Source organism: Eschrichtius robustus, chromosome 12, assembly GCF_028021215.1.
Source record: "Eschrichtius robustus isolate mEscRob2 chromosome 12, mEscRob2.pri, whole genome shotgun sequence".
Taxonomy (NCBI): Eukaryota; Metazoa; Chordata; class Mammalia; order Artiodactyla; family Eschrichtiidae; genus Eschrichtius; species Eschrichtius robustus.
In genome coordinates this window covers 73,798,380-73,870,187 of record NC_090835.1, presented here as the reverse complement: position 1 = coordinate 73,870,187, position 71,808 = coordinate 73,798,380, and the positions used below count along the sequence as shown (strand labels likewise).

The 71,808-nt window shown below is 49.0% G+C and overlaps 1 pseudogene; it reads right to left on the bottom strand.

The window, feature by feature from the left end:
• Positions 1–45,150: 45,150 nt before the first annotated feature.
• Positions 45,151–64,484, bottom strand: LOC137774057 (GMP synthase [glutamine-hydrolyzing] pseudogene; annotated as a pseudogene).
• Between the last annotated feature and the right edge of the window lie 7,324 nt (positions 64,485–71,808).

Here is a 71,808-nt window from a genome sequence, read left to right as displayed (position 1 = left end):
ACGGAGATTTACCACGTACCCCACTCCCACATGTGCACAGCCTCCCCATTATCAAGATCACCCACCTGAGTCATACATTGTTGCAACCAATGAACTTATACTGACACGTCATTATCACCTAAAGTCCATGGTTTATCCTAGGGTTCTCTCTTGGTGTTGTACATTCTATGGGTTTGGACAAATGTATGATGACATGTATCCATCATTATGGAATCACACAGAGTATTTTCACTGCCCTAAAAATCCTCTGTGCTCTACCTCTCCATCCCTCCCTCCCCTCTAACTCCCTGGCAACCACTGATCTTTTTATTATCTCCATAGTTTTGCCTTTTCCAGAACGTCATAAAGTTGGAATCGTACAGTAGGGAGCCTTTTCAGATTGGCGTCTTTCACTTAGTGATATGCATTTAAGGTTCCTCCATGTCTTTTCATGACTTGAGAGCTCATTTCTTTTTAGCACTGAATAATATTTCATTGTCTAGATGTACCAGTTTACTTATCCATTCACCTTCTGAAGGACATCTTGGTTGCTACTGAAGGACATCAATTATGAATAAAGCTGCTAGAAACGTTCATGTGCAGACTTTTATACGGACATAAGTTTTCAGTTCCTGTGGGTAAATACCAAGGAGCACAATTGCTGGATCGTATGGTTGGAGTAGGTTTAGTTTTGTAAGAAACCGCCAAACTGTCTTCCAAAGAGGCCTTACCATTTTGCATTCCCACCAGCAGTGAAGGAGAGTTCCTGTTGCTCCACATCCTCACGAGCGTTCAGTATTGTCAGTGTTCTGGATTTTGACCCTTCTAATAGGTATGCAGTAGTATCTTGTTGTTTTAATTTGCATTTCCTTGATGACATATAAGGCGGAGCATATTTTCATTTTTATTTGCCATCTGTATATCTTCTTTGGTGAGACATCTATTAAGGTCTTTGGCCCATTTTTTAGTTGGGTTGTTTGCTTATTTTTTGAGTTTTAAGAGTTCTTTGTACATTGTGGAAGCAGTCTCTTATCAGATGTGTCTTTTATAATTATTTTCTCCCAGTCTGTGGCTTGTCTTCTCATTCTCTTGACATAATTTTTTAATCACACAATAATACATGAATTGTTCTCCTTTTTAAAAATCCAGACAGTATAGCAGTATATACAATGAAAAAGTAACAGTGCCTCTTGGGACCCATCCCACCCCAATGCCACTTCTTCCCGGAGAGAGATCCACTGCTCTCCAAGCAGTTTGAGTTCTGCTAAGTATTTTTCCTGGGAATCCACAGGTAACTAAGACACAGATCCTGCTCTCTAGGGACTGACGGTCTGGGAAGGCAGACAGACAAGAAAATAAAACAGTAAAGAGTGGTGACTGGGAGAAGGCAACTAAGAGGAAGAAGCACACGTAGTGTTTCCAGCATTACCTGTGAGGAAGGTGCCAGGTAAGGAGCTAGAGCGGTGGTTCTCAAAGTGTGGACCTCAGGCCGGCAGCATCGGCCCCAACATCACATGGAAGCTCGTTAGAAAGGAGATCCTCAGGCCCACCCAGACCTGCCCAACAGAAGCTCTGGGGTGGGGCCCAGCGATCTGAGTTTTTCCCAGCCCTCCAGGGGACTCTGATGTGCCCTGAAGGTTGAGAACCGCTGCCCTGGAAGAACTCATCTAAGCTCCCTCCCTGAGATTCCCTGTCCTCCCCCCTGTAAACCAAGAGGGGCTGAGGACAAAACGGGCATGGAGCTGCCCAGGGAGATGAAGCCGTGGCCTTGAGCTCCTCACAGGGTCAGCAAGTGGAGGAGCGACTGAAGGGCACAGAGCTGCCTGCTGGGTGGGGGTGGGGGGCTAGAGGCATCACTTTACGCTTTAGCCCTTTGCCCTCTGGACCTGAGCCTTTCCTGGGAGACACGTCTCAGCCCCGCCCTTTGCTTAGGAAAGTGTCACTACACACCACATGACGGATTCCTCTGGAGGACTCAGCAAAATGCACACACCATCCATAATGAATGAGCCCATTTCCTGTGCGAGTCAGGTGGGAGTCGACAGATTAGCCCTGGTAATGGAGTTAAAATCAAGCTCATTTGTTTGCAGGATTATTGGGAGGTCAGGTTCCCTTCACGCGGAGCAGGGAAGGCAGCAGCGTGTTCCGTTGGTTGAGAGTCACGTTGTGTGTGGCCTGGGCTCTACTGTGTAAGTGTATTTTCATGTAGACATTCTTAGGAGAGAAAGAGGAACACGAATGCCTTGTTCCAGAGCCTGACTGGGTAGAGTCAGGGCTGGGACCCTTCAGCCTCTTGTTTTCCACCTCTGCCCCCTCCCAGGACCCAGTTCTGGCCCAAGCCCCAGCCTGGTCAGGGGCAGGGAGCTCTGCTAGTTTCTCAAGGTGAATTAATGATTTCTTCTTTCAAGATTCACCTACTCCTGGACCCCCACGTGTTAAGATCACAAAAGAACCCCAATACCTGAGCCATGACTGGAGAAGCTGCACTGGAGGTTTCCAGGTTGACTGGAAGGGATATAGTCATGGTAACACAGGTGGGCCAACCCGCACAGAACACAGTCAAGGGTTGGGCTGGACTTGCAAGGTCCTGGCTAGAGGCATCAGCCAGGCTCCAGGGAGGAGGGTCCAAGGGCTCAGACCCCCGCTGCTCCTTCCTGGGAGAGCCCAGGTTTCAGATGAGCACGTGCTCTTCCTCGCTGGGAAAGTTACCCCCTGCCTTTGCTGAAAATCTTATAGTTCCAACACCTACTTTGGATAAAATCCGAACCACTCATTGCCACCCACAGGCCCCCGAGGACCTTGCCCCTGCCTGGGTGTCTGGGTCTATCCATTGCCAACCCATCCCATGCCCCTCAGCTGTTCCCAGACCATCCTCTGCCTTTGCACTCTGACCCATGGTGTACAAATGTGACCTCCTTTTGGGAGCCCTTCCTGAGGGGTCAGGAGGACTTTCTTGCCCTCCTGTGCATCCCGCCGGCACCATAGTTCCATCATTTCTCCTGTAGGACTTCTCACACCCTTTGGTAATGATTTGTCTGCAAGCCTGAGTCCTACAGCAGGCTGTGGGCTCCTGGCAGGAGTGTGGGTGTTCTCCTGTACATCTATGTCTCCCCGCGGCTTACACACTGGGGCACCCATGGGAGATGCCAAATGAACAAGGGACTGAAGAGGCTCAGCCTCCAGGAAGCCCTGTGGAGCTCGGGAGACCGTGGGTTCCCCAGGGATCCAGTCCCTCCAAGGGCAGCCATGTTCTTCTCCTAGCAGGGCCCACTTTCATTACCAGAATGCCTTTTTTTCCTCCCAAAATACTAAAGCAGAAACTGTGGGGAAGGAAACGTGTAGAAGACACTAGATGACTTTCCTTATTGTCTCTAAGTCAGGCATCCCTGGAGGGGTCAGAGCCCACTCCCTACTCCTCCCACCTGCCAGCTGGCTCTCTGAAATAGGCAGGTCTAATTTTATAGCCAGAAGGAGGCTACAGGGATGGTAAACTCCCGCCTCAGGGACTTTAATACCCTTGCATCTTGAAGGATCAGTCTGCTTTCCAGAGAGCAGGGCCTCAGAACCCAGAGCCAAGACCATCTTCAGGCATGGGCGGAGGAGAGTGTTGGCTGCAGTCTGACGAGGGAGGGAAGCTGTCTCAGGAGGTGGCAGCACCTCCCTTCTCCCTTAAATACATCCCTGCCCACTGACAACCATGCGGCTCAAAGACCCACCACGAGCACTTCACTCCTGGGGGGCTTAGTTTAGACCCTAGAATTCAAATGTCCCTGTGAGGGTTAATAACAAGCCATTATCAGTATATCTTCAGGGATAGTTACTTCAACAGACAATGAGAACTGTCTTAGTCTGCTGTGGCTGCCACAACAAAATACCGTAGACCAGGTGGCATAAGCGTTAAGAATTTATTTCTCACAGTTCTGGAAGCTAGAAGTTCAAGACCAGGCTGCCAGCATGGTTGGGTTCTAGAAAGGGCCCTCTTCCTGGCTTGCAGACAGCCTCTCTCTTGCTGTGTCCTCACAAGGCAAAAAGGGAGCTCTTACCATCTCTTTTTCTTGTGAAGACACTGATCCCATCTCAAGGGCTACACCCTCATGACCTAATTACCTCCAAAAGGCCCTACCTGCAAATACTATCCTATTAGGGCTTCAATATATGAATTTGGTGGGGACACAAATATTCAATCCATAGCGTTCCAGCCCTGACCCCCCAAATTCGTGTCCTTCTCTCATAAAAAATACGCTCCCAAAAGCCTTAACTAATTCCAGCATCAAGTCTAAGTCTAAAGCCAAAAGTCTCATCTAAATATCAGATATGGGTGAGACTCGGGTAGGGTTCATTCTGAGGCAAAATTCCGCTCCAGCTGTGAACCTGTGAATCCAGACAGGTTATGTGCTTCCAGACAAAAGATAGGCATTTCCATTCCAAAATGGAGAAACAGAAAAGAAAAAAGGAGTAATAAGTCCCAAGCAAGTCAAAACTTAGCAAGGGAAACTCCACTAGATCTTCAGTCTCAAGAATAATCCTTTTTGGTTCAATGCTCTGCCTTCCAGACCCACTGGACCAGGGGTCCCTTCTCTGCATCTCTGCTGAGTGGGGGTCACATCCCTAACACTCTGGGCAGCCCTGGCCCCTAGGCTTTAGTCAGGGGCTGTCTGGCCCCTGAACAGAGGGTCCTGATGACCTCTGAATTGCCTTTGGGATCCATCTTCCCTTTTCTTGAAGAATAGCACCTGCTGCAGTCAAACAGCTCTGTGATCCAGCCCTGAAGGCTCATCTAAGAGGTCCAGCAGTTTTCCTTCATTTCACCCTGTTTTCTCTGTCCCCTTTAGTTCAAGCTGGCAGTGTCATTATATACAGTAAGCCCTCCACACCTGCAGGTTCCACATCTGTAGGTTCCACATCTGTGGATTCAACCAGCCACGGATCAAAAATATTCAAAAACAAGTTCCAGAAAGTTCCAAAAAGCAAAACTTGAATTTCCCACATGCGGGCAATTCTTTACATACCATTTACATTGTATTTACAACTATTTACATAGCATTTACATTGTATTAGGTATTATAAGTAATCTAGAGATGATTTAAAGTATATGGGAGGATGTGCGCAGGTTATGTGCAAATACGATGCAATTTTATGTATGGAATTTGAACATCCTTGAATTTTGTTATCTGTGAGGTTCCTGGAACCAGTGTCATCCCCCAAGTTGTACCCATGACCTCCTTATCAAATCCTGTTCAGCCACACCCTTCATGTTCATTTCAGATCAAGCTATCTCATTGTTTGCAATACAGATAGGCTGACAATTTTCCAAATCTTCAAGCTCTGGTTCCTTTTTGCTTAACAACTGCTTCTTCAATACACCTCTCTTCTTTGGTGCTTTACTATATGCAGTCAGGAGGGAAGCAAAGCACTCCTTCAATGCTTTGCTTAGAAATCTCCCCAGCTAAGTATTCAATTTCATCCCTTAAAAGTTCTACTTTCCACAAAACACTAGAGACGGTTCAGCCAAGTTCTTTGTCACATTAAAACAGGGATCGTGCCTTTCCTCTAGTTTCCAATAACATGTTCCTCAATTCCGTCTAAGGCCTCACCAGAATCCCCTTTAAGGTCCTTATTTCTAGAATGCATCTTAAGACTCCTCAGTCTCTACCCATTACCCAGTTCCAAAGTCACTTCCACATTTTTAGGTATTTGTGACAGCAGCACCCCACTTCTTGGTACTAAAATCTGCCTTACTCAGCTTGGGCTGCCATAGCAAAATACCACAGACTGAGTGGTTTAAACAGTAGAAAGGTATTTCACAGGAGGCTGGAAATCCAAGATCAGGGTGCTAGCTTTGTTGGCTCCTGGTGAGGGCCCTCTTCCTGGCTTGCAGATGGCCGCCTTCTTACTGTGTCCTCACATGGCAAAGGGAGAAACCTGGTGCCTCCTCCTCTTCTTATGAGGGCACTAATCCCATCATGAGCCCCCCCCCCCCCCGCCCCTCATCTAAACCTAATTCTCTCCCAAAGCCTCAAACATATGAAGTTTCATGGGGTGGGGATGGGGCACAATTTAGTCCATAGCAAGAGTAATGCCCTGCAAGAATGAAGGCGCTAACTTAAGCCTCCTGGCTAGAAAAATAAGGCAAACCTCCTCTATTCTCATTGCCTCATATCCTGGAAGCAGGGATATATATGGTTTTTCATGTTGTGCACTGCACAACCCTACTGGTTACCAGTCACATTAGAGACCTTGTGGCTTTGAAAGCTTAATATGACCATTTTTTATGACAGATGGCTGTGATATCTCTTGTCCTAAGAAAATCAGTATATTATGATAAATTTCCAATGTAAGGCAGTAAAATCTCTTGAGGAAGGATTCCTTTTTTGTCATTCACGAGAAGGCACCGTGTAAACTAGATTAGCCCTTCTGCAAAGTCTACTTTTGATCTCTAACTCAAGATAACCCTATGAATGGGTATTTGGGGTCCATTTTGCTGGTAAGGAAGTTGACATGGGCAAGATCAAAGTCATCCAGTGGGTAAGTAAGGAACTAGCCAACCTGCAAAGCAAACCCAAAACAGAGCCCCTTTCCCGCTGCGTCTGGCCCCCGTAGACATGGCCCTGTGTCTGGTTCCAGTGCCTTCTATGAAGATGTTTCTATTGATGCTCCTCCTTCAGGGCAAGTGTGGAAGGATTGATCTCCCCACACCCTGCCTCTGCCAGGCAGCCCCACCCCAGCTCCTCCAGGGAGCTCCAGCTCCTCCTGGCCACACGAGGGCCACCTGGCTCAGGAGAATCGTGTGCTGGGAGCTGGCATTCCCAACCCCAACTCACCCTGATGGTTGAGCCCAGGAAAGGAGGAGGCCCCTTTGGAACTTTTGGGTTTTCTTTTTTGGAATTTGGGAACTGGGTGAAGGGGAGGGTGGAACCCCAGAGTGGTCTGCTGAGTGAGGTCTCACTAAAGCACCTGTAGGGGAGATATACAGAGAAATGAATACAGTTGGAAACCTAGATGGGAAAACCCCAGGTTCTGTTCTGAATAAATGAATGAACAATGAAATGAATGAAAATTAAAGAACAATGCAAATTTGAAGGGTTTGGCACTTCAATCAAACCTGAGAATAGTTGTTTTTTAAATGGACGTGTGGCATATATACAGTAGAGTACACAGATCTTAAGTGTACAGCTTGTTGCCTTCTTATCTATGGATACACCCAAGTAACCACAGTTTCCCAGCACGCCTTCCGGCTTCCTGGTGCCTCTTCCCAGTCTCTACCCCACCCCAGAGTAACTGCTATTTGATCCCTGTCACCAAGATTGGCTTTGCTTGTTCTTGAACTTCTATAAATGCACTGCATACAGTATGTTTTCTTTTGTGTCTGGCTTCTAACAAAATGTCTCTTCATGCATGTTAACAAGTTTGTTTGTTTTCTGTCCCAGGGAGTATTCCACGTTCAAATATGCCACAAATTATGTATCCATTCCATTGTTGATGACATTGGCTTGTTTCTAGTTTGGGGCTGAATGAAGTTGCTGGAAACATTCTTATGTACGTTGTCTGATGGACATAAGCCCTTACCTCTCCAGGGTCAAAACTCGGCGGTGGAATTGCTGGCGCTCCGAGAGGGTTTCACGGTCTAGTTAGGTTATTTGGGGAGTAGGTCAGAGAGCCTTGTTTCAGGTGCTCCACCACCGTTTGACCTTGGGTCACCCACTTGTCCTTCCTGGGCCTCAGTGGGACTAAGAACCCCTCAAGTGTTCAATATAAGACTTAAAAGAGATAATATTTATTAAGCACCTTGTATAGTGCTTAGCACGTTTAAGAAAGTGATAGTTCCTGTCTACTTCACTCTGCATCCACATTTCACTAACCTCAGCCCAGTCTCCCTTCAGGAAAAGAGTAGCTTAAAATCTCTACCAGTGCTCATCCCCCATAAGTTAGGTGAGGCGTGTAGGTGAAGCATATAGGGACAAAGCTGTCCCTTGTACTAGAATGATCTGCCCTCTGTGGTGGACGTGATGGTTCTTCTGCCCACAACAGTATCCTCGTCTTCTGGAAATGCGCCTGTGAATCACGTGGTTCTGGTGAAGACTGCCAATCATGGACCCCATTCCTGCCCCATACCCCCAACTCCAGCTCCATCCATCAGCCTAGGATGGATCCCATGACACAGGCCTGGCCAGTCAGAACCCTTCCTGGGGATTTTCAAACAAGATCTCAGAAGAGAGAGCCCTTTCCTCTCTCTGGTCACAAAGTTTCCAGATGGAGGTGAGTTCAGAGCTGGTTATTGATCAGTTCTGCAACAATTCCCTACCCTCCACCTACAGTGTGAAGAAAAAAGGTCAGTGAGATTAGAGTTTAGGCAGAAAAAACCTGGGAAGCAGAGGAGAGGGAGGGAAAGGGACAGAGCTGCTGGTTCCAAGTATTCCTGAAGCCAGCTTCTTAGCCAGCCTTCCAAGTTATTCAGTCATCTGAGACAATAAGTCTCCCATTCTTTTTAAGCAAACTTGAGTTAGGTTTCTGTCACTTGCTCCCTTTATAGTTCTGACAAATATACCCTATATGAACCTTTGGTTCAGACCAAAGGCCCTTCAGGGTCTCCCCTAATCTTTCTCAGGATACATCTACTTGGCCCTTCTCTTTGCACCAAAGTATCACAAGCATATTCTTTGCTTGTGAAGCCAAGGCTGGTGGGCACTTATTAAGCACACACCTGGTGTGCCCCAGCCCTGGTGTGGGCTCTGAGTTCATGGAGGCAAGTGGATGTCCTGGCCCCTGACCTTGGGCTTCGCAGCATGCTGCACAATTTCTTATAATTGCTCTCTGATTTATACTCCTTTCCTTGGCATGGTATTGACAAACCAAAGATTCGATAGATTCTCTCCAGGTCATGTATTTAAGGTATCCCCAGTTAATGCAGGAAAGAAATCATGTTCAGTTTTTTTTTTTTAAGAATTTTTTTTTTTTAATAAATTTATTTTATTTATTTATTTTTGGCTGCGTTGGGTCTTCGTTGCTGCGCGCGGGCTTTCTTTAGTTGCAGTGAGCTGGGGCTACTCTTCATCGCAGTGCGCAGGCCTCTCATTATCGTGGCCTTTCTTGTTGCGGAGCACAGGCTCCAGACGCGCAGGCTCAGTAGTTGTGGTGCACAGGCTTAGTTGCTCCGTGGCATGTGGGATCTTCCCGGACCAGGGCTCGAACCCCTGTCCCCTGCATTGGCAGGCAGATTCTTAACCACTGCGCCACCAGGGAAGCCCCATGTTCAGTTTTTAAGTGATCGAACTCCAGCCACATTTTATTTATTTTCAGCAACATGCCCAGAGACTTGAGTAGCTGCCCTGGCCTGAGCTGGGGAGTGGACTCCTTGGCCCCAGGAAGATCAGCCCTGCTTGACTGCTGCCTTCCTAAGTGGTCTCTGAAAACCCTAACATTGTGTTACCAGGAGCAGTAGGTGTGTAGTGAGAGAGCAAGACACCTTGACTCTGAAGTCAAAGACCAAAGTGGATTCAGGAAGGAGGGAGGAGAGTTCTGTCTGTCTGTGCCCCAGTGCCTAAGGGGCACCCTGGTCCATTAAACCAGCGGCCTGACATGCCCCCCGTGAGAGCAATGCCTGACACTGGCTATGATAGATCACATCATTTGGCCACAGTTCTTTACTTCTCCCTGTATTCACACTCTTTGTTGTATGTTCTCACCTGGTGGAGTGAAATCCATCCCTTGACTCTGAGCTTGTCATGTGACTGGCTGTGTCCAGTGAAATATTCGTGGGTGAGACACTACGTAGGCTTGAAAAAAATGCTCTCTTGAAAACACTCCCAGGCCAGCCTGCTGGGGGATGAGAGACACATGGAAGAGAACCAAGTTAACCCGGTCCTCCTAGCCAGGGCCAGCCTGTGTCAGCCAAAAGCCAGCTCACCTCCAGACACTTGAGCAAATCCACCTGAGGCCAGAAGAACCACACAGCTGAGCCCAGACTAGATCACGGACTGTTTAAATGTTCATGGTTTAAAGCCAGTAAGTTTGGTGGTAGCAACGTATAACTCATACACCTGCTATAATGCAGAGATTGTCAAACCAGACATGTGCAGATTAACCAGGTGGATAAAAATGCTGAACCACTGAAAGATCCACTGAGTTAGTTAAGATATTTGAAGCGAAAAGAGTTTTTTGAGAATTGCTTCTTAGGGCCTTAGGGCCTATAAATGTTAACCACTTGTTACCGGGTTGAGGAATGTACTTTAAGGAAAGGTAAAATTCAATCATAATTAACTTATTGATATGGCAGGGAGAGCTGCCAAAGCATTTAGAAAACAATTTTAGCTGTTAGTCCCATGAAATATTTTTCTTGAAGTTGGTACAAACCCACAATTTTTCTTTTCCATAAAAATTTTTATCTTTTATTTCCTTTGTTGTTTTAACACCTCCGTTTTTAGGGCCCCCTTCTTCTCCAGAGGTACACAGTGCCCTAAGGATGTCTTTGGGACCTCTGGTAAGAAAAGAAACAGGAAAACTAACTCAGATCAAAATGTGGCAGATTTTTGCACATTGGGGCACTGGAATGAGAGTGAAACTTGAAGCAGACTTTCTTTCAAAATACTTCTACTATTAGAAGAGAGGAAAAGTAGACCTCAGGGGACCTGAAAAGAGACAAATGTGGCCATGGTGGCATGTCCTTGAAGATTCATATTTGACCTAATACAGACATACTTCGGAGATACTATGGGTTCGGTTCCAGACCACAGCAATCAAGCGAGTCACACACATTTTTGGGTTTCCCAGCGCATAAAAATTATGTTTATATTATACTGTAGTCTACTAAGTGTGCAATAGCAATATGTCTAAAAAAAATGCATACCTTAATTTTAAAATACTCTATTGCTAAAAAATGCTACCCATCATCTGAGCCTTCAGCAAGTCGTAATCTTTTTGCTGGTGGAGGGTTTGAAATATTGAGATAATTACCAAAATGTGACACAGAGAAACGAAGTGAGCAGATGCAATTGGAAACTGGCACTGATTGATAGACTTGCTTAAAGCAGGATCACCACCAGCCTACGATTTGTAAAAAAATGCAATATATGTGAAGCACAATAAAGTGAAGTGCAATAAGATGCGGTCAACCTGTAAATCCATGTGAAATTTGCCAGTGATTCCAAATTGGTGGTAACCCCAGGAGCCTTGCAGAAACAAACACAAATCTTTTCTGGAGAACACATTTTATTTTTCTTTTTATCGAAGTATAGTTGTTTTACAATGTTGTGTTAATTTCTGCTGTACAGCAAAGTGATTCAGTTATACCTACATAAACATTCTTTTGATATTCTTTTCTATTATAGTTTATCATAGGATATTGAATATAGTTCCCTGTGCTGTACAGTATAGGACCTTGTTGTTTATCCATCCTATATATAATAGTTTGCATCTGCCAATCCCAACCTCCCACTCCATCCCTCCCCTAACCCCCTCCCTCTTGGCAACCACAAATCTGTTCTCTATGTCTATGAGTCTGTTTCTCTTTCACAGATAGGTTCATTTATGTCATATTTTAGATTCCACATAAACGTGGTATCATATGGTATTTGTCTTTCTCTTTCTGACTTCACTTAGTATGATAATCTCTAGTTGCATCCATGTTGCTGCAAATGGCATCATATCATTCTTTTTTATGGCTGAGTAGTATTCCACTGCACATATGTACCATCCTCTTTATCCATTCATCTGTTGATGGACATTTAGATTGTTTCCATGTCTTGGCTATTGTGAATAGTGCTGCTATGAACACAGGGGTGCATGTATCTTTTTGAATTATAGTTTTGTCCCTATATATGCCCAGGAGTGGGATTGCAGGATCATATGGCAACTCTACTTTTAGTTTTTGGAGGAACCTCCATACTGTTTTCCATAGTGGCTGTATCAACTTACATTCCCACCAACAGTGTAGGAGGGTTCCCTTTTCTCCACACCCTCTCCAGCATTTGTTATTTGTAGACTTTTTAATAATGACCATACTGACCAGTGTGAAGAACACACTTTAAATACAGATCTTGAAGTATTCTCACAGATAAAAATTGCAAATAACTTATAGCTCACAATTGAAAACCACCAAATACACAAGGAAACAAGCCACCATGAGCAAGAGTTATGAGAAACAATAAATTGAAGGATCAGATTCCCCCAAATGGGAACTACTGTAATCATCTGACACCCAGTACAAAAGTAGTAAGTTTGATATGTTTAAAGAATGAAAAGGAGATTGAAAGGATGGTGAAGCAAAGAAGAGCTATCAAAATTGACCAGTTTGCAAAAGAACTAAATATAACTTCCATAAGTGAAATAAAAGAAGTGAAATTTAAAACTCAATAGGAGAGGCAAATAGCAGAGTGATGCATTGCTGAAGTGAGAATTTGTGAACTAGAAAATAGATGGCAATTGACCCCGCTGCCTAGGAAACTGAGTCCTTTTAGTGAAGAGACTGGATCTCAGTTGCTGGGAGGATGGCTGGCAGCTGGACCAGTCTGGTGCTGCCCTGTTCCCTGCAGTGAGATGGGCAGATGGAAAAGCATCAGCCATCACTTTCTCTATTAGGGAGACAGGAATTGTGGGAACAGAGAAGCACAGGGAGGTCCCTATAGTAAACCCAGTAGTAAAATAAGCTGCATCAGGGACGACCACCCAGAGTCACAAAATGCTTCAAAAGACAGTCACAGCAAGTGTTCTGGTTGTCTGTTGCTATGTAACAAGCCACCCCAAAATTTAGGAGCTTAAAACAACAATAATCATTTATTTTGCTCAGGACTCGGCTACTTGGGCAGGGCTGGGTGGGGACAGCTTGCCTCTGCTCTCCATTGCATTAGCTGGGTTACTCAAGTAGGTGCTGGAGGATAGCTTTCAAAGTGACACACCCCCCACCCCCAGGTGCTAGTTGGTGCTGTCAGCTAGGAGACATGGGTCTCTCCAACAGCTATTTGGGCTTCCTCGCAACATGGTGGCTGAGTCCCTGAAGAGAAGGCAGACGTGCATGATAATTTTTTTTTTTCTTTTTTTGGCCACACCACGCAGCTTGCGGGATCTTAACTCCCCAACCAGGGGCTGAACCCAGGCCCACAGCAGTAAAAGCACCTCATCCTAACCACTGGGCCACCAGGGAATTCCCTGCATGATATTTTTATTATTTGGCTTCGGAAGCCACATGGTGTCACCCTTCAGCTACACTCTGTTGGTTGAGGCAGTCCCAAAGATCTTCCCTGGTTCAAGGAGTGGGGGGAGTAGGAAGTTTCTAGAAGAACATGTGGCATGAGAGGTACTGTTGCACCATCTTTGGGAAATGCAATCTGCCACAGGTGATGCCAATCCAGGTGATGGCGATCCAGGATCAGGTGATGGTTGGAGACCTAGGCAGGCAGCCCACCCAGCTGTCATCACTGGGCTGGGATTTGGTGGCAGCATTACAACCCCTGAAGGGGGTGGTAGACAAGAGCAGGGCCAAACCTGGGAGTTTATTAGCAGATGGCATAACAGGAGTGGTTAAGAGTACAAATTCTAGAGCCTGTGTTTGAGTCCTGGCTTCACCAATCAGTAGTTTATGATCTTGGACAAGGAAATTAACCCCTCTTTGCCTCAGTTTCCCCATCTATTTCACTACTTATCTGACAGGCTTGTTGTGAGGCTTCAGCGAGTTCACATAGGTAAAGAGCTTAGAACGGTGCCTGGTGCCCAGCAAGTGCTATCTAAGGATAAGCTAATGCTGTTAATAGGCTGTTTCTCGGAAAAAGCACTAGGAACAAAACAGGGAACCAAACAGCCAAATGGTGTGTTTCTCGGAGCTTGGAAGTGAGGCAAACTTCCAGAAATGAGGACCCCCAGTAATGAGAAGGATGATCCTGGGGGGAGGAGGGGCCTGCGGCAGATCCTTGGTGCAGCGAGGAAGGTGTCCTGGCGTGGAGAGAATTGTCTCTCAACCCTGGCCTGGAGGCCTTGCTGGGCTCAGAGGCAATGTCAAGTTCAAACACTACAAAATTCTCTGCAGTGTTTTTCAAGCAGTAAAAATAGTCAGAAGTTCCTGAGGCTACTCAGAAATAGAACAACTGTTTTCTCTTTAACGAGCCGCCATACGCGGTGTTTAATGAAAAGTGCAAGAGCGGGCGAGAATGTGGACCCAGGGAGCTTGGAGGGCCGTGGCTGCAGGAGTGTGTTTGTCAGGGCTGGGGGGACCCTCAGAGGCCCGGCACAGCCGCACCCCTACCCCAGCTCCTCTCAAGCAGGCCCCGTGGCTGCCTCCACATTCCCGATAGATCCTCATTATTATTCTTACCCTGGTCATCATGGGGAAGAGTCGCGCTCTACCTGCATCAAATATCTGTGGGGCAAATAGGGCAAATTACTTTACCTCAGTTTCCCCATCTAGAAAGTGAGGATAAATGAGTCGTCCTTCACAGGGTTGTCCCTAGATCAAGCAAGATACATACTGGAGATGCCGGACACTTGTCCACCCCCCCACCCCCCCGCCCCTTGGCATCCCTGGTCAGAGCGATTGAGGTGGCTCTTGATGCTTTCAAGGTTGCAGTCATCGAATTCCAAGCCGTGTTCTGTGAGGTGCTCTTTGATAAAGGGGTTCCAAAGTCAAGTAAGTTTGGAACCCGCTGTGCTCTCCATATGCTCCTCCCCACTTGCAGGGTTGCGATGCCCGTGGGTATTTTAAAGGTTCTGAGAAGTCCTGGTATAAACAATCCTGCCATGTTTAGCATTTTCTAAAATCTCTCACCATGGAAACTCTGGTTCATACGAATTTTTCTTTATTTGTTTCACCCATTAGCGTCATGGGGCATGGTCTCTAGGAAACACCAGGGTGGCAGCAATCACATGTGCAAAATCACTTAATTTCTCTGAACTCATTTCTCATCTGAAAAATGAGGGTAACAAACACCTGCCTTGCAGGTTGCTATGAAGATTAGAGGTCAGTGTACACAAAACACCTAGCCCCGGGGCCAGGCACTCAACGGATGGGCCATAAGTTGAAGCCGCTGTGACTTAGGCAGAGCCACAGGCGCAGGGAATGACACTGAGGGACGCAGGCACTAAAGGTGAGAAGTGAGGCAGGGGCTTGAGCATGAAGGGCCAGACCAGCACAGGCTGGCTGGGGCTGAGCCTAGGGGTCCAACATGGTCATTACTCCCAGCACAAGGGGCATCGCTGGGCCTGCGGGAGAGGGACATGAGGGCTTGCCAGGGGCTTGGAGGACTGTTGGGCACAGGGGTGGGTAAGGGAGTCATTATTAACTCCTTCATTCCCCAAACATTTACTGAGCAGCTACTGCATGCACGCCGGGCACTCTTAGTGAGAGAGGGTAAGTCAGTGGACAAGACAAAGTTCCTGCCCTCGTGGAGCTTACACTATCAACAAATAAACAAACTAATAATGTTTTAGGTGATGATAAAAAAAGGAAAAGTAAAGCCGGGTCGAGGGTAGAATGATGGGTGGGTGTTATTTTAAGTAAGGTGGTCAGAGAAAGCCTCTGTGAGGAGGTGACGTGAGCAGAAAGTGGAAAGAAGCAAGTGATTTCAAACTCACTGACTCAGCGTCATCATCGTGGTCATCAATAAATCATCATCCTAAGTCCCCCCCACCCACCTCCGTATCCTTATTGGCTGGGCTAAGTGCTCTCAGGATCTGCTTTCCTTCCCGGGGTGCAGTTCCAAGGATGACCACAAGGTGGAGGAGTGACTCTAACCCGGTCCAGGGGCTGTGAGCTTGCTGATGAATCCAGAAGACCTGAATCCAAAGCCCCCATCCCTAGAATCCTATCAAGGTTGAGAGTAATCGCAAGCTGTCTTCAGCCACAGGAATCCCATATAATTGGGCTGTAAACTCGACCGTTGGTGTGGCGGGAGTCTTTGGCTATCTGCCACCTAGTGACTAGAGGCTTGGGGGAGGGAAAAGGAAAGCCCCCAAGGAACTTCCAGGGAAGCTGAGGGAGGGAGGGGCTGACAGGCCCCCAGCACAGGTTCCAGGGGGTCCCAGGGCTGGGAGTGGCACAGTCACCGGGAGAGCAGTTCCAGCTGGGACTTTTCCTCTTTCATCTGCCTCTAGCTGTGGGGAAGGCAGGAAGCGGAGAGGGAACTTGTTCTAAAAGCCAAGGCCTGCGTTCAACACGACCAATCTGGAGCGAGTAACAACCTACCTGTGTGTGGTTTATGCCCATCTAGCTGCTCCTATAAAATCCATCTTAGCATTGGGACAGGGCAGCTGTGAGCTTGCTGGCTGCCGGCCCCGTTTCTGGGGAAAAGGGACCTGCTCAGACCCCCCACCCCCCATTACGCCCTGGGCGGTAGCTGCAGGATAGTCCCTGGTGGCCAAACTGCCACGACCCCCTGTTTGGAGTCTTCCCTGAGTGCCCACTGAAAAAGGGTGAGCTGGCTTGTTCCCCTGGGTGACCAGGACCCCCCGCTCTTCCTCCTTGTCAGGAGGATTGATTACCCTCCTAGACTCATTCCAGCGGGGCGGAATTGCAGGGTTTCCAATTTTCCTAGCATTTTGTTCCCCAATAACATGTGAGCAGATGCTGCAAGTTTCTCTCCGAGGATTCCCAGGTAGGGAGGGAAGAATTTTCTCCGTGTTCTTTGCTTTTCTCTGGGAGGAGAAAATCCATTTCACGTTGCTCTGTGATTTCACTAACCCATCAATGCACCGCTGAGGGCTCTGGGTATAGTTCCACCTGTGCCCTGACTCCCTCTATCTGCAAATGGGGCAAATAATACTTACCTGGTAGGGTCATCTGGTCAACTCAATATGCTAACACATGTCTAACAGCACCTGGCACCTCATCAGGGTTCAATAAATAGTCTAGTGTATCTTTTATGTCTAAATAGCCTAAATAAGGGCCCACTACGTATTCATATCCATGAGCTTGTTTATTCCACAGAGAAACCTGGTTTGGTGCATTTCTCCTTTTTTTTTTTTCTTATTAATTTTTATTCCACAAGAAATATTTGCAAACATTCTCCTAGTAGCAGAGTCAAGCACTGCTTCAGTATTTGGAGTAAAATACAAATGTCTTCCCTGACCACCCGCTCAGGGGACCCCCTGGCCCCCAACTCCACCCCCATACAACGCATTCACCAGAGGTAACTTCTGAGGTAAGTTTGGTACTTACCCCTCCGGACTTTAAAGATATACACTTGTGTTTTACAATACAGTCCTTGGAGGTGTAAAATTCAGATCCTTGTCAACATTGGGTAAAGATTCCCCTTTGAATAAGCTTCCGGAGAGGGTGCAGACCAGCTGTTTCTCCCAGGCAGTGTTTAGCTCCCTATCAACACTCATCAGTGTGCTCAGAGCATGTGAGCTTTATTAAAATAGACCTTCAGAGGGGGCTTGACAACACCCTGCAAATAATTACTATTAAGGTCTAGAAAGTCACAGAGGTATATGCCTGGGGTTCTCTAACTCACTTTTCTACTAAATGACCTTGGCCTCTGTTCCAAGTTCTGATCAGGGGATGAGGCTGCTGATTCCCAGGACATGATTCTTCAAGCCATTTTCTGCCCAACTGAGCAGCCAAGCACAGAGGACGTGCCTGGCCTACACGAGGGCAGGGCAGGCCTCAGGTCTGGGTTTCGAGCTCTGTTCGGTCAGGGAGAACAGTGTCCCCTGGACACTAGGGAGCCTTAAGGCCAGAATTGGGCCCCTACCCACCCACCTTCCCCAGCCATCCCGGAGCTGGAAGCATAGTGCTTCCTGGCCTTCTTTTACCAGTGCCTACAACTGTAGACATAGAAGAATGTCTTTGTATTTAAAGTAGGGATGTTATCAAGGACATTTTCCACTATGTTACACACCTCTCATGAAATATACCTATAAGGAAATTCTTTCTTAGGGTAAAAGTGTCTTAAACAATGGGTTTGTTTTTATTTTATGGTCACTGAATCTTATAACCGAGCATGTTTCCTTCTCTGCTTTGACCTCAGGAAACTCAGGACTAGAATTTCAGCTGCTATGTAGGACTATATGAGATTCATTTCTGTGAGCTGTTTGTTTTGTTTACCCACCCTAGTTCTTTGTCCTGAATACCTGAATGATTTATTTTATAGTAAGAGTTTCTCCTTTCTTGAGCACCTAATATGTTGGAGACAGGTTACATACATCATCGGTTTAATCTTCACAGCAAAGCCATGAGATCCGGACGTTTTCCGTCCTTCACATAAGAGGAGATGAGGTTAGTAAGTTTAAATCACTTACTCCAGGTCACGCAGCCAGTGAGTGGAGAGCTGGGAAGCAGACTCTGCCCTGCCTTCAAGTCCATGCTCCACCTGCTGCCCGGGTGGCCTCACATGGTGGTCTGCAGGCTTCCTGCACCAGAATTACCCAAGATGCTCTTCAAGATGCAGGTTCCTGGGGACCATTCCCAACCTGCTACACAAGAACCTTCTCTGAGGGGCTTCCCTGGTGGCGCAGTGGTTGGGAGTCTGCCTGCTAATGCGGGGGACGCGGGTTCGAGCCCTGGTCTGGGAGGATCCCACATGCCGCGGAGCGACTGAGCCCGTGAGCCACAACTGCTGAGCTTGCGCGTCTGGAGCCTGTGCTCCGCAACGGGAGAGGCCGCGATGGTGAGAGGCCCGCGCACCGTGATGAGGAGTGGCCCCCGCTTGCCGCAACTAGGGGAAGCCCTGGCACAGAAACGAAGACCCAACATAGCAATCAATCAATCAATCAATTAATCAATAAAATAAATCTTAAAAAAAAAAAAAAAAAAAGAACCTTCTCTGAGTTCTGAGAGGGGCCAGTGGTCTACATTTTAACAGGTGTCCCAAGTGACTCTCATACTTCCAGAAGATCGAGAATCCCTGTGCTAGCTATATATCATATGCCCTCTATCTGTTGAGGTGTACTGCATGTATCTTTTCTAACAATTTTTCCCTAACCAAACAGATGCCACTTTCTATAAAACTTCAAGTCTGCCACACTGCTGACCTCGGTTGTGTATAGACATACATGTGCATTTGTTATTAATCATTCTGCCTATCTCTCTTTTCTTTTTTTTCATTCTGCTTGCGGGATCTTAGTTCCCTGACCAGGGATTTAACCCACGCCCTCAGCAGTGAAAGCTGTAGGACACTCCTCACTGGCTACCCACCCACTCCTCACGCCAGCTATAGGGTGGGTACAGCCATTAGAACCCTCTTTTGTAGACAAAGAAACTGAGTCTAGAGAAGCAAGGAGCAAGAACACACAGCTAGACAGGGGCAGTGGCCACGTTGGTGGGTTGGAACCCCAGTTTCAACACGGAGGCTCGTTCTTCTATTTTCTTTCACTTGTTTATTCCTTCATTTTTTTTGTACACAAGAAATATGTGAGTACATTCTGCTTACATGTAAGATAAAAATGAAATTCTTTCAATCCCCAATAGTCCCCCTTCCCATTGGTGAGCACCAGCATTTGTCAAGTGTGTCCTTCCAGGCCTTTCTTCTACACTCACACACACACACAGTTGATATTTTGAAAATATAAAAGAGATTACACTATACAAACATTTCTATGACCTTTTTTCCCTTAATGTGTTTCTCTTCAGATTCATGTATTTAGATCTATCTTCTTTTTTAAATGGCCGTACTGTTCCATAAAGTGGCTATATCATAATTTCACTCCACCTCTACTAATGTTCAGTTAACTCTCTGTAGAATGCAGATAATAATAGTACCTGCCACACAGGATTATTGTGAGATTAAATGAGATAATACATGCAAATTTCTTAGAATCAATCCTGGCACATACGTGCGCACGCACACACACAGACAAAACTATTAGCTCTCATGATCTTCACCAACATTATAATCACTATTATTGATGGACATTAATTAACATTATTTCCTGTCTTTCCTATTATAAGGAATGCTACAATGAAGATTTTATGTGTGAATTTGCCTCTGGAGTGTTTTTCTGGAATGCTGGGTGAGCAGTTTGAAGGGTGGTAGGAGAGAGAGGTTGGGGTATTTCTTCCCTGGTTGAGCCCCATGTCTCCGACGTTGGCATTGTTCTAAGACTACAGCTCCCCCAGGGCAGCCCCTCCGCACGCCTCACCTCTCGTGGGACTGAAATCCGTTTAGCCCGTGAGTGGTGACAGCCTCTTACGCTGGCTGGCCTCTGGGGGCCTGGCCATCCCTTGTTCATTCCCTTAACCCTGTTCACCCCCCATAAGCTGATCCTTTATGTAATTGCCATCATTTGAACCATCTGGGGGTGAACTCTGTTTTCTGTCTGGGCTCTGTATGACACACCAGCCTTTTGCTTGTTGTAAATTGCCTGTTCATATTCCTTACGCATTTTTATAGTGCTGCCTTTATGATTATTTATGAAAACTCTTCAAATAGTATAAATATTAGTATTTTGTTAAATATGGTATAAATATTTTATCTTAGCTCTTCTTAAGAAATTTTTAAAATGTAATACATGCTTGTAGTAAAAAAAAAAAAAAATCCAACAGTACAGAAGGGTATAAAACGATAAAATGAGAATCAGAAGTCCCCAGAATGAGAGGCCTTCCTGTAAACTCTGTGAATGTGCACAGCATGGAATGTTGACACGTGAAGGAAGGTGTGACGGTGTGAGGCTAACACCTACATCCCAGAAGTCTTAGGAAATTATTCTCCCAGGGCACAGTTCCGGTTCCAGCCAGGGGTAAACATCACCCCTGCAGCCACTCTCCACGCTGGGGCCTGGGGGCAGCTGACTGCACAGCTGTTCTGTAGACAGTCTCCCAACTAATCACTTTGACTCTGACCCGCCTTCCTCTTCTGGCCTCGTATTTGTCGGCTGCAAGAGAAGAAGGAGTCTCTCCCTCCCTGCTGTCCTTCTAAGACCTGGTGAGTTTGGCGGGTTGCCTCTCTGCTCTGGGTTCTCCCCTGATCTGACTCAATCACTCCCTGCTCTCCTCTCAGACCTCTGGTCCATGGATGGTTCCCTGCTGTCTTGCAGGGGATGGATACACTCCCTTTGGACCGTCTTTACTGCCATTTCAGTGGGAAGGGGTAATGGTTACGCTTGTCCTATGCTGGAAGCCTGCGGTGACTTGAACCACAGGAAACAATTGTTGCAGCTCCTGGGGGAGGTGGCTTGATGGGGCAGCCCATGAAGCCACCTCCAGCCTGGACGGCTAGCCCTTCCTGCTGGCACCCTCCCCCCACACAGGTGCACACGCCCACCTTGCCTGCTCTTGGTCTCTCCAATACCTGCCGGTTAGAGCCTCTGCCTCCTGCCAAAAAGTAGTTAAGTTCAGGAGTAGGTATCAGACTGTCTATCTTGTCACCTCCCTCCGAGGGCCCTTCCTCACCTCTAGTGCCCAGTTTGAGGTCCTTCCCAGGCCTTCTCATCCTCTCTGCTGGAGCCCAGCGCCCACCCCTCTCCCCCTGAGACCCCTTCCCGCCCCAGTTCCCTAACCCGTCAGCAGAACTGCAGCCCACTGCCTGATTCGGTAAATAAAGTTTTATATCATGTCTGTGGCTGCTTTCAAGCCAAAAAGAAAGAGTCCAGTAGTTGTGACAGAGATCATAGGATCCCCAAGACCTACGATATTTACTGTGTGGCCCTCTGCAGACCAAGTTTGCCCACCCCTGCTCTAGGCATTCTGCCTTCAAGTATTCGGAAGGAGGGGAAGTCGTTGGTGACCTCCTGCCCTGGACCTTGTGAGGTGGTCAGTGGCTCCTGCAGGAAAATGAAGGCTTGACTCTTGCACCCTCCCCCTGGTGGTTGCAGTGATCTTCAGCCTTGCACAGGCTCTGCTGTGACCTGGCCTCTGGGCACAGAGTGTACCCCATGGCTGGAGGGCAGCACACAGCCTGGGACACCAGGCAGATAGTTAGAAGAAGACGGGACCCCCACTCCCCACCCTTTAGGAGGTGAGAAAGTTTACCTGGAGGTGGTGCCGGTGAGTGGGGAAAACAAACCAGGTCTGTTTTAGAACAGCATGTGCCAGCCATGCCCTGGTGCCTGGTGGCCCAGCCACACGACCTTGGGCAGGGCTGGGTGTGGAGGGAGTGTGAGATGGGGCAGTAGAGGTTTCAGGAAGGTGCATCTCAGGCAACTCGGGGAACTTGGAGCTCATTCCTGGAGCTCCCAGAATGCCACTCACCTGAGGAGTCATAGCATCACAAGACTGGCCTGTACCTCACTCCCGCTGCCCTCAGCCGGCCACGGGACTCTCCCATGCCGCCTTCCTCACCCCTGTCCTGCTCTGGCACCCCACTTAACCATGAGGTAATGCTTTGGAAACTTCTAGTTCTACCACCTATGGAAGCTGCTCTTTTCAAGGTCACCATTGTCCTCTATGTGGCTGAATCCCATTGGTTAGTCACCTATCTCCATCTTGCTGGACCATCCTGCATCTTTTGACATATTCTTAAGTTCTCTTAGATCTTTTACACTCTCTCTTCTCCTGGCTTCTGTGACCTCACACTCGTGGTTCTCCCTCTGCTTCCTGCTCCTTTTCTCTCTCCCTTGCTGGAGCCTCCATCTCGACGCCCCCCCACAGAGGCTGTGTGCAGTTCCGGGACCCACTGTTCTTTGTTGCCCATATCTTCCTTGGTCCCAGATTTGTATCCCCCACCCTGGCTTCTCCACTGGGCTCTAGACTCCAATACAGAACCACCTATTTTGGCATCTCTAACTTAGCATGTCCCAAAGCAGAAGTCCTGATTTCCCCACCCCAGACCTGGTCCTGTCCTGTCCTTCCAATCTCTACATGGCAATACCTTCCACCCATCACTCAAACCCCCAGATTAGGAGGCAATTCCAGGCTTTTCCCTCTCCTCTCATATCCATGTGAACAATAAATTCTATTGGTTCCAATACAAAACATCACCCATAACTATCCTTGTACCTATGTCTCCACAGCCCCTGCCTCATTCCAAGCCACTCATTGCTTGTGTGTGTGGTTGCAGTAGCCTCCTAACTAGCTGCCCACCTCTTTTATGCACCCAGGGTTCTCTTTGGTTTTATATGTGAATCATGTCAATCATTCTTCCGCTAAAATGCCGAAGGACCCATCACATTTACGATACTGCCTTCTTATCATGGTTCATGAAACTGTGGTCACGTCCGTCTCTGCTCTCATTCTCTATGCCTTTGTGCCTCTGTGCTTCAGCCACGCTGGCCTGTGGTCCTGCTGTAGGGCATGGCATTTGTCCCTTCCACGCCTAGGTTGCTCTCCTGGCTCATCCTGTGGCTGGATCCTTCTGGTCATCCCTGTCTTGAGTCAAAAGGCATCTTCTCAAAGTCTTCCTTGTTCTTCACATACAGGTGTCCACCCCACCCACCCACCCTTGCCCGGTTGCTACCATGTCACACTTATAGTTTTTCCCAGCAATCATCACTACCTGAAATGACTTTGTTCATTAATGTGTCAAGAGGTTAAGAGCCTAGGTTCTGGAGCCCGACTACCTGGGTGCAAATCTCAGCCCTGCCATTTCTATCTGTGTGACCTCAGACAACCCAGATGGTGTCTCTGTGCCTCAGTTACCACATCTGTGAAATGGGGGTGATCTAATCAGGCCCATGAGCCAAATCCAATCCACTGCCTGTTTTTGACTGACCCACAAGTTAAGGAGGCTTTTACATTTTTAAATGGTTGAAAAAAGTCAAAAGAAGAATATTTTGTGACTCGTGAACACTATATGAAATTTAAACTTTCAGTGACCATAAATAAAGTTTTATTGGAACACAGCCACCCCCATACTGCTGCTTCCATATTACAATAGTGGAATGGAGCCATTTGTGACAGACTGCAGGGCCCACAAAGCCTAAAATATTAAACCCTAAAATATTTACTATCTGGTTCTTTACAGAAAATATTTGCTGACCTTTGAGATAAATACCTATCATCTAGGGTTGATATAAATGAATTATTACATGTAGAGTTCTTAGAACAGTGCCTGATATCTATATAGATATAGATTCGCTGTAGATGTTAGATAGATATGTAGATAGGTAGGTAGACAGATAGATAGGTGGGTAGATGGATGGATGGAGATACAGGTGTGTATCAGCAACATGAAAGTTTCAGCTGTTGTTTGATATCAGCCTTCCCTCTGCCAGCCTGTGCGATAGAACTTTCTGCCACGGCGGAAATGTTCTGTATCCACACTGTGCGAAGCAGCAGGCACCAGTCGCGTGTGACTATGGAGCATTTGACATGTGGCTCGTGTGACTAAGGGACTGAATTTTCAATTATAGTTAACTATAATTAATTTCAATTTTAGCTTAAAATGCCACCTGGGGCTAGTGGCTACCAGATTGGACAGCCCGGCCCTAAAGCAAAGCCCATGAGAAAATGCAGGCCTGGCATATGGTAAGTACCCCATAAACATCGGCTGTGCTGCTTCCTCCCTCGCGTCTCCCAGACTCTGTTCTCCCACTCCTCTCTCTCCTCTTAAGGCCCCGTGCTTCTCCTTCGCTCTTTGTCCCACTTTCTCTCCTTGGGGCACGTCCTGTCTCTCCCCACTCTGTCCCCCATCGCTACCCTGCAGGCCCCTCTGTCAGGGCATGGCCCATTGGCATCCACGCCTCATCCTCAGCCGACTTAGCTGTGGCTGTAAATCAGCCCTGATAAGTCGCCATCTGGTCCCTGCCCTTAGCAGAGCAGAGGGAGCCAGGCCGGGCGGATCCTGGCTGGAGACAGGGAGGGAGGGTAACCAGGCCCCTCGGTGCAGCAGCCAGGGACCCTCCATCATTTCCAAGGCTGGCGCTGCGCTCACAGGGCACCCGGTGCCAGGAGTCTGTGCCAGGCTGAGCAGGGCCACCAATCACAGAGGAGCCAGGGGCCTGGAGTGGGGAGAGTGGCCAGGAGCCTGGCTGCAGGTGCCGCGGGCAGACAGCAGAGGGATCGTTTGGAGACAGGGACGAGAGGGCTGCGGGAAGCATCCCCAAAGCATTCTCTTCCCTACTTAAGGGCCTTGTTACCATCACTGCAGCTGTGGGGCCCTTGTCAGCAGCAGGGAAGGGCATCGGGGAAGCCTTGTTCAAGAGTGAAGTTCCCATCCAGCGACAGCCCGTGCCAGCCCATCTTGTAGCCATGGGCCCTCCCCTCACACAGAGCCCGTCAGCCACAGGGCACACGGCCCCCTCCAGGGAGGCTGGAATAAGCAGGAGGGGTCTGGGTCCCAGCAGGAGGGTGCCAGGCTAGTGAGGGGACACTGGGCCCAGAGCTCAGAGAGAACATTTCAATAATTTTTGATTAATGCATGAATGAGTGAGTGAGTGCTGAACCGTCCCAATATTTTTGGGAACAAGCAAGTTAACGACTCAGGAAACCTGCCCTCCAGGTCTGACTCCGCCTCTCAAAACTAGCTGTGTGTTGCTGGGCAAGTACTTGCCTTCATCTGGAAAACAAAGGGGTTGGACTGGATTGACGGTTCTTAACCATTCTTAACGGTTCTTAACTGAGGGAGAGTACTTAGAAATGTGCAGGGTGGGGGGCCTTTTTGGTTGTCACAGTGACGAGGAAGTGTGACGGGCCTGGGATGCCAGCATCCTACAAAGAGCGATTGTTCCACCCAAGAAAAATCGTTCCACCAAAATGCTGGTAGTGCCCACTGAGATGTGCCCAGCTGGGACATCCGCCTGTCTGCAGGAGCCACTGTTGGGGCTCCACCCGCTGGCCCCGGCCTTGACCATTTTAGCCGCTCCCAGATTAGCTCCCAATTGGCACCACCTGCATTTCTTCACCAGAGGGCTTTCTCTGGCAGCTGGATTCTGTTCTGCCTGCTCACATTGACAGCCAGAATGCTAGGAGTTAATAGGCCCTGGGAGCAGCCCTCACCGGTAACTGAGGGAATTGGTGTATACATACCCCAGCTCCCTATCCCTCGGGTGGGTAACTCTGAGCTCCATTCCACAGGGTCTCCCAGAGGACTCTGTTGCCCACAGTGGGACCTAGGATGATATCACTGTCCATGGGCTCTTCCATTCCTTGTCTTACTCTCAGCTCCCTTATTGTCACTCGAATTCTTATCTCAGGGTTGGCTTTTTGGGGAGTCCAGACAAAGGCTTTCCTGCTAAGCTGTCTAGAGAGGCTGGGACATGAGTGCCCCTGCCCATCTGGAGTTTGGAGGAGACTGAATAACTGCTCAGGACTTTGAACTTAACCAAAGCCCTCGGATGGATGGTGCTTGGGTCAGGTGTGCAGCTGGCAGGGACCCCTCACTGCCCAGCATCCCCGTGTCCCGAGCACACACAGGGACAGCTGCGGGAGCCCAGATCTCATTTCTCCCCTCAGCACCCTCCTCTAGGCTCATCACTGGGTGAAATCACCCACTGGCCAGGAGAGGGGAACAGCCACATGAAAATACACCCTTCTCATGACGGCCAGTGCTCAGTCATTGACGGAATCAGATGATGCCCACTTCATCTCCCCCAGGGGCTTCTCCTTCTTTCAAAGGGAGATAGAAGTGGAGGAAGAAAAAAATGGAGCAACTCATGGTTATTTTCCATCTGTTCTCATCTGTCTGGTCTCAGTGAAAAGAATCCAACATATGCCTAAATTGTCCCAAAGACCAGGGCCAGCCATGAGTTAGAAGCAACAAATGAAGTGTGTAGTGGGGACAGGGGAACAGGACAGCAGCTGCACAAAGAAAAAGAAAACGGGGCCATGTCTGGATGGCAGATGGCTGGTTGGCTGCCCCAGCCCTCGTTCCAGCCCCCTTCCCTTCCACGTGAAGATACTAAATGACAACCCTTCTAGCCAATCAACATGTGCTGGAGGGATCATGGGGACAGCTTTTGCTGACCTAACAAAGATACTGCCTCTCTCCCCTCCACCATACTTCCACTTTCTCCTGCTGAAAATGCAAATGTGATTGCTGGAACTTCAGCAACCATCCTGGGCTGAGAACAGAAAGACTAAGAAAATCTCAGACTTCAGGGCTGCTGTCCTTGAATTTGTACCGGTAGCTACCTACCGATTCTTATTATGGGAGAAAAATGAAGTTTTCTCTTTTTTGGACACTGAAGTTGGGTTTTCTGATCATTGCTGCCCAACACATTCCTGACTGAGGCAGTTGGCCATGCTCTCTTGTCCTTGCACAGCTCCATCATATGTCAGCTCCAACGTGTGCCCAACCTCTCAGCCCAACTTTTCATCATAGCCATTGTTGTGGGAATCAGCTATTCACAGCACCCCTCCCCCGACCTTGGCAATAGCTGCCTAGAACCTGCCCAGCATGCAGACATACGAACAACCTTAAAAAGTGCAAAGATGTCGACACCACCATGGCATGAGGCAGCCATTGCCCAGTGATGGCCAGAAGCTGAAGGATAAATAGTGCCCTCTTAACCCACCCCACCCCCACCTTGAGCAGACATTTTAGAAGCACTTAGAGGCCCCCCGGTGTGATGGTAAAGCACTCAAACTGGCTTATTCTCCTTCCTATTTCATTCTTCCCGGCTCCCTACTTCTGTTTCTTCCCATATCCATAGACCTTGTTTCAGGCGTTGTTTGGGGCTTAGGGGGACCCGGGCTAAGACATTTTAGATCACTGAGTCATCTTGATCTGCTTGCTCACGCTCTCTGGGCCTCAGTCTTCTCCTCTGCACAGTGTGTAGACCTTGGACCACATGTTCTCTGGGGTCCCTCCCTCTGTGCATCCCTGTGCCCCATCCTTGTCCCTCCACATCATCGTGTCAGCCCCAACTAAAGGTTCCCCAGGGGCAGGGCCCACGACTGCCTCAGCCTGTCTTTAGGGGACCCAAGCCAGCATCACACACACAGTGAGTGGAGGAGGGAAGAGAACAGCCAGAAGAAAGTGTTCATTATAAAGTGAAGCAAACCAGAAAGAAAAAAGAAAAAAATCCTCAGGCTAGAAGCTCAATCATGTGAAGGGGAAGAGACGGGGTGTTGCCAGGCGGGTGCTGAGCCCATTAAATGGGAATGAGCTGGGGTGGTGTGCGCCAGCCAGGGGCAGGGGTCAAACACACAGCCAGTGCTAATTAGCTGCAAGTGGCTTTGGTCACAGGTTACCAAGAGCAGAAAACACTCAGTCCTGCCAGGGCATTGCTGAGGGGGGTGGGGGAGAGGGGAGGGAGGGAAGAAGATGGCGGAAGGGCTGGAAGTACAGGGCTGGGACGCATGGCTGGCACTGAGCTGTCCGGTCCTTTCCAAGCAACCTGACTTCCAAGCTCTCCTCCTGTGGCAGGCTCAGAGGCTGCGCAAAGAGCCCTCCCTGAGGGCCCACCTGCACCAGGTTCCACAAGAAAGGGGATGCAGTCCCTGACCTCACGGAGGGCACAGTGCAGTATGGAAAGTACTTCTAAGATGGGGTGAGCACAGCCGAGGGAGCGCTCACCGGGGGTGAGGCTTGAAGAAAAGTTTCCAGGAAGGAGTAGTTTTGCTGAAATCTGGGAGAAGTAATCCAGGCAAGCAAAATGGGGGAGGCTGGGGGAAGGAAAAAGCATGCCCGGCAGAGGGACCTGCAGGTGCAAAGTCCACGAGGCAAGAGAGAGCGGGGCAGTTTCAAGAGCTACCAACCCTTCCGGACACCTCTCCCTCAGCCTGTTGCAGCAGGCCACTGCTCACTGGGCCATGTGCTTCTGGAGGGGTTCCCCACCGAGGGTCATGGTTTCTGTCTCTTGCCCCTAGGCCTCCTGAATAGTAGAACTGAGTGGTGCAGGGTGTGGCCCAAACTGGGTGCTTGGACCCTGGGCCTCCAGCTTAGGATTCCATTCTGCCCTCTCAATATGAGACTAGAGGGAGGCTGTTAGGTCACCTTTCCAGGAGTCAGGTGGGAATGAAAGTGTGTCATTCAACAAACACTATGACAGCCTCCACGCTAGGGACAAGAGCCACAATGAGAAATAAGTTTTGTCAGGTCCCTGCTTTCCCTGAGTCCCCACACTAGGGAGATAGATACATATACAAATAATTACAGAAAACCCCAAATAGTCACTTAAGCAAGACAGACATTCATTTCTGTCTAACATTAATCAGTTACAGAAGTAGGTAGCCCAGGGCTGGTATGGCAGCTCTAGATGCATCTAAGACCCATCCTCTTGCCCCTTCACCCTCCGCACACAGCTTTCATTGTGTGATCCATTGTGGCTGCTGGAGCTCCAGCCATCTCAGCCACATTCCAGCCAGCAAAGTAAAGGAAATGAGGAAGAGAAGGGCACTTATCCCTTTAAGAAGACTTCCAAAGAGCTGTCTATGCTGATTTAGCTTATGTCCTATTGGCTAGAATTCAGTCAAATGGCCACACCTACTTGTAAGACAGATGGGAATGTAAACTTTATTCCAGGAGTCTATGTGCCCAGCAAAAAATTTGGGATGCTATCACTAAGGAAGATGGAAGAAAGAGAGAATGAGGACATCTAGCAGCCTCCACCACAAATCAGAATCCTTCCTGGCCAAGGATGGCAGAATTCTGAGCTAGGAACTTCTACCACTGCATCTGTTTGGGGCCAAGAGGACTGTGATATATGTCCCCATCACAGAATCTCAGATTGTTGTTAGGGACTAGAAGACTGGGTCCTTGTAGGCTCTAGCTCCCAAAGCAGACTCCCCTGTCCAGTCTGCTTTCTCTCTTTTCCATCTCAAGTGGTACTTCCCAATGAGACTTTTACTTCCTAACTCCTTCTCAGTCTCTGCTTCCCAGACACTGTTTGTTCATCACTTTCAGCTGCTTGGCAAGGCCCCTTTTTCTGGCCACTGCTCAGGGTCTCGGATAGGCTTGGACCAGCTTCTTGCAGGTGCAGCCCTGCAGCCCTCATCTCTGCTGGTGACCTGCATCTCTTGCTTCCTGCCCAGGGCTTCTCTGAGGCCCCAGCATGGCTCTCCTGGTGTTACCAAGTCCAAGTTCATACTGCTTGCTGCATGACAGGCCAATAAATCGAGAGACAAGGTGTTGGGGCAAGGAACAGTGACTTCATTGTTCTAGCAGAGCAAGAAAGCTAGCAGACCAGCTTAGAGGCTCTGGGTATAAGCATGCCTTCCGCCAACTTACAGACAAGAGGATGGGAGACAGAGGCTAAGCCCAAGGACTCACAGCTGAAAGCTGTGGACTAGTGTCCCAAAGAACCATCTGACCCCAGTTAGAATTCAGGCTTCTTTTATACTAAAAGGGGAGGGGGGGGGTGATTGTTTGCTGCAAACTCCTTGGTGTCAGAATCCTTTGTTCTTGCAGCTGTCCCTGTAGGTCCTGTCACAATGTTCCTATAAACCTCTAACAGGACAAATGTTATTCTCTGTTCTGCAACTTTTTATCTCTATCTCTTTTTATCTCTGTATGAATGGGAAAGTGTTATACCCTTAGAAGTCAGAGCCTTGAGAATGAGCTATCCTGTATATTTCAATCTATAGGCAACATTCTTAACTTGTAGCAAAAGCAATAGAACACAAAGGTGAAAGTAAAAGAAACAGATCCATCATGGGAGTACTTGCTTGGAGTACCTGCTTGGTGCTCAGGTAACTGCAACCAGGAAGCACTGGCCACCCTTGGTCAAGAGGGGGCGGCAGCCACTGAGAATTTTTTTCCTCCCACTCATTTCCTGGTGTGCAGCTCTGAGACACATGCCCCAAGACTCCTGAGATGACCCGTGGGGTCCAGAACCAGTTGCCCACACAGGTGGCTAATCCGACAATGCAAACTTGGCTTTGCTTTTCCCCTTCTTGGTGCCATTTCCCCTTCTCACTCCATCCCACTTGCAGGGACCACTTCCCGGGAAACTGCCCACAGGCCTGTGAGCCTTTGTCTCAGGGCAAGCCAGCTGAGACGTGGGATGTGCAGGGAGGCCTTGCTCTCTCTCTGTCCCACTTTCCTTCACACACCAGGAACTGCCCAAGTGGCATGTGACCTGAATTCAGAGACCAAGTTCAAATCCTGGTTCCAAGCTTTCAGCTGTGAGTCCTTGGGCTTAGCGTCTGTCTCCCATCCTCTTGTCTGCGAGTTGGCGGAAGGCATGCTTATACCCAGAGCCACCTTCAGGGCACCACCCTCCTTGTGTTCCACACAAGTGATGCCCCTTGGTGTGTGACACGTAGCTCCGCTTACACCACAGGGTAAAGTGAGGCGGCGGGGGCATCTAGCCTGTGCACAGTAGGAGCTTAATGGAGTTTACTTCCCTTCCTTCTGCTGTTAGTCTGGGGATCCCCTGAGGTCAAGAGACCTGTCTCCCCCTCAGACTGGGGCTCTTGAGGGCAGGGCCAGGAGCTTCCCTGTCCCTTCCTCTGGCTTCTCAGCATCTGTCCCCGCCCACCCCCCCCAACACCCCCACCCCCGGCAATGCTCCAGTCCGCTTTCTGCCCCAGAAGATGGCTGTTCTCTCCCAGGCAAGAATGCTGCCTGTGGGTCCACTGCTCAGCCCTTCTCTCTCTCTGTCCTCCTCCTGCCTGTGTGTTTGAGCAGGAACATGTTGCATTATGCTAACTGCAAGCTTACCCTTTGGTGATTAAAGGAACATGGTGTTGCAAGCAGAGCCACACTAATTACAAGGTGGAAAACACAGCTTTTTACCAAGAGACAAACGGGGACATTCGGTGCCTTTTCCAAGCGCAGCCAGGGATGTGCACAGCTGGCACAGGTCCTAGGGAGCTGGGCAGTGGGGCTCCCCTGAGAAGCTGCCTGGTCCCCCTCTGTTTTGTGCACCCCTCCACCTGGTGGGGGGAAGAGAGTGACCTTTGCAGGGAGGAAATGAAATCCCTCCACAGGCCAGGTTCATTAACAGGCATCATTAACAGGCATTAGCAGGCACCGAACCACAACTCTCTTCCCTGGGAAAACACAGAGGCTGCTGAGGGAACAGCATGCCAAGCTGGGGGCTGGAGCAAGGGAGAGGTTCACAGAGTCAAGCAGGGCAGCCTCATTCCTGATCACAGACTCATTTGTGCAGACCTGTTCTACCCCCACCCCTAGTCCCAGCCGAGGACCCCGCCTGCCCATCACAAGGGCAGCGAAAGCCTCTGGTGCTCAGCGCCTACAGCTTTCCAAGTCACTCTGCCACTTTTCATATTCCTTGTCTCCCTCTCTCCCTCCCTTCCTCCATCCCTCCGTCTTCCACTCCTCCCTTCCATCGATCATTGAGCACCAGCTTTGGAAGAATGCTCAGCCCTAGGGATACACAGTGAAGAGAAAGACACAACCCCACCCTCATGGACTTTGATTCTAATAGAAGAGACAGATAGTAAGCAAATGATGATAGAAAATATTAGTAAATAGGATTGGGATGGGTGTTTGAGAGAAAAGTACAGGGGAATTTACCTAATCTGGGGTTAAAATCTTATTACACAATAAATCTCGAGGTTACTATGTATCAGGAGTTGTCACAATTCCACTCACTCACTCACTCACTCATTCATTCATTCATTCACTGCTTACCGAAAACCACAATTTGCCACGCCCTACGGCCTGGGCGGAGAGGAAGTCAACAGCACCTCTCTTCCCTCATGGAGCCCCCTTTCCAGATGGGAGACAGACAATGAGCAGCTCAGTGATGGTTACAGTAACACCCAGCGCCAGGCATGTGCTGCATATTAGATACTTCATAGACTTTATTCCTTATAACAATTCTGGGGGTCATTATTATCCCCAACCTACAGGTAAGGAAACTGTTATCTCCATGAGGCCACAGGCTTTTGGATGTCAGTGCTGCCCTGAGCGCTTGGAATAAAAAAATATATATGTAAACTCCAGCAGATCAAGAATAACTCTGACCCTTCCCTGGGCAGGGAGTTACTGTGAACATGCTGGCTCCTCGTCCACATCCCAGTGCCAAGGTCACCCTGGATGGTGCCTGACAAATCCTTGCTGAGCGGATGAGGAAGGACGGTCTGGTCCGCAGGATCGCACAGCCGCCCAAGCCCACGAGCATCTCCCGGCTCAGCGGAGGCCCACTTCTTTCCTTGATAGCGACAGTTTCCCAAGGCCTGCAGGGGGAGGTCATTTTAAATGCAATGATTTCTTGTTACATATGTCTATTGACTTGTCTCCACATTCCACCGGCATTCTCCAATACTCAGCCAACAGAACAGCCAGCCCACTTACACCAATTCACAGCAGACAAGGATGTATATATTCATCGCCGCCAGCTCTCCTCTCCTGAGCCGGGCTGTTGCTTCCAGTGTATCAGGGCTCACAACCTTGGGGGCAAGCGGCCCTTTGCAGTGGGACATCCAGTTCCTTCCTTCTCCTGCCTACACGCCTTGCGTTGCGGGAGCTCCCCTGCCAGGGTGGGAGAATTAGGGACATGTACATGACACAGGTGGTGTTGTGCCTCTCAAAGTCAAGGGTGGCGGCAGGGGTAAGACAGGTGAAGCTGTTGGATCAGGTGAGGTCTTTGTCTCATCCTTGAACTTAAGTTCCCCATGTTCAGGCCTGACAAGAAGGTTCTGTGCTAGGACTTGGGGAAGTTCATGGAATGAGGCTGCAGGGGCTGATCTGTAAGCTGGGATGAGGGGAGGTGGGGACATCACCCCATGTACCAGGTATTTCAGATCTTTAATCGCTCACCCCTCTGGGTCTACCTGCTTCAATATCTGAGCTGGAGGCGAGGATCCCTGTCCTCTTCTGCCATCTAGAATGTTGGGGTGGCCACACTGAACTGTCAGTGCCCCCCTCCCATATCCCCTCTGGTACACGACAGCCCACTTCCAGATGCTTTTAACTTTTTGGCTGAGAGCGTTCCTTGGCCTTGGAAGCCTTTTGTGCCCCTTCATGGAGGGCTAGAAGAGCTGGGGAATAAACAACCCGAGAGTAGCTCAGCCCGTGATTGACGGGAGCAGGTGTATAAATGCCCCAGCTCCCTCACCTCCATGGGCACAGAAGTCCAAGGTGCAGGTTCTGCACTGGCTTCTAGAGCTCCTAGCAAGATGAAGCAGGATCAGCTGGGGATCTGATCGTCAATGCTTGTCTGTCTTGGCTTCCTTCCCTTCCCTGCCCCACTTCCCTACTCCTCCTCCTGAGTTTTCCAGGATCAGCTCCTGCATAAGCTACTTGCACACAAGTCCTTACTCAGGCCTCTGTAGAGGAACCCAAATGAACAGTGGCATCATTGGTGTGTGGATTCAGATCCTATTTCTATTACTTAGACCTTGGGTCAGAGACTTAAGCTCTCTTTGCCTCCATTTCCTCGTGTGTAAAATGGGCATAATGACAGACCCTACCTCATAGAGTTGTTCTGAAGATTGGATGAGTGATTACATGGAGAGCCTGACAATAGTACCTGGCAAGTGGTGAGTGCTCAAATGTGACTAAACTGTGAGCCCCGCAAGGCCAGGGGCGTTTCCAGCCTCACACACCTTGTGTGTGTTGTTAACCATTCCCAGACAGGGCAGAGTGCTTGGCAATATTTACCAAATCAAATTCTTGTCCTAACTCCGACCCCGGTGTTCCTGACTTTGGCTCCTCCTCCACTCCTGACTACATGTTGTGTTGTGAGTCTGGGCTCTGGTTCCCAGCCTGGCCTGCACCTGCATCCATAATGCACTGCTGCCTTTGCTGAAGTCAATGGTGTTGCTGGGCAGGGGAGCCTGAGGCCGTTCCCAGGTGACCCTGCCCTCTCAAGGCACACACACAGGCCCGGGAGGTCAGGCCCGGGAGTGACGTCTTCGTATTAAATGAGACCTATTCTCTAGCTTCGCTTCCCTTCACCCTGGGCAAGGGCGCCTGCAGGAAGCCCAGGGCAGCCTCTCTGAGGACTGCGATTTCTAATTAGCCTCGGCTCTTTGAAAAGAGTAAAATGCTACACAAATGGGAGTCGTTAATAAAAACAAGTGATCTTGTTGGGGTTGAGCATGTGGCTGGCCAGGCCTCTTCTTTCTCCTTGATGGAGGCAGCGTAATAGAAAACAGTACTAGAAAGAAGCAGACCAGGAGTTTAGTCCCACCTGTTACTAACTCGCTGGGTAAACTTGGACAAAGTATGTCTTCTATGGGGGCCTCTGTGTCCTTCTGGATAAAATGAGAGTTTTAAAAGTTCCTCCCATCTCTGATTCCATGACAGACCTCACCAAGGATTGCAGGCAGCAGGGCCAGACGTTTAATACCTACTACATGCCTGAGGATTCTCACCTATGGACTAATTTATTCTGCACGATGACCCAGATTACCTCTGGGTTTATAGATGAGAACATCAAGATTGGGAGAAGTTACATAACTCACCTAATGTCACATGTTAACAATGATGAAGCTGGTGTGTGTACATTCATGTGTGTACGTTTGGGCATCTGCACACGCACAAGTGTGTTTGTGTGCACATCGTGTGTATGCATGTGTGCACATGAACATGTGTGTTATGTGTGTATCTGTGTACATATATGTGCCTTTGGTGTGGACGTGTGTGTGCACGCATGTGGGTCTGCTTGTGTGTGTTGAGCTGCATGTGTGGGGTGCACACGTGTGGCATCTGGTCAATAGCCAGTTTTGTCTGAGATGCCCCGGATGGCAGTCACCCCAGGTCCCATCCTCTCTCCTTTTCCTTCTTTCTTCCCTCCTTCCTGTGTCTCTAGGCAGAGCCACCTGAACTGGTTTTCTTTAGAAGAGAAAACAAAGCCTGCTCTTTCCAAACTCCAAATTCTTTTACCTGCTGGAAAATCCATAACAATTAACTAGATCTGCTGGAGGGGAAAAAAAACCCGGAACCTGCTGAGATGGCTGTAGGAAAGGCGGTTGTTCTCTTGCGCAGGTTAAAAATTCAGAAGGTGCATTGGCATATGATATGAGGCGCAGTCTTTTACTAAAGAGATTTAATGGCCCACAATTCAATTTGAACTGGAAGATTCCCCCCGATGACTCTTTATAAAGTCTTCCCAAGACCTGAGTCGATATCTGGGGGGCTGGCAAGGAGCAGCAATCGATTAGCTGTCTCTGCCAATGAGCATTACAAGCCGAGGAGGGTGGAGGGCAGTTGCCTCATAAAATCGGCCCCGTATCAACTGGCTGCAGGGCCGTCCAGGCTGAGACAAACGATGGCTAATGCAAGGCCTGAGAGCTAATCAAATTCTCCAGGAACCCACTGGGCTAAATGAATCCAGAGGCCCCTCTCCTACCAGGGGCCATGTAGCAGGGGCCAGGAGCCAAGTTTCTAATAATTTCAAGCCAAAGGATCCTCAGGTGTGAGGTAAGACCTTATCGTACAAGATTTGAAGTTTCATTGTGTTCTAACCAGTTCAGAAAAGAAAAGAGAGAAGTTACTGTGATACCACGTTTTTTCCTTAGGCCACTGATTTGGCAACCTCAGCTGTACAAGAATATAACAAGGATTCCAGAGTAAGAAAAAAATGGCTTCCGGGCATTTAAAAAGTCCTCATGATAAAGTCTCTGCGTTAAAATACATGCGCTACTCAAGGAAGAGCAATTCAGACCCTCACTCAGAACCTATTAACTCTTGTTTTATACATGATTCTAATGAGCTTTATTTTTCTGGTCTCACATGACAGTTTAGTACTAGGAAACAAGTAAGATTTAAGTGAGTAAGGGATGGCTATGCTAAAGGTAGTGACGTTATTGGCCACAAGAGGTAATAGCTCAGAGATAAGGCAAAGAAACTATAAAACCGGAGTAGGGTGGGCATGAAATTTGGAACCACTTAGGGCAAGGGCAAACTGTCCTATATTCTGGAGTCTCTGTATTAGTCTGTGATCACTGATTTTGGACGCACGCAGCAGTAAGCAGCAGCTTGCAGCAAGCAGCAGCAAGCAGTAGCTGGAAGCAAGATCTTAGTTCCCGTACCGGGAGTCCTAACTGCTAGACCACAGAGGCCAGAGGCTACACCCTAAACCCCCAGCTCTTGCCTGCCTTGTCAGGAAAGAATTCAGGCAAGGAGGCAGAAGGTAAAGAGAAATGTAAAAAGTTTATTGGAAAAGCAGAGTACATGTGGAAAGACCCATGGGCAAACCCAGAGAGAAAGAGTCATGCCTTTGGGAAGTTTAAATCCTTTATAAAGGGACAGTTTTCCAGGTCTTTGTCTTCCTTCTGGCCAATCATCTTGTTTTGTCCTCCCGGCTAATTTGTCTCAGGACCCTCCCTTTAGGTGAACACGCACCTCTCAGCCAAGATGGATCTTGACGTGAAGGCATCTGGGAGAAGCAAGACTCACCATGGCCTAGCATTGTCTTCTGACTTTTGACCCCCAAGGAGCCTTTCTGCGCATGTGTGGTGTCTCCCTTGCCCCAAGGAGGGGGGAAGCAGAGATCCCTTGATCCTTTATTCAAACAAGGTTTTGCCCCTCTTTGTTCTTGCCATGACTGTTATCTTAAGGCATCCACATTTACCCTGTCTCTGTAGTTTCTTCCATTTTGGAGAGTAAACAGGAGGCTGATTTTATTTTATTTTATTTTATTTTATTTTATTTTTTATTAATTTATTAATTTATTAATTTTTGGCTGCTTTGGGTCTTTGTTGCTGTATGCGGGCTTTCTCTAGTTGCGGTGAGCGGGGGCTACTCTTCGTTGCAGTGCGTGGGCTTCTCATTGCGATGGTTTCTCTTTGTGGATCACAGGCTCTAGGTCTGCGGGCTTCAGTAGTTGTGGCATGTGGGCTCAGTAGTTGTGGCTCGAGGGCTCTAGAGTGCAGGCTCAGTAGTTGTGGCATATGGGCTTAGTGGCTCTGTGGCATGTGGGATCTTCCCGGACCAGGGCTCGAGCCCGTGTCCCCTGCATTGGCAGGTGGATTCTTAACCACTGCACCACCAAGGAAGTCCCAGGAGGCTGATTTTAAATGTCTAACCTGAAGCGCATCTATCTCCTGTCCCAGGAAATGCAAACAGGAGGCTAGTGCCCAGCCCAAAGCCAACTTTTTTTCCTGCCCCATGAAGTGTAAATGGGAGGCCAGTTGTAAATGTCTAACCTGGGGCCCATCTATCTCCTGCCTCAAGACTGCCAAAACAAAATACCATAGACTGTGTGGCTTAAACAGACATTTATTTTCTCATAATTTTGGAAGCTAGAAGTCCAAGATCAGGGTGCCAGCAGGGTTGGCTTCTGGTGAGGATTCTCTTCTTGGCTTGCAGATTGCTCTCTCCACACTGTGTCTTCACGTGGCCTTTCCTCTGTGGGCACAGGAGGATAGAGAAAGCTCTGGTGTCTTTTCCTATGCTTTTAAGAAAACCAATCCTACCAGATTAGGGACCCACTCTTATGACACATTAACCTTAATCACCCCCTTAAAGGTTCTATATCCAAATACAGTCGTATTAGGGGGTTAGGGCTTCAACATATGAATCTGGGGGGCCACTATTCAGACCATAACAGTCGCCAAAGCCTGCAGTGCCCACCATGGGACAACAGTTGATGTTCATAAAGAGTTAGCAAGGGTAGCTTTCCAATCGTGTGTAGTTACTTCTCTTTCAGACAGCAGGGAAATAACGGACGCATTTAATAAAGACTGCCAAAGAATATTGGCCAAAACACTGGCTTTTAAGGGAGAGCACTCCATTTAAAAAGAATGTCACTCTTGTGAACTAGTTCTTTTTCAGGGTCTTGACACAGCTGTTAAGAAATGTCACCCTCAAATTAAGGATCATTTGAGGAGAATTTATTAAAGGGGTGTTTACAAAGGTGCAGGTAGAGAGGGACCCACAAGGGGGAGCACTTGTAGACCAGGCTGGGAAGGGTGGGGATGTGATGCCCCAGGCCCTGAAGCCCAGGTCAGCGAGACCCTGCGATGAGAAGGCTGTGAGTAGAGGGCTGACCTACAACAAGTGGAATCTCAGCTCTAGGGGGTCAGGCAGATCCCAGCAAGGAGGAGGGAGGAGATGGGAAGTAAGTCACCTGAGCTCCCTATCTCTTCCCTCCTTCCCTCCAATCTCAAATAGGGGCTCCCGTGTGCTAAATCTGACCAGAAGTCAGACATCAGGCAGGGCTGAGTGCGTGGTTTCAGCCTCCTGGGGTGGAGCGTGGACACGAAAGAGTAAACCAAAGATGCCCTGGTGCCTTACCTTTTCCGAGGTGCACCTGGCCCTGCAACAGGTCATCTCCCCTATCCCACTGGGTGTTGGGTAGGTGCAGGGGCTGGGGGAGTCACTTCCGCTCCTCACTTCCCTCCTTCCAGCCCTGACCCTGTTTCATTCTCTTGTCTTCCCCAAAGATAAGAGAGGGAAAGAACTAACCTAAAATGTCTCTCCAGCTCCAACTTGCCGTGTCCCGCCATCAAACACCACATACCGCCGCATACATGTCCCCCTCCTCAACAAGAAGAGAAACTCATTTCACACCATTAGACGTTTCAAAACGGAGCTCCATCATTTACTCAAACCCCACCCCACCTGAGGATCCAGTGTCACAGCCGCCACCAGTGCTGAAAAGAACAGAGGCAGCTTTTCCACACCTGCAATGACTGATTTGCACCAAACCGCTCTAATTAGCACATTCCACGCTATGATTAGGCTTCCAGGGGAAACATGCCAAATGCCATTAATTATGGATGTGATCTTAAATTATTCACTTGGAATGTTTTTTTTTCCTTGATGTGCCCCTTTCATCTCCCACTAACTTTTTGTCACATCCAAGAATAGATCCAATTAAGCCTCCAAAAGCGGGAGTTTGTTATGTTAAAGAAAATGTAAACTGAAAATGAATCACTTCTTTTTTCTCCCCAGTTGTGGCGTTGGTGGTGATCAGGAAGCAACCAAAAGAGGAAAAGAGACGTGGTTTTCTTCCCTCCCTTTCCTTTCTGCAGATCTTGGTCCACGTGGCTCATCAATGCCACCTTGCTCATTCTTATGGGAGCCTGGATGGGGGTCTCTTAGGCAGGTTCCTTAGAAGTAAATCCGGAGCTGAGGATTCGTGCGCAAAGGATGTTTTTAGGAAGCTGCAAAGGAGTCGGGGAAGCAGGACGAGGAAGGCGAGGCAAGGGGCAATTTCAGGCCACATCCCAGCGGGAGCTCTGGAGCATAAATTATACCTCTGCATTTCTAAGGCAAGGGAGCTGGGCTTTCAGACTTCTGCACAGGTCAGTCATTGACTAAGGACTGCCGGCAGCCAGAGAGGGTGTACACTCCCAGGCACTTGGTCCACTGCAAGTGTGGACCAAGCAGTTCCCAAAGGCAGTTCTTTGATGAGACTAACAGGCGTGGGCCATTAGAAACTAAATGGAAGCTGGAGACCGGCTGCACAGAATCTCCACTAAACGGGGCTCTACAGGATCACAGACAGCAGAATAGAAAAAGGAGCCCCCAAAGTCAGCATGCCCCTGTGTGGTCTGTGGGCATGGTGCTCCAAGCACCCAGGTGGACCCCGCACTGTGCTGTGTGATGTGGTAGAGACACAGGCAAGTCCTGCTGGACTCAACACTCCATGTCAGAAACTGGCCCAACACAAATGAGAAGAAAAATTTGAGGGTGTCAGATTAAATGCAGGTGTGTGTGGTTGAAACGTGATTGCTAGAAAGAGTCATAAATGTGAAGAGGTTCTCCTGGGAGAGTTAGAACTGAGCTGGGTTCAAGAGGATGAAAAGGAAAAATAAAGATTCCTTACCTATAGTGCTTTATGCTGCACAAAGAGCACTCTCCCTTCTGTTTTCTCATTTAAGCCTAGAAATGACTTATTATACCCTAAGGTGGTATAATAGCCCCATTTTACAAATGGGAAATGTCGAGGCTCAGAAAGGTCATGGGCTGACTTGTCCAAGGTGCTCAAGTACTGTATGGTGAAGCGGATCCTTGAGTTCCTTCCTGCCTTTAGATTCTAAGGCCTGTGTTCTCTCCACTATGCCACACTGCCTCCCAGGGAGCAGGATCTAGCAGGGCAGAGAGGACAAGGAAGGGCATTCTGGGTGGGGGAACAGCACAAGCAAAGTCTTGGAGGCTGAAATGTACATATAAAGGCTATGAGGAAAGGAGCTGGTCTGATTAATGTCCATATTGTAGTAGCCTTGGAGGAAGGTCGTTCCCACCCCCTTGATCTGTCCCTACCATGTCACAGTGGAATAATAGTCTCCCTCTAGAAGGAATCCAGGCCTGGAAGCAAACCCCACGTGGAAGTGGCTGCCTGTCCAGGCCTTTTAGAGTCAACAGGAGTCATGTAAGAGGCATAAACAGGAGGCTGGGAGCCAGAGGGGTGCGCAGGGCAGGAAGGACACTGTTGGTCAGAGACCCAGGTCGCGAAAGGCTGCTCTGTATGTCCCAGATAGGCCGGCAGCCAAGAGCAGCGTCGGACAGCTAGAGATGCCCACAGACAGTGCTGCCCCGGTCCAGTCACCGCTGCTTCCTGTTCCATCTCAGCTTCAGAGTGGCATTAGGGAAAGATGGGCTGTCTGTCCAGTTCACCAGACATTTAGTAAGCATCTCCTATGTACCAGAAGTAGGTACCCAGTCTCCCATACATGACAACTGGGGTATTTTTAAATCTGCCCACGGAATCTTTGGCACTCCTCCCTTCAAAAGGGGGAGCCTAATTCCGTTGAATGTGGGATGTCCTTAGTGATGTTTTTCCTCGTCAATAGAATGTAGTGGAAGTGACAGTGTGTGACTCCCAAAGCTAGGTCATAAAAGACGTTGTTCCGTCTGCCTCTCTTTCTCTTGAATTGCTCACTCTGGGGAAAGCCAGCCAGCTTCAAGGCACTCGTGCAACCAGGAAGAGGCCACCCTGAGGCGCACAGCGCCTCCTGCCAAGCCAGCATCAGCTCTGCAGCCGTGTGAGGGATCCGTGGGAAGCCACTGCTTCTCCTCCTGGGCTCCTCCAGCCCCAGCCAGGCCTTCAGATGAAAGCATCCCCGACCAACATCTTAACCACAACCTGATGAGAAATCTCGAGCCAGCACCACCCAGCTAAGCTGTATCCAAATTTCTGACCCAGAAACCATAGATATTTATTGCTGTTTTAAACCACTAAGTCTTAACATAACTTGTCAAGCAGCAATAACTAATACAGGACAGTACAGAGTGTCAGGACCCATTGAAAACGGGCCTTCTTGACTCCATCTAAGGAACATATCAGCACAGCATCACAATAATGATACAGAAAAACCTGCATCCAAAAGGTTTTGCAAATAATGAGCAGTTTTGCTGAAGATTCTCTGGAAGAGGGAGGAGTGAGGTGGGAATTACATCTCACAGCAGAGACCCAAACTCCATAAAAGTCTTCTTTAACCTCCACTTCCCTCTAGAAAATGCTCTCTAGATGGGTCTGCTTTTTCCAGAACTCCAGCCCACCTGTGTCATGCTTCCACAATGCTTCCATTGGTAGTGTTACCGAACTAGGTTTGTTTTGCCCAATGCACAGGAAACCAAAACATTGAGACACAGAGGGTTTGCAGCAAAGAGAGGGTTTATTTGCAAGGCAGCCAATCAAGGAGACAGGAGGAGAAATCTCAAATGCGTCCACCTGAAGGCAACGGCCTCGGGGGTATTGATGGGATAAAGAATAAAGAAGCAGGTCAGTCTCAGGCGTGGGGAGCACAGGGGAAAGGTGATTGGAAAAAGGTGTGATAATCTTTGTTCTGTGCAGGCGTAACTAAACTATATGCCTCCACACGTGCAAAAGTTCACCAAGGACGCTCGCGCATGCCCAGTTGAAGGGTCGGGGATGCCTTCCGGTCTTAACCTGCTCAGCTTGAACTAGGCAACTGACTCCAAGTTCCTGGGACACAATTGGGGCAAACATCTTACTGTTTAGGCTACATGCCGCTTGGAGGACAGGCGAGTCTTAAAACGACCTGGATTAGTGAAGGCAAGCGAAGTGGATTTAACCACGGTTTCAGTAGAACCGTCCCAATGTTCCTCCCTGCCTGTTATCCACGGCCAGTACAACCGAGGCATCACCAAGCAGGACCAACGCCCTGGAAGGTGGGGACGGCTGTGATCCTTCAATACGTTGGCCCCGTCCCTGCAGCAAGAGCAGTAGTAGACAATCGTGCAAGGTCAGTGCGAGTCCGGGGAGAGCGTGCCTGCGGGCTGGAGGTCACTGAGCGTCACGGAGGGATGAGTGAGGGCTGAGATGTGAGAGACGCCAGGAGGCGGAGAGAGCATCCTGGTTGAGACCTTAGGTTGTGCAAAGCTGCAAAGGCACAGCAGCGCGAGGGAGAGCGGCGTGCTTGGGGAATTGTGCCCCGTGGCTCTTGCACCTAAAGAGAGAGAGAGCTCCAGGGTCCAGAGGGCTCTGGCCAAACTTCCCGGGGTGGGAGGGTTGGGGGCGGAGGTTGAGATTCCCAGGGCAACTCGAGCTTGCCCGAACCTTGGATTGTTCTTTCATTGGAAAACAGCCGGGTTTGGCGTTCACTTTGATTACTAAGTGATTACTCCTCTGTATATAGGGTCAGGACTCTCAAACTGTAATGGTTCAATTCTGATTCCTGGGCCCCACCGCCCAGAGGTTCTGATTCCTCAGAACTGAGGCAGAGCCTGGGAATCTGCCTCGTAACAAGGGTCCCAGGGGCTTCGGCTGCAGGTGGCCCTCACATTTTAGCAGCTTCCTGAACTGTCTTGGTGCTGAGAATCACCTGGGAAGTTGTGAGAAAACACAGATCCCTCCCCTGGAGATTCTGGTCCAGGGAGCTGGCCTAGGGCAGTGATTCTCAAAGCGTGGTCCCAGGAACACCAGCACCCGGCACACCTGGGGATTTGTTATACTTGCACAGTCAGGTCCCACACTAGCGCTACTGAATCGGAATCCCCAGGGCCAGGGCCCAGGCCCCCCCATTTGGTTGAACAAGCTCTCCAGGTGAGTCTGATGTCTGCTAATGTGACAACCATAGCCTAGATTTTGAATTGCTTAACGATTACAGCAGGTGATTGGTAGCATTGGACAAGGTTGGGAAGCCTCGCAATCACCGAGGACACAACCAGCTCCTGTTGCCCAGGGTTCCCCGAAGGCCTGGATTCACCCCAACTTGCCTCTGGTCCTCTCCAGAAAAAAAGGTGTCCAGGAAACAGTCAGTGTTTCCCCTTTACAAGCAGGTAATTTTCGGAAGAGGTGGGGAGCAGATAATTAAAACCCCACCTCAACCTGAACACGCATCCACTCCTCCACACCCGGCCTCCGGTGTTCCCCGAGAAGAAGTGGAGTTCCAGAGGACCCTCTCTCCTTTCCCTGCCTCATAGGGTACCTGAAACCCCGCCGTCAGTGTAGCAGTCTTTTCATCCTCTCACCTACACACACACACACACATATACATACATACACACATACATACATACATACATACATGCTTTATTCAATCAGATTTATTTATTGAGCATGTTCTTGTGCCAGGTAGCGTGCTAGGAGATGAGGATGCTTGCAATTACATCTGACCTGAAAAAATGTCTTAAACCTTAGCAGACAAAGCTTCACCCTAGAGCTTCATTAGAGCTTCCCAACGGTGGAGGAGATCTTGTAGGTGGAGGGATGGTACTTTGGGAGCGTGCAGGGCGAGGGTGAGGGAGGGCATTGGGAAAAGAACTTGTCTGACTTCAACTTAGAAACCTGTTTATTGAGCAGTTAGTGTGTCCCAGGAACTTCACTGGGGGCTCAAGAGAGGTAATACATAGTGTGACTGCGAATCCTGGGCCTTCAGGGGTGCATCACCCAGGGGAGCTCTCCTGCTTTTCTGAGAGGCATTGCAGTATTGAGGGCAGAACCCGGGTTTGTGGTCACAGAATGGAATACTGGTCTGGCAGGTTGTCTGGCTAGCTGTGATCTTGGGGAAGTCAATTTATCCCAAAGCCTCATACCTTCTGTGGTAGGGGAAGGAGTTCTCTGTAAAATGGGAGTCGTCATAACCACCCTGCTGCTAAGAGCAGATGAGATGATTGTGGCTGCACCTTCTAGAATCTGGACAGCTGTAGATACTTTTTCTATGGATCTATGTTTAGTAGCTGCTATCAGACATAATTTAACTGGGGGTCAGTTAACACAGTGGACAGAAATCCCTGTCCTTGTGGGGATTTCAGTGGGGGAAGATGGATGATGAATGAACAAATAGAGTGTCCATGGTGTCAAGGGCTCTGGAGGAAAATACAGCAGAGCTGGGGGTTAGGAAGGACTGAGGGAAAGGGTGCTGCTATTTATATAGAATGGCCAGAGAATGTCTTTTAATAAGTGACAAAGTGGTGCTTGAGCTGGAGCTAAAGGAAGTGGGGAAGGAATCACAGGGTTATCTGGGGAAAGAGCATACCATGTCGGGGGGGACTGTAGGTGCAAAGGTCCTGAGGTAGGTATGTGCTACAAAGAGTATCAGGGTTACCAATGAGGGGAGAACCAATTGCTGAAGTTTCAGGCATCTTTTTTTTTGAAGTAGAACAAGAAGTTTATTACTCCCACTCAGTAGTTCCTGGGGGCTTTGATGTTAAGTCATACATAATTCGAGAAATACCAGGAATCTTCTTAATCTCAGTGACCATCTTTAACACCACCTCTACAGGGATCTCATTGCCAGGGGTTGCAGGTATACCAGTCATGAAATCACTAGCAATAAATCAAAAGTAATAACCATGGATCTCTGGCATGAAGGCTGCTTCTGAAGTGGGTCCCGATCAAAATGTAAAGGTGTCAAAATCACCGGCATCTGGCTGATTTTCCCAGCATACCCAGACTCCCTGAGAATGTTATGGGCCTCAAAATCAGCTTGGCGTAAAGTACTGAGCACCCCTGTTGTCAAGAAAGTGGGGGTAACATCTGTAGGACGTTCTTTAACTAGTGGGCCAAATATATAGACAACTCTGTTAATGTTGTGACACATGCGAGGTATAAGTCTAGCCAGGAAAATAGAAGATCCCCAGTCAGGCTCATCCTTACTGGAGATTCCACACACATAACTATAAGAACGACAGTCACCCTGCACACCCACAGTTTTAACTGGTAGCAGGAAGGCATTCGGTGAATGCAGACTTGTAATTTGCATCAGCTTCTCCTGATCCTCTTCTGTTGTGCAGGCTTTGACTCTCTGTAATAGTGTATGTGGCTTTTTAATGCTTGCAGAAAAATCAGCTACTATTTTCAAAATATTGTTGGTTTCAGGAAAATCCTTACGAATATAAGGTTCCTCAGCACATATTACTCTGATTGCCAGGCTTGGACCTGGGAATGGATGCCTGGAAACGAACTCTTCTGGAAGTCCAAGTTCTCTGCCTAACATCCTTGCTTCATCTTGATGAAAATCTTTCAAAAGTTCTATGACTTTTCCCTCCTCTCTCAACTTTCTGATAAGCTCTGTGTCGTTATGATGGGGTTTGAAGAGTTCAGCTTTGCCACTTGCAACAAGGGAGGCACTTTCAATTAGATCAGGCCGTAAAGTACCTTGGGCAAGGAAAACCTCCTCTGGTTTCAGGTTCATTTCTCCAATTACTTCATTGGCAATCTTAACAAAAGTATCCCCCATGATTTTTCTTTTCTCCTCAGGACTCGTAGTCATATTTAAGGTTTTGCTAATTCTCTTTCGTGGAGTTCTGTCTTCATCTGATATTGGTAGAGTTGTTGTTCCATCGTAGAAAGAATGAGCAGCATTTATCACTTTGACTTGAATTCCAAGCTTTTTGAGGGCCTCTTCAACAGACTGACTCTCTCGTTTTCTCATAAAGCCATTAACAGTGTGCACAGCAATGACTTGATCTTGGTTCAAAGCACGATTCAACAAAGCTGTACAAACTGTTGAGTCTACTCCACCACTGAGCAAAACCAAAACTTTTGATGTGCCGACCCTCTCTTTGATCTCGTGAATGCACTCAAGTTCTCTGTTCTGCACAGTGAAGGTCCCACTGCACCCAGCTATGTCGAAGAGGAAATTCTTCAGTATTACTTTCCCATTTTCTGTAAGGCCAACTTCAGGGTGGAACTGGACTCCATATAACTTTTTAGATTCATTTGCTCTACCTGCTAGTGTTGGAGGGTCTCCTGCAGAGGCGGGGGTGGCTGTGGCTCACCGTGAGGACAAGGACACTGGCAGCAGAAGTTCTGGGAAGTACTCCTTGGCTTGAGCCCTCCCAGAGTCTGCCATTAGCCCCACCAAAGAGCCTGGGTAGGCTCCAGTGCTGGGTCGCCTCAGGCCAAACAACCAACCGTTTCAGGCATCCTGACAGCTACTTTTTAAACACAACCATGATTTAAAATTATATTAAATTATTATATCAAAAAGAAATGTAATATATGTTTGAAACCTATTACTTTGTAATTATTTAGCTACTTTCTAATTCTGTGTATTTTACTCTGATCCATGTGCTTCAGGTTATTTACATCTATCGTAGGCATATAGTGAAATTGCCATGTAATAGAGGGAACTGCCTATCCATTCTCAACTCTGCATTCAGTGACATGGTGTCAGGAGCTTGAAACCCGCCATGCTGGGAGTATTTACACCTTGGAAGTTGGCAGACACTGTAAATCACAGCTGCTCCTCCCCTCCTCCAAAGAGTGGACTGTGGACATTTTCCAGCCTACCAATGCTGCAACTCCCTGCAGAGCAGATCTGAGGCAGGAGCTGCCTTTCAAGTCTGCTCTCAGATGGTCCCCGAGTCTGGAGGAGGAGATGGGGGCTGGTGCTGAGGAAAATCTCAGGGTGTGCTAGAGGCAGTCAGGGTGTGCTGGGCAGGACCTCCAGCCCCACCCCGTCCCTGGGCCCCCGTATTACTCCTGGAGCTGCCCCGACTGCATTATTGTCTCTCAATCCCCACTTCCCTAGCGGACTGCAGCCAATTCCTTATTCCCACACTGCAGTTCAGGAGGCATTCCAAGCTCCTTTGAGTGCCCCCCAGCCTTGAGCACGCAGTCCCCAGGGATAATGATAATGACAGCAATTTGCAGTCATTGTTTTTAAAATTCTCTCAACAGCCCTAATCAGGTAGACATGGTTATCTTCCTCATCTCATGGAAGGGGAATCTAAAGCACGGAGAGATTCAGTAACTTGCGCAAAGTTGCACAGCTGTTACCAAGTCCAAACTTGTACTGCTCGCCGCATGACAGGCCAATAAAGTGAGAAACGAGTTGTTGGGACAAGGAATAGTGATTTTATTCAGAAAGCCAGCAAATGGAGAAGATGATAGACTAGCATCGCAGAGAACCATCTTACCCTCGTTAGAATTCAGGCTTCTCTTATAGTAAAAGGGGAGGGGGTGTGATTGATTGCTGCAGACCTCTTGGTGTCAGAATCCTTTGTTCTTTGCAGCTGCCCCCCGTAGGTCCAGTCAGGATGTTCCTATAAACCTCTAACAAAACAAATGTTATTGTCTGTTCTGCAACTTTTTATCTCTATATGAATGGAAAAGTGTTATACCTTTAAAGGTCAGAGCCTTGAGAATGGGCTATCCTGTATATTTCAAGCTACAGGCAACATTCTTGTAGCAAAAGCAATGGAATACAAAGGTGAAAGTAAAAGAAACAGATCCAATATGGAGTCAGATTTGTCCTTCCCTATTACACAACTAGTAAGTAGCAGTCTTAAGTTGAGCCCGGGCCACTGGCTCCAGAGTCTACACTGTTTACCATGAAGCAACTCTATGACATGAGAGGTAAGGGCCCTAAGCTCGGGGAGCTTATGCTGGGGTGGGGAGATCAGGAATGTCTGGGCCTCGAGAGAGGCAGATGGCATTTTGCCAGGAAAAGATGGAGATCAGAAGAGGGCATCCCAGGTGGAGGGAACAGACACTGCAAAGGTCCAGAGTGTGGGGGAGAAAGGGCTGTTCAGGGAAGAGAAAATGGCCCAACCTGCCTGTCCTCTTCCTCAGCCTCACCCACCCTGGAGAAGCCTGCCTTTGGGGCTTCAAAATGACAACCTTCCAAAAATAACTTACCTTCAGCTGTCTCTCTGTCTTTGCTCAGTGATTCACACGTTCCTCAAGGTGGTAGTAAAGTAGATTAGTTCCATGAACACAGAGACTGGGGAAATTGTGTGTGCGTGCGCGCGTGTGTGCGTGTGCATGCTGGGGTGGGAGGTGGCAGGGAGGAGACCTGGTAGAGTGAATGTGGCATCTGGCTTGGGATTAAGCATTTTCCTCAAGTCTGTTCATTACCTGCCTTGAGCAAAGCCAAGTGGTAGAGGCTGGTGGGGGCAGGGCAGGAGGGGCGACCGCTGTGCCTGGTTGTTCTGGACGCTCTCTCTAAGTAGCTCAGAATCTGCTGTCCTGGTCACTCTCAGGAGGTTAATGAGACAATGAACATCTCTGGGTCAACTGTTATGTTATCCAGCATCCTTTGTAAGAACCGTCTATGCAATAAAACCCTCCTGGAAGGACAGACTTCTCTTTCTGAACTCTGAGCAGAGACCACCCTCTTTTGCAGGAGAACTTTCATCTCTCCAGATGAGTCTCTTGGCCTCTTTTTTTTTTTTTTTTTTTTAATTTATTTATTTTTGGCTGTGTTGGGTCTTTGTTTCTGTGCGAGGGTTTTCTCCAGTTGCGGCGAGCGGGGGCCACTCTTCATCGCGGTGCGCGGGCCTCTCACCATCGCAGCCTCTCCCATTGCAGAGCACAGGCTCCAGACGCACAGGCTCAGTAGTTGTGGCTCACAGGCTTAGTTGCCCCGTGGCATGTGGGATCTTCCCAGACCAGGGCTCAAACCCGTGTCCCCCACATTGGCAGGCAGATTCTCAACCACTGCGCCACCAGGGAAGCCCCTCTTGGCCTCTTTTTATCTGCTCCTGTGAACTGTATAACCTAACCATCCACATCTAAGGGATTGCATCCTGTAAATTTAATGCTGCTCTGTGTAATGGGTTCCAGAGAACAGAAAAGCCCCAGTGGAAATTTCCATTGAGGTTCAGCGTAACCATTCTTCCCAGAAAAATACTCTTGGACAAGATAATAGAAATCCTCTTAGTTGCCTGGAATCTTAAAGAGAAGAGTGCTGGTGGGAGGAGCCCAGGGACTCTTGTTTCTCCAGAAGTTTCCAGAGGTTTGGAAGACCTTGCGGTCACTGACTATTCTGGCAAGAAGCACAGCATCTGCAGCGCTGAGGATTCATGGTTGAGAGATGAATGAACTCAAGCCCGTGCCCTTTTGAGAACAGCAGAGGAGGAGTTAGGAAGAAGCACCACTGCATTCAGGGCGGACTGGTGGTGAACACATGGGGTGCGTGCATCCAGAGGCTGAGTGTGGAGGGGCTCCCTGCCTGAGGGTCAGAGGTGAGCCTTCTGCAAGGTGGTTATTGGGGTTGCTGGTTCTGGATCTAAGAGGTCAGCAAATCTCCCCCAGATGAGAACTCTTAACTACAATGTATTTCCCCTTTTGCCTGGGCTACCAGGACATTCAGAGGTACAATTAGTGTTCAGCTGGTGACTAGACATTTCAGGCACGTGACATATCTATTAGTGGAAATTTTTGGTCCTTGTTAAAATTGTGCTGGGGGAAAAAAAAGAATGGAGGCAACATATAACACTAAAATAGAAGTGCTTTTCAGAATTAATCTTTAGCCTCAAAGAGTGACTCTCAGTGAGGCCCTGGAGAAGAGAGGGTGGAGAGCCACACAGTTAGTCAAGGGAGTCTCTGCACCCCTCTGCTTCCCTCATGCTGATCCTCACATGGCAGCTCTAATAAGCCCGCACCCCAAACAGATCTAGCTCCTCCACCTTCTCCAGGCTCTCTCCTCTCCAAGCCCATTCATCTGTCCATCCATCAGTCCATCGATCTATCTACTCTCCACCCCCCTCCACTCTCAGCAAACACTGAGCACTCTTCCTCTGTCCCAGGACAGGGCCATGCATTGACTAAGAACTGGTATCTGCCTTTCAGTAGCCTTTGCATCCAGTAGGGGAGAAGATTTACCAATGGGTAAGTTCAAGAGATGTTAGGACAGTGGAATAGTAGTCAATTTAGGGTTCAGAGAAGAGGGAGCATGGACTTTGGGACCAGGCTGTCTGGGTTTTGAATCCTGGCTTCATCCCTTATTAGCCGTGTGACCATGGACAAACTATTTAACTTCTCTGTGTCTCAGTTTTCTCAGCTGTCAAACGGTATTCCATTGGACCTGCCTCAGAAGGTTGTCCTGGTTATCTACTGCTGCCTAACAAAGTACTCCTGCCATTTTATTATACCTCATGATGTTGTGGGCAGTTACTCAGGCAGGGCTTGGCTGCTTGGTGCTTTTGCTCCACGTGGCATCAGCTGAGGTCACTCAATGGTACATCAGCTGGAAGGTCCCAGACGGCTTCACTCACGTGTCTGGCACCTCGGCCAGGATGGCTGAGAGGCTGGGTCCAGCTGGGACTGTCCACTAAAGCACGTGGGTGTGGTCCCTCCAGCATGGCAGTCTTGGACTAGTCTGACTCCTTCCATGGAAGCCCAGGGCTGCCAAAGAGAGTGCACCAAGAGATGGAGGTGGAAGGTGCTAGTGTCTTCAGGTCTGGTCTAGAAACTGGCACAGTATCACTTCCACCACATTGTACTCGTCAAGTGGACCCAGGGCCTGCCCAGGTTCAAAGTGAGAAGACTTAGACTCAAACTCTCCAGTGGGAAGAGTGGGAAGGATTTGTGGCCATTCTTGAAGCATCACAGTTACGCGAAGATGAAATGAGTTAATATGCGGAAAGCAGCTAGAGCGGTGACTGACAGCAAAAGGGACATACAAGTGTTTGTCGTTGTTGCTTTAATTACCGCCCTTGGGCTGAGTCTTAATAGACGAGTGTGTGTTCTCTTGACAGACAGGGAGCCATGGGGAGCTGGGGAATGGTGGGTTTCAGATGGATGGTGTTATTAGCACGTAGTCGCGTTTTGTGGGCAATTTTGTGAAAGTCCTGGTCTTTGCTAATTCAAAGTAGATGATCAGACCTACTGATATATGCAAAACATGTAAGTGACTGCTAACGAACAGGTCTCACATCCCTCCCAGGGACAACCAGGGACTCAGCCTGGTGGGAGACCCAGAGGGCAGGATGGCTTGGAGGCCAGCCCCCTCACCCAGGACACGTGCGCTCAGCTCCCAGGTGCTCACAGACCCAGAAACACACAGATGAGCAGACACGGCTCTGGGCCGCCTGCCTGGGCTCCCCCTCCCAGAGCCCACCGCCTAATTGGAAAGGGCCATTTCAGCATCTTAGCAGAAAATGGAGTTTCTCTTTCCTTGATGTCGTGATTTGACTGGGGGTTAGCAAAGCATCAGTGAATCCTAAATGTCTATTTTAAAAAATCAAGCCTTCATTTCGGCTTGGCACAGGGCTCTGCTCTCCCTTTGTGGGAGGAAGATAAAACGCTTTCATGCACGTCCTTCTGCCTTGAATGCGGGCTGGTTAAACATCTCTGGTAATGGCCGAGCTGTGCCAAAGATTTTCTCTCTTCCCAGTAGCAGTTCCTGCCTTTAAACGGCTTCCATGGGGAAGAGCCATAACACACATGCAGAACAGAGGCTGAGAAAGGCTTCCAGGAGGAGGGCTTGTTTCCGAGGGGCAGGTGCAGCCATGGCGTGAGCCAAGCTCGGTCCCTCACATCAATTACCTTATGTAATCCTTACTAGGCTGGGGTGAGGGGTGGGGGGAGAAATGAGGGTTATTTTTACCCCCCTTTATAGTCGAGACATCTGGAGCCCAGAAGGGCTGAGTGAACCACCCAAGGTCACACCCCTGGCAAGGGGCAGAGTCGGGGGCAGAGCAATTCCTACCCAAGTGTGTCTGACTCTGTGTTTTTACTCTGCCAGGAGACATGGGGGTCCTCCCCACCTCCTCGTCATTCCCTTCACCCTATTACTAACCGTTGTACAGATGCGGACCCACTCTGGCGGGGGCCCCCCACTCTGAGCGGACCAGTGATGGGTGCCACAGCTTGGTGATGTGATTTACCTAGGAAGACCCCAAAGCATGGCATGTACTGAGTCTGAATGAGAGCACAGAACCAGGGTGGGCGCACAGGATGTGCTGAAGGGGAGGGAAGGGGGTGTTCTGAGAGTCCTAGAGGAGGGGAGGGAGGACGGCAGAGGACACCTCATGGTGCCGTTCTGAGAGCCAAGAGCTGTGTGTCCACGGCCCAGCCATTTCACTGAGGCACCACTGCATGGCCTTGGAAAAGCTTTGTCTCCACCAGCAGCCTCAGGCGCTTCATTTTAAAGTTGAGTGACTGTGCTTTAGGCTTTCTGATGTCCCTTTCAGTCCTGAGACTCTGGGAGTTTATCAGTGCTGCTAAGCACAGCTGTACAGGTTGTGCACTGCACAACTCCAGGTGGGTGCCACTGGCAGACTGCAATGTGAGCTGTGCCCTGCATCCCATTCCATGGTCCTGGAGTCTATAAATGGGGATACAGATAGGACATGAGCTCAGAGAAGAGGGGAGAAGTTCCAAGCAGAGGGTGGGCTGTGACCACATTTTTCTCCAATCAAGAGGCAGACAAGTATTTATACTGCAAAAAGGAGTGGTCACGTAGATGGGTCTGGACCTGTGGTGAGAGATCTCTGGGGTTTGTCACTAATCACACTCACCAGCCACATCTGAGCATGACCACTTTGATTGGCTCTGATTTAAAAGGACAGTGTTCGTCCACTAGGGAGAGACCCCTTTGACGGGTCTAAGATGTGGGGCCTCCAGTTTTCAGAGGCAGCTTCCTGTGGGAAGTCTTCCCTGACAGTCCCATAAGCATGTGGCTCCTCAGCCACACTGCCGGCAAGAATCATGTATTTGGTTAGTACTTGCTGATAACTGTTGCCGCAAGAAAAACAACTGTGTCTCCCCTCAGACCGGGGCTCCCCGAGGACGGGGCCGCGTCTCCCCTCAGACCGGGGCTCCCCGAGGACGGGGCCATGTCTCCCCTCAGACCGGGGCTCCCTGAGGACGGGGCTGTGTCTCCCCTCCGACCGAAGTTTCCCTGCCATCGGAAAGTGTGTCTCCGTCCTTCATTCATTCATTTGATATTGACTGAGGACCTATTTAGTGCCAGACACTGTTCTAGGCTCTCAGAACATTATACTGATAAACAGCAAACAATTCTTGCCATTGCTAAGTGCTACGAAGCAGGGTTGTGTGACTGGTTCACCTGGGGTGTTTTGGGAAGGCGTTTCTGAGCTGCAAGATCCAGCAATAAGGAGGAGACAGGCGTGGGAAAGTCTGGGTGAAAAACATTCCAGGCAGAAGCAACCACAGGGCAAAGGCCCTGAGGTGGGAGGAAAAGAAAGGTCAGGGTGTCTGGACATAGCGGCACAAGATGAGGTCAGAGGTTGGGGGGCGGGCACGTGGAGGTGAGGCAGGGCCTCATAGACGCTGAGGAGCGGGAGCTTGCAGGGAAGGGGCTGACTGCCATCCCGTGGGGTCTCCCGGAGCTTTCGGTGGCTTCTCTGTGGTATGGGCTCTGGGCTCTGTCCCCTGCCCACCTTCCTCTGCTGCCCCAGGATATCATGGAGGAAGTGTCCTGCCAGCGCGATGCCCTTCCTGCAGCCGCCCCCGACCACCCACCTCTCCAGCCACGCTCTGGACTCCCTGCCCCCAGCCTTGCTAGACCTGGTCCCCTGAGCTCAGCCCCTTGTGTCCTGTTCCTTAGAACCATCTTAAGCAAGCAAGGAGAAAACCTCCTTGACCTGAATTTTGGATTTACAAACAGGGTGCCAGAGAAGCATATAGCTGGGCAGATTCAGGAAGGCCCTCACCTCCAGTCCGTCTTCTGGAACTGACGGTAATCAGCCCCAGGCCCTGTCCTGACTTTCTCCAGCCCCACAGTACAGACATCCTATAACAGACGCCAGTAAGTGCCTGGCCTTGTCATGTCCCCCGCAAATGGGCCATTAAGAGGCCAGGCTGGGAAGTCACACTGAGTCATTGTTGAAATCGGTCGAGTTATTTCACCTCTCAGGTCCTCCGTTTCCCCAGATATAAAATGGGAATAATGGCATGTACTCTGTAGGATTGAAATTGGATAATAGATACTTGGGAGGGGGCTCCGTACATGAATCAGTGTGGGTAATGCTTATTGTTCTGTGTGCCAGGCACCATTCTTCATTTTTATAAGCAGTCTCTCATTTAATCTTCATAGCCCAATGAGGCAGGCACGTTATAATCCCCATTTCTGAAATGCGGACACTGAGGTACAGGGAGGCCACCCAGCTGTTCAGGAAAGCTACCGGAGAGTGGTCCAGAGCCAGGGGTGGCACTGTCTCCCTAGGGGATGTGTTGAGACACGAGTGTGTGGTTTTGGGTTGTCACAGTGGCTGGGGCCATCTTGCGGGGTTGGGGGGCAGTGGGGATTCCTAGTGAATGTGCCCCCTGCGGCAATGTGTGGACTGGTCCTTGACCACCCCAAGTGCCCACAGACCCCTGTTTTGAGAAACACTGATTCCAGAACCACCCCTCATTAACAGAGGGAGGATTGAGTCCCAGGTAAGGTGACTTAGTCCAGGCTCACCTGATGCATCAGGGCAGAGCTAGGACCACAGCCACATCCTCACCTCGACCGTCACTTCACGGCGCAGAGCCCACGCCAGAATTTGAACCACCTTCAGGGTCAGGCCAGCTGGCAGCCCTGGACTGGTGTGTCCCTCAAAAGCCACCGGGTGTGGCCTGTGATCCCCTTTCCCAGCCTGAGGAAGGACCCCCTCACCCAGCCCTGGCTTGAAAGATGAACTTCGTTATCTTTGATCGGGTTCTCAGATTCCCATCACCCACAGCCACCTCCCACAAAGAGAAGATGTCGATAATGGTAATGACATTTCTGCCCTCCGCACCCTGTCATTAATTGCTATTAAGCCAGCACACTTGGTCAAATAACGCAGGCCTAATGAGCTGCGCATCTTTCTCCTTTTGATTGAGACAGTCCATGTTTTAGGCATTTTCCGGGCAGTTAGCTCAGCAGGACCTGTCAAAGACTTCTGCAGGGCAATTTGCATGACATTTGGGAGAGGAAGCTGAGCCAAGGGGTGGGGGCACTGGGCCTTTGGAGTTGGGGGCAGAGGGGCAAAGATTAGGATCCGTGGATGCTGGGCAATGTGTTGGAATAGTTCTAGTTAACCCTGAACTCACCCTGGATGTCAGACGTACCGTGGGGTTTACTCTGGTTCCCTACGCAGGTCAGCCTTTGTTCCCTCCTCTCATTTTGGGTGTGTGTGTTTGTGTGGGCAGATGGACTGGCTCTCCTCTCTTCTTGCCCCAGGGGGTTGGTTTGTTTCCCACTTGGTGGGAATACCACCACTGTAACCCTGGCCTCTGTCTATCCAACTCTCAGGCCACAGGTGGATCCTGGAGCATCCACTGCCTATGAAATCTGGGTTGGGGAACATCTGCTGAATCCTCTGTCCCCAAACCTCTTCCTGAGATTTCCTTGCCATTCATGTGCTTGAAATTTTACCATCAGAGATTCATTTCTTTGTGACCTGGCCTGGGGTGGTGGGTGGGTGATCCCTCTTTTTTTTTTGTTCCCTAATTGAATCAGGATTATTTTCATTGTCAGTGATAGATAGAACACTTAGCTTGTCTTAGGTGATATAATTGAATGAATTATTGAAAAGTTCAGATTATTGAAAAGTCTCTGGCTTCAGGCATGGTTTGATCCAGGGGTTCTCCTTGTCAGCAGGACTCTGGCCCCATTTTGTTGTGATTCCCTGGGCTCCACTCTACTCCTGGGTCAGTTTTCTCTTCTGACCACCCTCCCCCCAATCCCACCACATTGGTGGCTACAGAACCATCTGGAGATAAACAGCTTCTCTCTGAGAGGTTCTTATAAAAGAAGAGGGAGCTTTGGAGAAGCCCCCCCTCAAACATCTCATAACTCATTGGCCCAAACTGGGTTATGTATTTCCTCTACTTCCCTCCCCCAGCAATCACTGTGGTCCAGGTGATGGAATCAGTTATCCCTGGGCAGTATCATCATATTTATTACATAACAAACTATGGTCCTTGGGCAGAGAGAGCCTTCAGACCATAATGCAGACCTGCAAGCTGGGGGAGGGAAGGAGGCAGGAACACCTCAGACCACCATTCACCAGTTCATGCACAATGGCAGCATCTCAGGCCGCCCAATGGGGAGCTCCCCAGCAGACTGCCCATTAGACGAATCCGGCTCTGGGCAGAAATGGCCAGGCCCCAGCACCTGCCATGCTGGGTCATTGGATGGCCCTGACTGGGAGGAACTGGCCTGAGCTCCAGAACTGAGGTGGCCCCTGAAGGTGCTATAACCAGAGGCTTTCAGCTAACTGCCCTCCTGTCACTGAACAGGAAATTCCTCCTTGAAGAGGGATCTGAGAGGCATGCCTCCACAGCCACCTCGCAGCTAGGAAATAAACCAGGACTCAGACTCCAGGGGTCTGCGGCCAGACGCCTGTGTACTTAACCCCTTGGTAGACAGTGGGGGGGATATAAGGAGCACAGCACTAGTCTTGGGTATCCTGGCTGTGCCACCACCAGCTATGTGTCCTTGGGCAAGTCACTACATTCATTCATTCATTCCAGCACTTAGCATTTGCTGAGTGTCAAGCCATGTGCTAAGCCCCAGGAATAAATGCAAGGAATCACAGGTTCTGCTCCAGCAGATCACTGGTCTGGAAATAGGGTGTTGGACCTGCGCAAGCTGGGACACAGGCACTGTTGCCCATCCCCCTTCGTGCAGAGGTGGCCTGTTCTCTCTCCAAGCTACCTCTCTGCCATGAGGCTCAGTGGCTTATTGACCTTGGGGCAGGGTTTATGCCTGGGGGTCTGGATACAAGGGCTTTGGCACTCCAGACCCCAGGGCAAGTCCTCCATTTTTGCCTTCATTCAGACACAGCGTGTCCAGGCAGAGAGCCAGGCCAGCTGGGCAGGAACCATCGGTTAAACAATAGACATTCATCAGCTGATGGATGAGTCTGAGAGAAATCAGCAAACTCATTTAAAAAACCAAGCACCCGGAATTTCCCAAGTCCTTTTCCTTACCCAGCCAGCCAAGATGCATGACCTTGAAGAGGTCCCTTATCTTGCTGCAAATTATTGCCAGGAAAGTCTATGGCCAATGAAACAAGCACATGTTCCCCTTGCACCTTTTACTTTCTCTCTCTTAAATAAGCTCTGGCCTGACCTATGGGAGAAGACACTGGACTCACCAGTTCCCTTCATCAGACTAAACATTCCCCCGACGGCACAGACACTAGGGCTTGGTTATTAAATCAGCAAAACCCAAACGCTCCCAAGATAAACTCCTGATGATGTGATAATAGCAGTCACCCTAGAGAATCTCACCTGTGCATATCAGCAGTGGAAATGTCATCATCAGCAAGCATCCTGGCTAAAACAGCCCAACAGGTAATTTGCTGATTTACGGCTCAGATGCTAAAACACGAATGTAAACAGGCTCCAGTGGCCAATGGAAGAACATTGACAGTGCAAAATGCTTTTCCTCACCTTCACCAGGGAAAGTCCCAGAAACGCTGGGCATCCCTGGTCTTCCTCTCCTACTCCAGCCGCTTTGGGCCAGTGTGAAGGAATATACAGACTGGCGGGTTGCGGTGATCTCGGAGAGGCAGCAAGTGAGTGGTGGTGTGAAGCGAATTGGTGGTGTGCCCAGGAATTGAACCTATGTAACCTGGATGAAAACTGGGAATCCTAGCCACCACACCCCCATGGCTCTTGCCCCCAGTGAAAAATGTACTTCTCATGGAGGCAAAACTGTAAAAACAGGTACAAAGTTTATTTTTAGAGACATAGCGCAACAACAGGTGGGAGAGCACACAGAGAAACCGTTTGTTTAGTTAAGATAGAAGCAAGGCAGAGATGCCCACCGGGAGAGAAAGGGTGTGGGCGTTCTCCCTAATGAGGAGGAGTGCAGTAAAGAGGCCGTTAAGTCACTTATATAGGGCAGTTCTTCTGGGTCTTTGTGTACCTTTGGCCAATTATCTGGTTTCCTTTTCCACACCTGACCTGCCCTAGGACCCTCCCCCACATACGTGTGCAACTTTTTTCCAAGATGGATTTCAGCCCAGAGGCCTATGGGATGGCCTTAGCATCACATATTGTGGGGTGGTGCCCCCTCCTTTTTGACCTCCAAGGAGCCTTTCTGCGCATGTGCAGAATGTTTCCCTTGCCCCAAGGATGGGAAATGTATGACCTCTTGGTCTTTTAACAGGGTTTAGTCCTACTCTGTCCCTGCCATAAAAATGTCCAACATCTGGTTATTTACCCTATTTCTGTTGCTGGGTTTTATATCGAGGTGCAGATCTGGAGATATAGACAGGAGTCAGGTCATAAATATGTAGTCCTGGAGCCAGTTTGTCTCTTGCTTCAGAAAATGTAAACAGGGGGCTGGTAATGAATGTCTGGCCTGAAGCCCAACTTCTTCTCACCCCAGGAAGTGTGAACAGGAAGCCAGTTGTAAATATCTAGCCTGGAGCCCATCTATCTCCTGGCTTAGCAGGGGGCATAATTTTTTTCCTAATATGAGCCATAACCCACCACCTACCCTCTCCCTGGCTCTGCCTGTCGGGCAGATGTGCTACGGTGCCTACTGCCCACTCCTCACTGTGCCCACCCCTCAAGGGTAATTGTCTGTTTCTCTATTCTCCTGTTTCAGTCTCTGCCTGTCTTATTCTCTCTCATCTGCTTTTTCTCTATCCCATCTTTTTCTCCCTCCTCCTTTTCCTGAGGTGGGTCTTCCGTGACTTTCCATTTTAACACCCTCACATCAGGAAGTTCTTTCTAAACCCTGGGCCAGACTGGGGGGTGTTTCCCTAACCCTAGGCCGGTCTTGGCGTGTCTGAGTCACATTTCCCCTCTTGCCCTTACAGGGGCTGTCCTTGCTGTGGTGATCCCAGTCTGGTCCTAGTGAAAGGTCAGTCTCCCCCAGCAGGCAGATGGAGAGCAGCCCAGAGCCACCGCCAGCCCTCAGGGCAGCTCTGGGTAAACTAGAAAAGAGGTGCCCCTTCTTCGAGGTAGAGGTAGCTCCCGTGTCAGGGTGCACATCCCAAGGGCTTCAGCCCCGTGCTACCCCTTGGCCAAGCACCCTGTATGCAGCACGTGGAAGGCAGGGCTGCCAGGACCTATTTCTCTGTGAGACGCAGCTCTGGGGATGGGGACAGAGGGATGACTGTGGACTAAGTGGGTTCTTCCCAACTGCTGCAGAGGCAAAGTCCAGAGTGACCATCTGCACAGGCTAGTGGCCATGGATTTCCCTGGGGAGCTTGCTTAACATGCAGATTGCTGGCCCTGCACCCAGGGAACCTGCTGCAGTGGGTTTGGCCTGGGCCCTGAACGGAGCTCCCTGGGTGATTCTGATGCAGCCCATCCTCTGAGAGTCCCCGGTTCCCCAGAGCAGAGCCTTTGCATATTTGTATCCCAAGAATGAACACATTTTACTTCTCACCCCCAAAATAAGGGTATTAATTTGTAAGTTTTATACATGTAATACTGAAAGCCACGACATCAAGTAATAGAAGGAAAACATTTTTTTTTAAATGTTATTATTATTATTATTTTTTAAGTTTAATTTTATTTATTTATTTATTTATTTATGGCTGTGTTGGGTCTTCGTTTCTGTGCGAGGGCCTTCTCCAGTTGTGGCAAGTGGGGACCACTCTGAATCGCGGTGCGCAGGCCTCTCACTATCGTGGCCTCTCTTGTTGCGGAGCACAGGCTCCAAACGCGCAGGCTCAGTAATTGTGGCTCACGGGCCTAGCTGCTCCGCGGCATGTGGGATCTTCCCAGACCAGGGCTCGAACCCGTGTGCCCTGCATTGGCAGGCAGATTCTCAACCACTGTGCCACCAGGGAAGCCCCGGAAAACATTTTTTAAAGGTAAAAATAAATACAAATAGGAATTGTAATATTTCCTTCCTGCCCCCCTCAATTCTGCTTTCTAACCCTCTGTGCTCCCCACTTTGGAGGCCATGGCCACAGGGACTGGGAGAGGAGATTTAACCACTGAGAATGATGCCGAAAACTCAGCCTCTGTGCACAGGTGCCGAATTGAACCTCAGAGACGGAGTTTTGGGTGAAGTAGCAAAGAATAGCTTTATTGCTTTGCCAGGCAAAGGGGGACACAGTGGACTCGTGCCCTGAAAAACTGTGCATCCCAACCTGGGAGAATTTGGTGAGGAGTTTTATAGCAAAGGTTCAAGGGCGGAGTTGCTGATAAGGATCAGAGTGGGAGGGGGTTGCTTCAGTCCTTCAATCTGGTCTCAGGTGGTCTCCTGATGAGCTTTTCAAGGTTATCAAACTGTGATCTTCTCTGGAATGAATGCTGAAGTCTTCCATTTGTTGGGGGTTTTAGATCTGTAAAGAGCTCAAAGATATGTTTATGTGTATCCCCTGAGGCAGCACTAGGGCCCTGCTGCAAGGCTGCCCTGTTGTTTCTTGGCTGCCCCTCCCTTGTCTCTGCATCCCCTCCCTTCACTGATTAGCAACTGTTTGAAAGGTTTCCGGGCCCAGGAGCCCTGCAGGGTCATGCTCAGTTTCAAGGTCATGAGTCATCTCCCCCTTATGGGAGGAAAAGCAGGAGGTTTTCTCAGGAGGAAACCCAGATGCTTATGATCAGGGTGAAACCTCAGGCTCCCCTTCCCTCCACTGTGAACTCCTCGTGATTCTGCTGCCTTTGGAGGGTGTGGGGAGCTGTGGCGAGCCATGGCAGGGCACCCCCCGACTCCCGAGGTGCTCCCTGACTGCACGTGCTGCAGGCCACGCTCCTTTCTCTCTCTAACGTTGGATCCCGGCCACTGTGCTGTGAATCAGGCCTGTGCTGATTTAGTGGCGAGTCCTGTTTTGGGTGACATGCTTCCTCACCTGTAAGATGAGAGGGGTGGGCTGAGTGATTGCTTGGTCTCCTTCCAGCCCCGACAAGCGAGGCTCCCATCGACCGTGGTGGCGCCATTCATGAGTGGGAGAGTAAGTGGCGGCCTTGGAGAAGACCAGGAATGAGAAAGGAAAGCTGGTTAGTAAGGTGATGACCATATTCCAGCCAGTTCTTTGGGAGAGAAGGTCATGGGAGAGTCAAGGGTCCCCACAGCAAAGGCAGCAGGACTTGGTCTAGGTGCTGCAAGCAGGATCTGCAGTCACCTTATCCGAGTTCTAGTCCGGACTTTGCCTGGAGCAAGTTTCCTTGACCAATTACTTTTTTTTTATATATAATTGAAGTATAGTTGCTGTACAGTATTATATGTTACAGGTGTACAATATAGCGATTTACAATTTTTAAAGGTTATACTCCATTTATAGTTATTATAAAATATTGGCTATATTCCCCGTGTTGTACAATACATCCTTGTAAACCAGTTACTTCTTTTTCCTAACCTCAGTTTTCAGAAAGGCAGGATTGGGCTAGATGATCACTATGGATGCTACCATGGGTGTAGTCTAAAATGGACTTTTCCAAAATGCGGGCCATGAAAAAATTTTAATTATTTGGTGAGGCAGAGTAGGGCATGGCAGAATAGGAAGTTTCCTTGAAGTTTTTGTTTCAGGTGTGTGTGTGTGTGTGTGTGCACGCGTACGCGTGCGTACTGGGTCGCTGTGCCTGTCCAAGTCCCAAGAGGAAACAGAAGACACACTTCAATGACGATAATTGGCGCCGGGCTTCACGGACTGTTTACAAAGGTGGAGAATAGGGAAACCATGGATGCAGCACCAGGGGCTGGCAGCAGTAGGGCTGTTACCACCCCTGAGGCAGAAGGAACGTAGGGAGGGAGTGCTTTCCAGAACCCAACAGGGGAGTCCTATAGAAAAGGCCACCTTGAGAGGAGCAACAGCCTTTTATGGAGGGACAGCCAGCCTGCTGCAACCCAGCAGGAAGGAAGCCAGGAGGGAAAATACCCCTAGCTTCACTCTCCGCCCTTCCATGCCCTGCTGGAGCTACCCACTCGCAGAGCCTCCCAGAGGCCAGAGGGCAAGAAAGCCACGGGCGCAGTGCCCTACAGCTCCTGGGGCAGAGGGGTCCCAAGGGGCGAAGAGACAATTTCCAGCCCAGGGAGATGTCACATCTATATCTTCCCATGGATTGCAGTCAAGTGCTCTTAAAAACCATCGTCCATTGGAGACCAAGGCGGCCGTGGGAACCTGCATGGGTTTGGAGGCAGCCAGAATTAGGCTTGGATCCTGGCTCTGCCACCTGCAGGCTGCCTGACCTTGGACAGACTACTCACCCCAGGTGAGCCTTAGCCCCCATACGTGTGAGAGCTGGGACCATGATGCGGGCTGTGCAGGTTGGCCACATGGATTAGAAATAATGACTGAGAAATGCCAGGCACCTGGGCCGTTCAGCATCACTCGTTTGCTCTAAGCGTGACAACAGGAATTAGTCACTGAGGACAGGCAGCCCTTTCCAAGCACCCAGGTGCCTGTCTCTGTTTCTTTAAACAGCACCCTTGTATTGGATGGTCCTTCTTTCTTCTCCATCCTCGCCACCCAGCCTTTGGTTGCTTCATTTCTTCTGCAGGCAATTATTGATGAAATGATTTGTAAATTACAAGGTGTCTACTGCTCTTGGAGAAAGCATAGACCAGTTGTCAACAAGATTTACTGAGACATTAAGTGGTAAGAAGGATTAAAGCCCAAGGAAGGACCCAGAACGGGAGTAGCTTTCCTGGGGAGCCTGAGGTCGACGCATATTTTCACCGTTATTCCCACTCGCAGTGGCATCTCCTGGAGGCGAGGAGCCTGATCTGCTCGGAGGAGAGACAGCCAGGGAGCTTCCTTTGCCGCTGCACTGTGGCTTGGGTTGAACCTAAGGCCTCCCTTGCTCCTGCTCTGGTGGCCCAGTCCCTTTGATTTTGTTGGGGGGAAAAAAAAAAATCAGTGTGTTCCTCTCCTTAACAAACACTGGGATTCCTTTTTCACGGCAAATCAAACCAGACTGCTCAGGCTTCCATTAATTGACTGCATCTTATCGGAGCCTCAGTTTCCTCACCTGGAAAGTGGAAATGGTAACTCCTGCTTTATGGGATGGCTGTGAAGTGTAGAAATAAGTACCTAAAGAGCCTGGATCAAGTCAGTGAATGGAAATTCTGGTGGTGCCGGGGTAAATTCTCCCAAGGATAACAGCTCTGGTCATCCTTCCCAGGCAACCATGGCTCTTCCTCTGTAAGCAGGTCAGCTTGATTTGCAGGGATTCTCCCCTTATTGATGCCACTGAAGGCTGCCTATGGCTCTGCTGAAAGACAGTGATAATTACACCTGGTGTGGGATTGGGGGGAAGTGTGGAGGGAGACTGCTCTGCTGTGTGGTATGTGCTCATTTGCATTAAAATCAGGAGCATCGTGTGTGTGCGTGTGTGTGTGTGTGCGTGCACACGTGCACACACACATATACTTGTGCAAGATTGCAACTGAGGCTTGTCATTGGTGCTTTGGTAACAGATGCAGAGGATCAGGGGAGCAAGCCAGGAGCACTGCCTCTAAAGGGATGACAATACAAATGGCTCAGAGGACATCCTTGTCCTTCAATGACCGGACTGGCTGCTGGCTGAGAGCAGGGTTCCAAAACCAGACCACTCAGGCTGGGCTCTAATCCAGGCTTTACCACCTTCCAGCTGGATGGCCTTGGGCAAGATACTTTAGCCTCTCTGTGCCTTGGTTTCTGTAATTGAAAGTGGGGATAGAAGTGTGTTGTGATGAAGATTTCATGAGTCAGTACAGGTCAGGAGGCTAGAATAAGGCTGGGTACGTAAGAAGCAACATAAAATGTGTTACCTGTCATCACCGGCGTCAGCTTCATCTGCATCATCTTCCCCTCTGCCTCTTCCATCATCACTGTCATCAACATCATCATCATCATCATCATCATTATTATCATCTTCCTAAAACAGTTGTATAGTGAGAGGAAGCTTGGACTAGGGAAGGAAGAACTAAAATCCATTCAGTTATTATTTTTCCAAATATATTATTCCAAATGGGATGTGAGACAAGTCATAAACGTTCTTACACTTCACCAAAGGAGACAGAATACAGTTCATGGGGAAATATGGGGGAGCAAGGGCAAGATAAGTGTACAGAATGACTCCGGGGGGATGCTGTAGAGTTTCTGGAAGTGGCCCGTTATTGTGGCTCTCAGCTCCATAAAAATATGATCAGTTGCAAAATTCACTGACAAAGGGAAGTCAGTCGCAAAATGGATGACCCCCGTCCCCCACGAACAGAAGGTTTAATAAAAGAATTCAGATGAAAAAGAGTACATGCTATGAAATTCCATTTATATGGTAAGTACAGAAACAGGCAAAACTAATCCATGCCATTCCAAGTCAAGATAATTGTTATCTTTGGGAGTGGGGCAATGAATAGGAAGATAGTAGGGGGAGGGTCCTGGGGATCCTCGTAAGGTCCTATTTCTCGATCTGGGTATGGAATTGTGAGAATTCATCAAGCTGTGCATTTATAATATGTGTGTGTTTGTGTGTATGTATGTTTCATTGACAATTTCAAATAAAAGCCCTTGCTTGGTGGAAGCATAGCTTTTCAGTACACTGCATCTATAAGTAACACTTACTGTTTTTGTTTTTTTGTCTTCTTTTTTTTTAGTTTTATTGAAGTATAGTTGATTTACAATGTTGTGTTAATTTCTGCTATACAGCAAAGTGACTCAGTTATACATATATATACTTTTTCATATTATTTTCCATTATGGTTTATCACAGGATATTGAATATTGTTCCCTGTGCTATACGGTAGGACGTTGTTGTTTATCCCATAATAGTTTACATCTGCTAATTCTGAAATCCCAATCCTTCTCTCCCCCACCCACTCCCCCTTGGCAACCACAAGTCTGTTCTCTGTCTGTAAGTCTGTTTCTGTTTCGTAGATAAGTTCATTTGTGTCATATTTTAGATTCCACATAAAAGTGATATTATCTGGTATCTGTCTTTCTCTGTCTGACTTACTTAGTATGATAATCTCTAGGTCCATCCATGTTGCTGCATATGGCATTATTTCATTCTTTTTTATGGCTGAGTAGTATTCCATTACACACACACACACACACACATATGCACACGTATATATAATCACATCTTCTTTATCCATTCACCTGTCGATGGACATTCAGGTGGCTTCCATGTCCTGGCTATTGTAAATAGTGCTGCTATGAACATAGGGGTGCATGCATCTTTTCAAATTATAGTTTTGTCTGGATATATGCCCAAGAGTGGTATTGCTGGATCACATGGGAGCTCTATTTTTAATTTTTTGAGGACTCTGCATACTGTTTTCCATAGTGGCTGCACCAGTTTACATTCCCACCAACAGAGTAACACTTACTGGTTACGACAGAAATAGAGAGCTAATCGTCGCTGACTGTGTGCTCTGTCCACTACACGTGTTTCCCTCACAGCTGTCCTTTGAGGTGGGGTGGCCCTCCACTTTTGCAGACGGGGCAGCTAAGGCTTAGTGAGGTTAAGTAACTTCCCTGCACCCCCAGAGCTCTTCTTGGCAGAACACACTGGTTTGTGTGTCCTTCCCCCGCCTCCACCCCACACCTAATACTGAACGCCTCTTAGATACAGCACAGAATCTGGCGCACAACTGAAGCTCAAGAAATGAGGGAAGGAGGGAGGGAGCAAGGCGTGTCATTGCATTGTCACCAGTCACCCAGTCTTGGCGTTCTGAAATCATTTTTGTCTCCCCTCTAATTCCGATTGTACTTATAGGCAGCGCCAAACAGCACATAATTGCTTTCTGTTGCTAGGTCTAAAACGTTCTGTCACTCGGGCCTGCGCCTCCAAGCTGCACAACTGTTTGAAGTGATTGAGGATCGAAGAGAGATACTTCTGCCCCCCATGGGAGAAGCTGGGTGGGAGAGGGAGGAGGGGCAGATGTGAACTAGGGTGGGGGAGGGGGAGGGGATGATGCCTGCACCTCCTTGCTTTCCACCTGCCCAAACGCTTAGCTTCTTAACCCAGCACCTGGAAGTAAAAGTGAGTGAATGGCCCCCAAGTGGGAACATCTCCTGCCCCACCCCACCCCAGTCCTGTACAGTGTCCCTATCCCATCCTATTGGACTCTTTGTCTGAATTAAGGTCAACAATTAGCCCAATTTGTGGCCGATTCCCCCCAAAGCCTGCATGTGCACTCTCCCTGCCAAAAGCCTATTTCTCCTGGGGAGACTTTAGTGGACACCAAAAAGCTCCAGGTGGCGTCCCAGTCCTGGGGAGAAGGAACCCTCCTCTGATCCCAGGAGCTCTTTACATGTCCCTCTGGAATTGTTGGGGACATGGCTTTCCTGCCCTTTGGGAGGATCGTGTCTTTCTGCCACTGCTTGTGTTACACTGAGTCAACAGTCAATGAATAATAAATTATAGTAATAATAACTTGAGGAAATTTATGCCCTAGCTTCAACTAGGTCCAAAACATAAAGGGAAAACTCACTGTAAATTATACCCTGGGACTAACAAGTGAATAATGCAGGCGGCTTTCCCCAGAGACCTCCAAATCAACTCATTTAAACTAATAAATCCCACTCTCCTCTGTGCCTGAATAACAGGCTTATTTATGCGTCTTGAAATTGGCCAAAATATCCAAGTGAGGGAACAGAGCAATTAGAGTTCCTTCTTTACACAGAGAGATTTTTTGAGACGCTGTCTGAGCTTGCTGACTCTTATTTTGGCTGAACGTAGGGAAAGGGGAAAGAAAAAACCCACAATAACATTGAATTCAATCCGACCAATGGATTGCTTCTAAATGTACAAGCTGCCAAATAACAAAATTGACTGACATTTTCACTTTACAGTCACTTCTTTTGTCTTTTCTGGCCTAAAAACCCTGATATAGACCAGTCTTTGTTGAAAAAGTCCTTGCAGAGCTTAAGACCAGAAAATATGGTTTGTTCTGACAGGTCCCCTACTGAGGCCCCTGGAATTTGGGACTGAAATTTAAAATATTTAAGGAAATGGAGGGCTCTGGCACAGACCAGTGAAAGGGGGGTGTGACCTGCGCCCCGCCTCCTCCCCCACCCCACCTCCGGCAATGTTAACTCTTTCGTTTCTGGATCTTAGGGTAGTCGGTGTTGGGGGTATCCTGGAAGAGAGGCAGGGCGGGGTGCTGGAGGGCTCAAGGCAGCGGTGGGGATGAAAGCATTTTAATATTTCAACAGTGCAGAGGACTGACCATCAAGTCTGCTTCTACATGCTCTGAACAGCTGGGGAGAGGGTGGATTCTAATCTGCCTTTTCTGGGTCATTCATTTCTGTTCTTTCCCTCTCACCTAATTCTTCTTAGACTGTCCATAACCTGTTTGTCAGCTCCACCCCAGTTCACCCAGCTTTGGTCCAATGCAATTTTGATGTTAACCATTCAGAGTTAGGTCAAACTCCGTAAGTCAAGGGCATAGTCGCCCAACAAGGCTGCCCTCACATCAGACACTAGCCCCAGTTCTGAAGGGTCCTCAGAGCCACTGATACTTCTGACCAACTGGCTACAAATTCAGGGGTACCACTACCTCCTCAAGTTTGATAGTTCACTGGAATGACTCAGAACTAAGAAAAGCGCTCTACTTATAACTACAGTTTTATTATAAAGGATACAAATCAGGACCTGCCGAAAAAAGAGACACAGGAAGTCTGGGAGGGTCCCAAATGTGAAGCTTCTGTGTCCTCAAGATGCAACACTCTTGCAGCCCATGTTGAGTATTACCAACCCGAGAAGCTCACCTGAACCATAGTGTCGAGGATTTTTATTGGGATTTCATTACCTGGGCACGATGAAAACAGTGGCCATGTGATTGAACTCAATCTCTAGTACTCCGCCCCTCCCAGGAGGTTGGGCTGAAATGTGGCTCAAAGCCCCACCCATCTAATTACATATTTCATCTTTCTGGAGTGACCAGCCCCCATCCTGATTCATCTTGTGAGCATAAAAACTCAGGTGTTGTCTAAGGGCCCACCATGAATAGCACGGAAAATTCCAAGGTTTAGAGGCTCCCTCCCAGGACCCAGGAATGAAGACCTGCCAAATTCTTTATTATATAACATATGGTTTAAATGAACATGCTTTAGCTGAGGCCTAGCTTCTGTGTCCATTAGGTATGTCCTAGAAGGCTATCGTATCTTTGTGTGTGTGTGAGTGTGCACATGGAGGTGTCTGAGAAAATACAAGGAGTAAGGACTGGCCAATGAAGCAGAGAGAGCCTTGGGTTGGAAGATGAACCCTAGTCTTGGGTTGGGTGGAACGTTATCCTCAGGGAGGGGCAAGGGCAGTAGTAGTTCTGCCACCAAGAACAGCTATGTGCTCTTAGGAGTTTGCCCACAGGCTGGAGGAGAGTAGGCCTGAGAGAGGGCCAGAGGATGGAAAGAACTGGGGGGTAAGTGGGGACATGGAAATGGAATGGAATGGAATGTCAGAGTTGGGAAAGGCCTCTGTCCATGGTCTTATGTGTGCCTGTGTGTGTGCATGTGAACATGTATTTGTGCCTGTGTACACACGCATGAGCATGTGTGGAGGTAAATGGGAAAGAAAAGCTAAGTTGACATGCTCTCCAGATCTGGCGTGCCATCCACTAGGATACAAACTGAACCAATGGCTGATAAATGGTGCCCCTCTCACCATCACTCTCAATGAACCACTTAGGGAATTTTTGCTCCCTGTTCTCATAACCTTGAGCTCTGTCAGATTCCCAGGGAGGGAACACGCTTCCACCAGGGGATGCTGCACTTAAGCTATGACCACAGCATGGTCACTCTGGGCTCCTCCTGCCAGTGGACCAGCAAGCAGAGAAAGGAGTGGCTCTGTATGTGGAAGTAATCGGCCCTGACCCCCACGAGGAGCTAGGGTTGCTGTTACACATTGAGGGCAGGGAGGAGCTTGTCTAGAGCTCAAGAATTCACTGAGCTGTCTCTTGGGCTTCTGTGCCTGGTCATGGTAAAGACAACTGCAGCAATCGCAGCCTGACAAGGGCAAAGCAACTGAGAGCTCAGACCCCTGGAGATAAGGCTCAGCAGTATCTCACAGGCAAGCAGCCCAGACCAGCTGGCCAAGGGAGAGGGACGTCGAGGATGTGTGTTGGAGGAGGGAGGTGACGAGTATCAGTTTTGGTCTCAGGACCAGCTGCAATCACAGGGACTGTAGCGAATTCCACTTACCTTCCTGTATTAAGTTTTGGCAGAGATTGTAGGCAACCACCACCATGAAGGAAACTCTGTGATGGGTTGGACATAGCAGAAGGCCCAAAAAGGCCTGAGTGGTTCAAGGGCAAGGGGTGGATTGTACCAGACACTTCACACCCTCTCATCCCCACTTCTCACTCCAGCCACTGCTGTGGCAATCGGTCCTGTGAAGGCTACAACCAGCTTCATGCAGGTTGCAATTTAACAGCACTTACATAATGTACGTCATGCTGTATACCTCTTGCTTCCTGTGCTGGGACTTCTCGTGCCCTGAGACACACGGATGCTGGCAGATGCCCACTCGGCAGCACACACGGGCAACCCAGCAGTGTGTGGTAGTTAAGGCTGCGAGGCCACACTTGACCAACAGAGCAAGGAAGGCAGTGGGGTGATGCCGGCCCCTGGCATTGTCCGAGCGGAGAGTCCTGAGATGTCTTTCTCCCAGGACCCTGCCAAAACCAAACCCCGCTGGCCCGGGCTGGTGGCCAACTCGTTGATGCATCCTCCTTCCCTCTTCTCCTCCTTTCCCATTCCCACTCTCCTGTCCTTCACTCTTCTCCATGGAATCACAGGTCAAATAAACCTCCTGCCAGCAAGCTTTTGTCTTAGATGCTTTTCCTCCCACAAGGCAGAATCTAAGACGCTCCCTCCACACGCTGTCCTCCATACAGAAGCCAGAGCAATTGATCCTTACATGAGTTAGATCACAAGTCTCCTGCTCCAAGCCCGGCGTTCTAGCCATGCTCCTCCCTGCACGTTTGTGGTAGTCAGGGCCAGTTACCCACGCTGGGAAAGCTGCTCCTCTCCTAGGAGGCCTTGCATGATCTGACCCCCCATTACTCTCTGACCTCATGCCCGACCGCTTTCCCTCTTATCTGCCCCCTTCCAGCCACTCCAGCCTCTCTGCTTATCCAGGAACACACAGGCAAGTTTCGCTGCAGGGTTTGTGCGGGCTCCTCCCTCCACCTGGAACGCACATCCTGCAGATGTCTGCACAGACAACTGCTTCACTCTTTCCCTTCCTTCCTCCAGTATCATCTCAAGGTAGGGTGACCAACTGTCCTGGGTTGCCTGGGACTCAGACGCTCCCCAGAATGTGGGACTTTCTGCGCTAAAACTAGGACAGACCCAGGCAAATTGGCATGTTTGGTCACCCTCTTTCAATGAGACCTGACTCTAACAATTAAAATTTCAACCCCTCCCGTTCCTTCCCCCACATCCCTGATTCCCACTCATTCTGCTCTTACATTTCTTTTCTTTCAGAGCATTTATCACCTCTAACCTACCGCATCGTTTACTTGTGTATTGGGCTTATTGCTTAGCATATTCCCTGCTCTATCCCTAGTATCCAGAACAGCTGGGCACAGGGGTTCTCCAAGTGTGGTCCCTGGACCAGCAGCAACGTCACCTTCACCTGGCAGCCTGTTAGAAATGCAGACTCTTGGGCTCCACCCCTGATCCACTGAGTACAACACTGGCGGGGGAGGGGCGTGAGCCCGGGAATCTGTGTGGGACCAAGCGCTCCAGAGGATTCTAAGGCACATCAGGGTTAAGTGTCACCGCCTGGGCACACAGGAAGTGCTCACTGAGGGAAGGAATGACTCCTGCAGGCAGATCCTCTTCATCCAATCTATAGATACAGGTTCTCCCTGGGTTCCTTCTCAAATCGGATCTGTGTATTGAGGATTTGTCACTTTGAGCCAAAGAGGGATTTCTCTTGAAGCCGCTTGAGAGCCCCGGGGGTCATCATAATTAACCCGATACAGGCTGCCTAGGTGAAGTGAAAGGTACCTTGGTGCTTGCTTATCTCAGTATGTAGAAGGTGTTAAGGAAACAACAGCCGTTTTCTCATGATTCCTGAGCTGTTTTTCCCTTCTTTGACTGGGGAACCTCAATCAGCAATATTATGGTAGGTTATTTCAAACAATCAAAAGGGGTTGGAGCAGGAGAGCTTTACCCTTACTGAGAAATCAAACATTCTTGAACGGCAGCAGGAGAGATTAAGGCTAGACCTCAGGAAGGACTTTCT